Genomic DNA, 72089 nt, shown 5'->3' with positions numbered 1-72089 from the left:
TTCCCAAATTAAACAACACACTCTTAAATAACCAATGAGTCAAAGAAGAAATTAGAAAATACTTTGATTAAAAAATGCTTTGACATGAATGAAAACAAAAACACTACGTACCAAAAATCATTGGAAGCAGTTAAGCATTGCTTAGGAAGAAATCTATAGCAGTAAATATCCACCTTAGAAAAGAAGAAATATTTCACATCAACAACTATACCTTCCACCATAAGATACTGAAAACAGAAGAGCAAACTAAACCAAAGCAGCAGGATGGAAATAGGAAAGGTTAGAGAAGAAATAAATGAAATAGAGAATAGAAAAACACTGGAGAAAAATCAATTATACCAAAAGTTGGTTGTTTGAAAAGATGAGCAAAATTTGTAAACCTTTAACTAGACTGACAAAGAAAGATAAAAATTACTAAAATCAGGAATGAAAGAGGGACCATCACTACCAATCTTATAAAAATAAAATGAATGATAAGAGAATACTTTAATTATATGGCAACAGATTAGATATCTTAGAGGTATTATACAAATTCCTAGAAAAACTCAAACTACCAAGTCTAATGTGAGAAGAAACAGAAAATCTGAATAGATCTACAAAAGTAAAGAGACTGAAATTTTAATTTTCAAATTACTCCAAAGAAAAATCCAGAGCCCAGATGGTTGCTCTGGTGAAATCTATCAAACTTTTAAAAGAGAATTAATTCCAGTCCTTCACAAACTCTTCCACAAGCTAGAAGAGGAAGGACCCAGCAATTCTATCCTGAGATATATTCTCAAGAGAAATGAAAACATGTCTGCACAAAAACTTGTATAAGGAATGTTCATACCAACATTATTCACAATATTGTTATGAAGAAAGAAAGGTGGAAACATCCCCAAACATTCATCAAATGATGAATAGATAAACAAAATATGGTATATCCATAAGACAGAATCTTATTTGGCCATTAAAAGAGATAAAGTATGGAAATTCCCTGGTGGTCCAGTGGTTAGGACTCTGTGCTTCTACTGCAGGGAGTACAAGTTTGATCCCTGGTTGGGGAGCTAAGATTTCACATGCTGCAATGCAACAAAAAAAAAAAAAAAAAAAGGAGGGAGATAGAGTACTTTTACATTCTACAATATGGATGAACCTTGAAAACTATACTATACTAAAGAAAACTATGCTATACTAAAGAACTCAGTCATAAAAGACCACATATTTTACAATTTCATTTATATAAAATGTTCACAATAAACAAATCTATACAAACAGAAATCAAATATATGGTTGGCTAGGGCTGGTAGCAGGAAGGAGGAGGGTCTGATAATGGGTATAGGGTTTCTTTTGGGGAGGGTGATGAATATGTTAAAATTAGACAGTGCTGACTATTATACAATTTTGTGAATATGCCATAATCTTTTGAATTGTACACTTTAAATGGATGAATTATATGTTATGTGAATCATATCTCTGTAAGCTTTTAAAGATAACAACAGCAAAAAAAAAAAAAAGGCTAGTGGAGGTGACAGAATTTCAACTGAGCTATTTAAAAATCTCCAAAGATGATGCTGTTAAAGTGCTGCACTCAATATGTTAGCAAATATGGAAAATTCAGCACTGGCCATAGGATTGGAAAAGGTTGGTTTTCATTCCAACCCCAAAGAAGGGCAATACCAAAGAATGTTCAAGCTACTGTACAATTGTGCTCATTTTACATGCTAGCAAGGTTATGCTCAAAATCCTTCAAGCTAAGCTTCAGCAGTATGTGAGCCAAGAACTTCCAGATGTTCAAATTGGATTTAGAAAAGGCAGAGGAAGCAGAGATCAAATTGCCTACTTGCATTGCAAGGAAGCAAGGGAGTTTCAGAAAAACATCTACCTCTGCTTCATTGACTTCAGTAAAGCCTTTGACTGTGTGGATCACAACAAACTGTGGAAAATTCTTAAAGAGATGGGAGTACTAGACAAGGCTGTATAATGTCACCCTGATTATTTAACTTATGTACATAGTACATCTTGTGTCTCTTTTTATAAGAGCACTAATCCTATTCATGACCTAATCACCTCCCAAATCATCTGCAAAACCCATCACACTAGAGATTAAGGTTCCAACTTTTGAATTTAGGGATACACAAACATGCAGTCTATAACACAAGGTAATAATTGGTGGGGGAACATTCTTCTTGAAAAAATAATTCTAGACAATAAATGCAAAAGAAATAGAATTAAGAAGTTACCATTCTGCAATCACAAATTTATGATCTTCAATAACTGCTAAAAGCATGTAGGTAAAAGATTGGATCAAACTGAACCCTCTGATCCATCTTAATATCACACAAAGTGAAATCTCCGAAGTGATACAATGGGACATACACAAGATTATCTATGTAGTATTTTTGCCACAAGAACTAAATCTGAATTTAATCAAACTTCCATAGGAATATGTGAAAATACAGTGGAAAATTACGGCTGGAGGAACACACTAAATGACACCACAAGGATGAAATCAGCCAAATGTGGACCATGAGAAATAACTTAAAGCAGTGACCCAGAAAGAAAGGTATATCAATAAAACAAAAGGTGTAGACCAAGTTTGATTCTGATTCGAACAAACCAACTATAAAATTTTTCTGAAGGACTTCCCTGGTGGGCCAGTGGCTAAGACTTCATACTCCCAATGTAGGCGGCCAGTGTTCGATTCCTGGTCAGGAAACTGGATCTCACATGCCACAACTAAGGGTTCACATGTCACAAATAAAGATCCCACATGCTGAAGCAAAGATCAAAGATCCAGCATGCCACAACTAAGACTCGGTGCAGGCAAATAAAAATAAATACTAAAAAGTTCTTTTTGAAAACTAAAAGCAGAGTTGCCATATGATCCATCAATCCCACTTCTTGGCATATATCCAGGAAAAAAAAATATAATTGGAAAACATACATGCACCCCTATGTTTATGGCAACACTATTCACAATAGCCAAGACATTGAAACAACCTGAATGGCCATCAACAGATGACGGGATAAACAAGATGTGGTACATAAATATTAATATTATGGAATATTAGTGTGTGCTCAGTCACTAGTCGTGTCTGATTCTTTGCGACCTCATGGACTGTAGCTCACAAGGTTCCTCTGTCTGTGGAATTTTACAGGCAAGAATATTGGAGTGGGATAGATGAAACAAGAATGGTAAAATGTTGACCATTGTTGAAACTGGATGATGAGTGGCATTTTTGTATATGGCTGAAAATTTCCATAATATAACTTTTTTAATGCAAAAAAAAAAAGCCTTTCAGTTATTATGCAGAGAAGATGTTAAAAAAAAAGGTTACATTAAAAAAAAAAAAAAGTCTACTATGAATTCTGTAACCATTGTCTCCTCTGTTGCCTTAAGTAACTAGAGAGAAAAAACTGACCAAGGGTGATCTCTCCATGAGTCTTGTTCTCAGATCACTCATAATGTGGAGTAGGGAAAGAATTCTTGAACCAGGTACCCAAAACACCAAATATTAAAAAAAAAAAATACTTTATAAATTACCAACCTGATTACACATTGGAAGGACTTATGCTGATGCTAAAGCTCTAATACTTTGGCCATCTGATGCGAAGAGCCGACTCATTGGAAAAGACCCTGATGCTGGGAAAGATTGAGAGCAAAAGAAGCGGGTGGCAGAGGATGAGATGCTTAGATAACATCACCTACTCAGTGGGCGTGAATTTGAGCAAACTCCGGGAGATACTGGAGGACAGGTGAGCCTGGCATGCTGCAGTCGATGAGGTTGCAAAGAGTCTGACACGACTTAGCGACTGAAAGCAACAACAAGATAGCATTACGAATCAAAAGACCTTTTAAAGGAGAATTAAAAGATAATCCCCAAATACAGTATATTTAAAGTGAGACTACTTGCCATAATTGTGTATTTTTCCCCAGCCACACCCAGCTATAAGGCAGGCATAGAGTAGGCAGAGAGTTAGGTTTACCCAGAGTGGGTTTTCGTCCCCTCAAGTACCAGAGAGGACCATGAGCCAGGAATTCCTGTTTTCAATGCATGAGAGTGACTGAAAGGCAACAGATGGGGTTGTGAGGGCAGAGGAAGAGGCGAAAATGCTCTGTAAACAGCAAGGAAGGGTGAAGAGAACACCTTGAAACCCAGTGGTGTGAGGAGTAAGGGAGAGGAAGCGCTCACACCCCTTTCCCTAAAGGGCTGCAGAGGAAGCGGTGTGCTACAGTTAGAGCAGGAAAAGGAAGTGCACATTTAGAGAAGAGGTTAAGGGTTTAGAACTTTTTCCTGATAACTGACCATGAGTCTTGAGAGCAGAGTGGATGGTGAATTATTAGTCAGGCTTTGCCAGAGAAACAGAACCAATAGGTTATATATAGATATATAGAAAGAGATGTATTATGAAGGGTGCATGCTCAGTCCCTCAGTCTTGTCTGAAGCTTTGTGACCCCATGGGCTGTAGCTTGCCATGGAAGCCGTAGCCAGGCTCCTCTGTCCATGGAATTCTCCAGGCAAGAATACTGGAGTGAGTTGCCATTTCCTTCTCCAGGGGATCTTCCTGACCCAGGAATCGAACTGAGGTCTCCCCCACTGCAGGCAGATTCTTTTCCACTGTATGAGAAGTCTCACAATCTGCCATCTGCAAGGAGAGCTGGTGATGTAGTTACATTCCAAACCTGAAGGCTTAAGAACCAGGGGAGACACTGGTGTAAGCCCCAGTCTGAATACAAAGGCCAGAGATGGCCACAGGCAGAAGACGGAAGTCCTAGCTCAATCAGTGGGACAAACTCCCCCTTCCTCCGCCATTTTCGTCTATTCAGGCCGTCAACTGAGAGGGATGATGCCCACTGGCCTTGGCGAGGGCAATCTGCTATACTCAGTCTATAGATTTAAATGCTAATCTCTTTGAAAGACACCCTTACAGACACACCCAGAAATTATGTTTTAACAGCTACCTGGGCTCCTCTCAGCCCAGTCACGTTGACACATAAAATTAACCGTCACAAAGGGCTTGGGGTAGGCGTGGAGCAGGAGAATGAGTCATAATAGGGGATATACACAGGCATTTTAGTGAAAATAAACATTTGCTGGTAACTGAGATACACAGGGATGTGACTCGTCCTGATGATCTCTGAGCAGAAGGTGGGTGATCAAAAGGAGTTATGCCTTCCTCCTTGGCATCAGTCTGATGTAGGGTGCTGTAGGGTGATGAAAGCACAAATGAGGTCCATGGCAAAGATGGATAACAGAGTTCCTATAATATTAGAACCAGAATGATAGTAAAACAGAGAAAAGTTAATTGTGACTCTGATCTTTCTGGTCTGAGTGACTAAAGTCATGGGGCTATTTTTACCAAAAGTAAAAAATTCAGTAGCTACAGCAGGTTTGACAAAGATAATAATTAGGTTGGTGAAATGAAGAATAATTGCCGTAGGATTAAATTAACTCAAGAACATAAGATGGTTTCAAACAGTAAAATGTTTTGATTAAGACTTTCTATGCAATTGTCTTTTTTTCCCTGAAGAATATCTTCTTTATTTTTGGCTGTGTCACATAGCATGGAGGATCTTTTTCCCCCACCAGGGATTGAACTCGAGGCCCCTGCATTGGAAGTGTGGTATCTTATCCACTGGACAGCCAGGGAGGTCCCTGGAGAATAACTTTTAAGCTTTGATCCTTTCTAGAAAGGACTAGGGAAGTAAGTATTAAAATATTACAAATCAATACCAAAACAGTTTAATGTTCTCAGTGTTTATAGATGTGGGCCTGTGACATTCCAATTTGGCTATTACAAATAGCCTAAGGCAAATGCAAATAAAAAACGTAACACTTCGACCCACACTCTAGAAGAAAGACAAAATGAAAAAAGATAATAGCAAGTATATGGAGCACGTGGCTCTCCCATACACTGCTGGTATGCATTTGTACCACCACTTCAGATTAACCATTTGGCAGTGTTTACTAAGAAATGAACATACCCATAAGAGTGTCTCTACTCCTACATACAATACCCACAGATACGATCATTATAGGACTTTCTATAGAAATCTCCAACTGAAAATAACTCAAATGTCCATCAGTGGTGGGTTGGATAAATAAATCCATTTAATTAGTTCATATAATGGAGTTGTTTAGTCGCTAAGTCGTGTCCAACTCTTGGGATTGTCTGTCCATAGGATTTCCTAGGCAAGAATACTGGAGTGGGCTGCCATTTCCTCCTCCAGAGGATCTTCCCCACCCAGGGATAGTACAACTGTCTCTTCCATCTTCTGCATTGCAGGCAGATTCTTTACCACTGAGCCACCTGGGAAGTCCATAAAATGGAGTACTATAGAGCTATAAGAATGATAAACTACAACTGCGTGTGTGTAATAGCACGACTGGACTTCACAAGCATAGCGTTTAGCAAAAGAAGGCAGACCACAAAAAACAATACAAATACTACCTGTTTCCATTTCTATAAAGCAGCAGTCATCAAATTATAGCCCATGGCCTGGACATAAAGTTTTATTGGGACAAGGTCACACTCATTTGTTTGTGTATTGTCATCAGCTGTTTTAGTGCTACAGTTGCAGAGTTGAACAGTTGTGACAGACCATCTGGTCTGCAAGCCTAAAATAATTATTACCTGGCTCTTTAAGGAAAATGATATAAAGTTCAAAAACAGGCAAAATTAATCTATGGTGTTAGAAGTCAGGATCAGAAATCTGTAAATATTATGATGAGTTTGTCCTCTTCTCAAAACTGCTGAAGAAAATTTCACCTAGACCAGAGATGTGGCAACTATTACAAATAAGAATTTCTCACTTTTATTCATTAGTATTGTATACATCATTGTGCTTTATTAAGAGGAAACCTGTCTTAAAAGGATTGAAGTAAAGGCGAAACATTAGTTCAGAAAATATTGTCTCTAATTCAACCAAGGACAGTTTTCATACACACACACACACCTGACAGGTGACATTTGCCAATGTCTGGAGATATGGGTTGTCACAACTTGACATAGAGAGTGCTACTGGTAACTAGTAGGTAGAGGCCAGGGATGCTGCTAAATATTCTGCAATGCACAGGGCAGACCCCCCCCCCCACCCCGAATAATTACCAAGCCCCAAACATCAGTAGGGTTCAGGTTGAGAAATTCTGGTTTGATGAATTGCAAAATAAATTTAGTGCCTTCAGAAGTACCTGATATAAAATGACAATAATAGCAATAATAAAACTAAAGCATGGGACTTACCTGTAGTCCAGTGGTTAAGAGTCCACTTGCAAATGCATGGGTTGAGGCTTCAATCCCTGGTCTGGGAACTAAGATCCCACATGCCATGGAGCAACTAAGCCCACATGCCACAACTTGAGAGTCCTTGATCCAAGAAAGATTCTAAGACTCGATGCTGCTAAATAAATAAATTTCAAAAAAATATTTTTTAAAAAGACTAAAGCAGTACTGTCCAATAAAATGTTCTGCAATGATGGAATATTTCTGTATCTGTGAAGTTCAATAGCCATTAGCTATATTGGGTATTGGGCTTCCCTGGTGGCTCAGATGGTAAAGAATCTGCCTGCAATGCTGGAGACCTGGGTTCAATCCTTGGGTTGGGAAGATCCCCCGGAGGAGGAAATGGTAACCCACTCCAGTATTCTGGCCTGGAGAATTCCCATGGACAGAGAAGCCTGGAGGGCTACAGTCCATGAGGTCACAAAGAGTTGGACACAACTGAGCGACTAAGCACATGTTGGGTATTGAGCTCTTGAAATATGGCTAGTACAATTTAGGAACCGAATGTCTAGTTTATTTAATTTTAACAAATTTAAATAAAATAAAGTTCAATTCAGTTCAGTTCAGTCACTCAGTCGTGTCCAACTCTTTGCGACCCCATGAATCGCAGCACGCCAGGCCTCCCTGTCCATCACCATCTCCCAGAGTTCACCCAAACTCATGTCCTTTGAGTCAGTGATGCCATCCAGCCATCTCATTCTCTGTCATCCCCTTCTCCTCCTGCCCCCAATCCCTCCCAGCATCAGAGTCTTTTCCAATGAGTCAACTCTTCGCATGAGGTGGCCAAAGTAAGGTTAGTGACTATCATATTGGACAGTACAGTACTAGAACATTGACTCAAAGATGGACTCCTTATATGAGTCCTTAAAGTCAGTTACCATCTATGTGACTTTGACAAGTCCTCTATGCCTTCATTTTCTCATTTGTAAAATAGAGCTTAGAGTAGAATCAAGGTCAAAGGATTATTGTGACAATTAAGTGAGTCAGTGTGTGTAAAACACTTAGAACAGAACTTGGCATATAAAATGTTATGTAAGTATGAGCTATATAAATATTGTTGTTATTGTTATTATTACAATACATCATGCAAACCTTCTCTTTCCCAAACCCTTCAGTCACTCTCCATTCCCCAAAGGAAGAAGCCTGATTTTCTTATCATGCTACACAAAACATTTACAAACTTTATCCTTTCCTAACTCTTCAATATTATTTACCGATTTCTTGACTCTAGTTTAAATTATTTATAGACCCAAAGAAATTTTGCTTTGAAGAACACCCTGACTGTTTTTGTGTGTTTTTAATTGTAAAATACTTCAAACATTAAACATATACAGACTAATATATTAAATATCTATATATCCATCTGCCATTTTGCCTTATGTACTTCAGATTATTTTTTAAATTTTTGAGCACTTTAAAATGTTTTTATTATGGAAAATTTGAACATACACAAAAATAGGTAGAATAGTGTAGTGAATGTCCCTCGCCCAGCTTCAGTAATTATTAACATTTTGCCAATATTGCTGTTCTAGATCTTTTAAGAAAATTAAACTTGACAAATGCAGTTAAAACTAAGATTTTAATCATGAATTAATTGTATAATTTTTAGAATATCCTTTCTGCATCTATTAAACTTTTATATATGTATGTAATATATGTATTTCTCTTTTAGTCTGTTATTGTGGTACATTACTTTGATGGATTTTCTAATAATGTCTTCTTTGCATTCCTATGGTAAATCCTACTTAGTCATGAATTATTACTGTTTTCATATATTGTTGGATTTCTTGTGACTAGTATTTTATTTAGGATATTAACATCACTGTTCATAAATCAAACTTGTTTATAATTTTCTTTTCTCTGTAATCTTTGTCCTATTTGGGTATTAATGTTATACTATTTTCATACAAATGAGAATAGTATAACATTAACGGCCAACTCAGCAGTGGCCACAGGACTGGAAAAGGTCAGTTTTCATTCCAATCCCAAAGAAAGGCAATGCCAAAGAATGCTCAAACTATCGCACAATTGCACTCATCTCACATGCTAGTAGGAGAAGGCAATGGCACCCCACTCCAGTACTCTTGCCTGGAAAATCCCATGGATGGAGGAGCCTGGAAGGCTGCAGTCCATGGGGTCGCTGAGGGTCGGACACAACTGAGAGACTTCACTTTCACTTTTCACTTTCATGCATTGGAGAAGGAAGTGGCAACCCACTCCAGTGTTCTTGCCTGGAGAATCCCAGGGACGGGGCATCCTGGTGGGCTGCTGTCTATGGGGTTGCACAGAGTTGGACACGACTGAAGTGACTCAGCAGCAGCACATGCTAGTAAAGTAATGCTCAAAATTCTCCAAGCCAGGCTTCAGCAATATGTGAACCATGAACTTCCAGATGTTCAAGCTGGTTTTAGAAAAGGCAGAGGAACCAGAGATCAAATTGCCAACATCTGCTGGATCATGGAAAAAGCAAGAGAGTTCCAGAAAAACATCTATTTCTGCTTTATTGACTATGTCAAAGCCTTTGACTGTGTGGACCACAATAAACTGTGGAAAATTCTGAAAGAGATGGGAATACCATCTTGAGAAACCTATATGCAGGTCAGGAAGCAACAGTTAGAACTGGACATGGAACAACAGACTGGTTCCAAATAGGAAAAGGAGTACGTCAAGGATGTATATTGTCACCCTGCTTATTGAACTTATATGCAGAGTACTTCATGAGAAACGCTAGGCTGGAAGAAGCACAAGCTGGAATCAAGATTGCTGGGAGAAATATCAATAACCTCAGATATGCAGATGACACCACCCTTATGGCAGAGAGTGAAGAGGAACTAAAAAGCCTCTTGATGAAAGTGAAAGAGGAGAGTGAAAAAGTTGGCTTAAAGCTCAACATTCAGAAAACGAAGATCATGGCATCTGGTCCCATCACTTCATGGGAAATAGATGGGGAAACAGTGGAAACAGTGGCAGACTTTATTGTTTCGGGCTCCAAAATCACTGCAGATGGTGACTGCAGCCATGAAATTAAAAGACGCTTACTCCTTGGAAGGAAAGTTATGTCCAACCTAGATAGCATATTCAAAAGCAGAGACATTACTTTGCCAACAAAGGTCCATCTAGTCAAGGCTATGGTTTTTCCTGTGGTCATGTATGGATGTGAGAGTTGGACTGTGAAGAAAGCTGAGCACCGAAGAATTGATGCTTTTGAACTCTGGTGTTGGAGAAGACTCTTGAGAATCCCTTGGACTGCAAGGAGATCCAACCAGTCCATTCTGAAGGAGATCAGCCCTGGGATTTCTTTGGAAGGACTGATGCTAAAGCTGAAATTCCAGTACTTTGGCCACCTCATGCAAAGAGTTGACTCACTGGAAAAGACTCTGATGCTGGGAGGGATTGGGGGCAGGAGGAGAAGGGGATGACAGAGGATGAGATGGCTGGATGGCATCACGGACTCGATGGATGTGAGTCTGAGTGAACTCCGGGAGTTGGTGATGGACAGGAAGGCTTGGCGTGCTGGGATTCATGGGGTCACAAACAGTCGGACACGACTGAGCTACTGAACTGAACTGATTCTCATACAATGAGTTGAATATTAGAAAGAATATATATATATATGTATATATAGTCTTTATTTCTTTAAGCACAAGCATTGACATTAAACACCAGATCAAGCTTGTTAATTATGTCCTAAAAATTTCTAAGTTCTATATTTAACCTCTAGATTCTAAATATTAGTTCTTATATTCTTACTTTTTTGGGTTTGTGGAATTTATCAATATAAATCATAAGAAAGACTTTCATTAAATTCTCATGATATAATTGTTAATTACAAATTTCTCCTTGTAGATCCATCAGTTTGAAATTGTTATTAGTTGAATAAAAGTTCAAGAAATTGTTCCATCACCTTACTTTAAAATTTCCTATGTTTCTCACTTAGCTGTGAATTTTATAAACTGTATGTAGCTGGATTTTGCTTTATTTACTCAATCTGACAGTCTCTTTCATTTGTTGAGCTTATCTGTAAACATTTCTGATGATTACTGATTTATAAGGATCCATTTTATCTTCTTAACATTTTTCTGTTTTTCTTTTTTCTCTTTTCGTTTCCTGCCTCTCGTTTGAGAATTACAGATTGTATTTCTATGATTTTAGTGGTTACCCTTAATGTTTACATCCATACTTAATCATAAATTTTTCTAACAATATGTAAAATTCATCAGTATATTTCCCTTCCTGAACATAACACAAATTTTAATATGCTTTAACTTTCTATTGAATAACCTCTCCTTCTGTAGTACTTATATTGTTAACTAGAGTTCATTTTTACTTTTTTAAATAAAAAAATTATTTTCCTTTTAAGATAATCGTCAGCAGCTAATTAAATTACTGACATATTTTGTCAATTTCTGTTCTCACTGCTACTTCTTATAGCTCACGCCTTCCCTCTGGGCTTACTTTTGTTCTTGTTGAAGAACATTCTCTAATAATTCGTATAGTGTCTGTACAGGACAAATTCTTTCAGCATGTAGGTATGAAGAGGTCCTTGTTTTGCTCCCAGTTTTTTAAAATGATATTTTAACACGAAATAGATGCTCAAATGGCAGTTGTTTCCTGTCAATACCCTGAAAATATTACTCCATTATCTATTGATGTCTTGAGGAATCTGCTATTTAGACTAATTGTTGTACCTTTGAAAGTAATTTTTTACTTTCTGCAATAATTTTTTATGTTTTCTATCATAGATGCTTTGCAATTTTGCTTTCAGTGTATCTAAGCTGTAGATTCTTTTATCCTGTTTGGTATTCAGCACTTCTGATCCTCAATTTTATTCAGCACTTATGTCCTCAATTTTAGAAAATTATCATCTTTTATATCTTGAAATAATGCTTCTCTTCCATTTCCCCAATTCTCCTTCTTTAGAATTCCTGTTTTCAATCCTCCGTATCTCTTAACTACACTTTCATGCCTTTTTTTTTTTTGGCCACACTGTGGGGCGTGCAGAACTTCCCCAACAAAGGATCCAACCCGTGTCCCCTGCAGTGGAAGCATGGAGTCTTAACCACTGGACTGCCAGGGAAGTTCCCTGTCATGTTATTTTTAATCTTTTTTTCTCTTTGTGCTCTGTTTTATGGGAGTTCATTGAAACTACCTTTCAATTCACAAAAGTGTCCCTTTAACTATGTCTGGTCTAGAGTTTATCCCATCTACTGTGTCTTAATTTTTCAATTATATTTTTAATTTAAAAATGCATCATTGATTATTTTCCATATCTACTTATTCTTGTTTCTCTTCTGTTTCTTTTTATTCATAATTCCATGCATTTGTGAATGAATAAAAACTATTCTTTCATTATCTTCTTTGAACATCCTTTAAAATCTTTGACAGTTTCATAAGTTATTATCACCTTCAATAAATTTATTATGTTTGTGTTTCTTGGCCTTAGATTTTCAAAAGTGTTTTGGGCATTTTGGCTAGTAGGGTCCTTTGAATGACCAGTGGGTGGGTATCTTTCCTCCTCTGTCTTATTCCTATCCTCTCTAGAATTTCTGATGTCATCTTCACTCCATTTCCAGGGAGTACAAAATCAGGTTTTATGGTGGCATTTCCAAGGTCTTGTCACATAGTGTCCAATGGGTGACTTGAGTTCCAGGTGCCAAGGCTGTGTTTGTATCCTCCCACCGTACTAGATCTATAGCTTGCTAAAAGTCATAGCCTCTACAAATTTGGCAATAGCTTCCCCCTGAAACCCCAGGCCTTTTGATTAGAGGAGGAGGTGCCATCCCAACCATTGGCTTTAAGCAGAGCCCCTGATGACTCTCTTCCTTCTTGCATAGGTTCTACTTAACTCCCTTTACCCTGCAGAACTCAACATTCAGAAAACTAAGATCATGGCAACTGGTCCCATCACTTCATGGCAAATAGATGGAGAAACAACAGAAACAGCGATAGACTTTATTTTGGGGGGCTCCAAAATCATGGCAGATGGTGATTGCAGCAAATGAAATTAAAAGACACTTGTTCCTTGGAAGAAAAGCTATGACCAACTTAGAGAGCATATTAAAAAGCGAGAAATTACTTTGCCAGCAAAGGTCCGTGTAGTCAAAGCAATGGTTTTTCCAGTAGTCATGTGTGGATATGAGAGTTGGACCATAAAGAAAGCTGAGCACTGAATAATTGATGCTTTTGAACTGTAGTGTTGGAGAAGACTCTGGAGAGTCCCTTGGACTTCAAGGAGTTCCAACCAGTCCATCCTAAAGGAAATCAATCCTGAATATTCTTTGGAAAGACTGATGCTGAAACTGAAACTCCAGTACTTTGGCCACCTGATGCAAAGAAGGGACCACTGGAAAAGACGCTGATGCTGCGAAAAATTGAGGGTGGGAGGAGAAGGGGACAATAGAGGATGAGACGGTTGGTTCACATCACTGACTGGATGGACATGGGTTGGAGTAAGCTCCGGGAGTTGGTGATGGACAGGGAAGCCTGGCATGCTGCAGTCCATAGGGTCGCAAAGAGTTGGACACGACTGAGAGACTGAACTGAATTGAAATAAACTGACCCTGCAGAACCACTATCGGCTTCGAGACTCAGAACTTCTCAAATCTAAGGCTTTATGACACCGTCATTTTCTTTCTTTCTTTCCTTCTTTTGGCCCCACCTTGGGACTTGTGGAATCGTAGTTCCTCAATTAGGTGTTGAACCCAGGCCCTCAGCAGTGAATGCACTGAGTCCTAACCACTGGACCTCCAGGGAATTCCCTATCCCATCATTTTCTATCTCTGTTCATTTTCTGTCCAAGCAGTTGTTTATCTTGCTTTTAAGTCTGGCTTTGTGTTTTTGCCTTTTTCACTTTTATGTCATGTTTATTGATGTTACAAATTTAAACTAGAGAGGATATATTGTGTGCATCTTACCAGGAAGCCAATTCTAGAATTTTTCACAAGTTGTTCCATTGTCTACAACTTTCTGGCACTGGTCTGCCTAGTAATCACCAAAACTGTTCTGAAGCCACTTCCTTCTAAACTCTCTCTAGATATATTACGTCTATACCATGGACACTTTTGTGCTCTGCTTTTAATTGTATTGTAATTATTTGTCTTGGTATCTGTCCTCTTAAGGGCCCATACCATGTTTCATAATCATCTTTGTACCCTCCAGAATCTAGCAGGTTATCTAGCACAGAGTAGATGCTCAATAAAAGTTTGTTTTATTAACTTGAATAGAATGGAGCAAAGGCCCCAAGCAAATTCAAGATAACTGTATTTTATTCCTTTATTTTTTAATTTAATTTTTATTTTATATTGGATTATAGTTGATCTACAATGTTGTGCTAGTTCACGTGTACAGCAAAGTGATTCAGTGTTACATATACATATATCCTTTTTTTTTCAGATTCTTTTATATTAGAGGTTATTATAAGATATTGAATATAGTTCCCTGTGCTGTACAATAGGGCCTTCTTGTTTATCTATTTTATATGTAGTAGTATGTATCTGGAGAAGGAAATGGCAACCCGCTCCAGTATTCTTGCCTAGAAAATTCCATGAACAGAAGAGCCTGGCAGGGCTGTCTGACTCTTTACAACCATGGGGTTGCAAAGTCTCAGACACAAATGAGAGTTCATGCATGCACAGTATGTATGTGTTAATCCCAAACTCCTAATTCATCTCTCCCTGACCTTTCTTCTTTGGTAACTGTAAATTGGTTTCCTAAGTCTGTGAGTCTGTTTCTTTTTTGTAAATAAGTTCATTTGTATCATTTGTTAAGACTCTGCATATGTGATATCATATGATATTTGTCTTTCTCTGTCTGACTTACTTCACTTAGAATTGTAATCTCTAGGTCCATCCATGTTGCTGCAAATAGCATTATTTCATTATTTTTGATGGCTGAGTAGTATTCCATTGTGTGTGTATACATACACATCACATTTTCTTTATTCATCTGTTGATGGACATTTAGGTTGTTTCCATATTTTGGCTATTCTGAATAGTGTTGCTATGAACATGTATCTTTTTGAATTATAGTTTTGTCTGGATATATGCCCAAGGGTGGGATTGCTAAATCATATAGTAGTTCTTTTTTTGTTTGTTTGTTTCTTTAAGGAACTTCCATACTGTTCTTCACCGTGGTAAGAGAACTATATTTTAAACACTTGTACCCAGTCTTTTAATTGTATTGGGAATTCCCCTGGTGCTCCAATGGTTAGGACTCTGCACTTCCACTGCAAGGGGGCATGAGTTCAATACCTGGTCAGGGAACTAAGGTCCTACAACCCAACTTGTGCAGCTCAAATAAATATATAAATAAATAACATCGTTGTGACTGCTGCGACATCACCCAGCGATGCACCTGCCAGTATGAGCTCCTCCAAGAACAGAACCTCCAAATTGAGGCCTTAAGCTCAAGTAATTAAAAGTGAAAAGTAATTGCACAAACAGTTGATCACCTACCAAAGGACATGATTAACAAGGCAACCTTTCCTTTCCCTCAAGAGATTTTGCAAAATCCCCTTTACCCTTCAGCTTGCTTACATATTACAAATTTAGGAAGCTTAAGGCGGCATACAGAAAAACAAAACAAAAAAGGCCACAAACGTTCCTTCTCTAAGTAAATAAAATAACAGCAGCAAACAAAAATCAATAAATAAATGAAATAAAAATGGTGCTGTGCAGCATTTAAAAAATAAAAAATAAATGTGAGCAAAGACAAAAATGAAAAAATAAGAAAAAATAAGATTATTATATTTTTTTTACTGCTGCCTGAATATGAACTTCAACTAGAAAGGAAATGGAGAAGAGAGATTCAGGAAATATTTCGCAGACAGAGTCAATGGGACTTGCTGACATATTAGATATGGTAGTGGAAGAAAGATCTAGAATGAATTACAAGGTTTTTAATTCAAGTAAGTAGGCACATAATCATAGTGTTAGCCAATGCAATGAACAGTAAAGAGAAAGCAGATCTGTAGGAAATGGGAGTTTACAATATATTAAGTTTGACAAACTTTTCATACTTCACATGTATGCCTAAGACTGACAGAGGGGTCTTACATTTATAACACATTTGAGAAAATTCTCTGATCACAAAATTTCATCTGGAATGTAAATGGTGTGATATTTTGATAAAGTTATTGGAAATTATCCACAACCATTTAGGAAATGTAATAAATAAAAACATCTTGTGTAAAATTGTCATTCTTCCTGGAGTTTGCATAATTTCTCTTGATGAGGCATATAACTGTTGAAGCATTTGCTTAATTGATAATTTGTGCATAATTTTCTAAACTTTGGAACATAATTATCATCACTTGTGTCTGAGTTAACACTGAAATGAAACACTTTCATGAAATGTTTTAGACACCAACAAAAGTTTTAAAGACAAATAAGGAAGAAGAGAAAATTTTCCATTAACATAAGAACAGCAGGCTTCTGTCAAGCTCCAAACAACTTAGCATGTCTCAGGGTAAAATAAATTTGGACATAATCAAGGCATTAATCTAAAACAAAATTGAGTGCAATTTTAATGAGTTAAACCAAGATCAGAAGATTTTAGTTTTAATTCTAATTTTCCATTACCTGTTTGAACGTAGACAAGTCTATGGACGTGGGTTTGACTGAACTCCAGGAGATGGTGATGGACAGGGAGGCCTGGCGTGCTGCAATTCATGGGGTCGCAAAGAGTCGGACACGACTGAGTGACTGAACTGAACTGAAGTCATTTAAAATCTCCACACCTCAGTCTCCCTATCTTTCAAAGGAATTACCATTCAGGATCCTTTCAGTTTTACCAGTCTGTTATTCAAGCATCTGATATATAGGAAACCTTCCTGTTTTTCAATTTCTCACTTTTTAATACTCACCTTGCTTATCTCATAGGTCCATTGGGAGAATTAAATGAAATAATGCACATACGGGGGATTTGAAAAGTTAAAAATGCTTTGCAAATATAAAGTCTAACTGATTTAGGATTTAAAAATTATGGCGATGAATTTTTAAAATAATTGAACAAGACTCAGTTGGCTACGTGCAGAACTTCGCTTCAGAAATAGTCAAAATGGGACACAAATTGGATATAATAAAAGAGAATGTTAGCACTGCATGGAACCTTAGATATCACTCAGATTAAGAAACTGAGTTCCAGAAATGGAGTTGCCAAAATGTCCCAGAGAAAACGAGTAACACCTTGTGTTCTGGTTTCTATTGTTGATACTAGCATATCACCCCAAACTTGGAGGCTTAAAACAAGAACATTCATTTTTACCTCACATAGTTTCCATGGGTCAGGGCTTATTTGGGAGGTTCTAGTCTTAAGTCTGCCATTAAGTTGCAATCAGATGGTGACTGCCTCTGGAACAGCTGCACCGCCCATGTTGTCTCTTTGGAACCGAGCACAACATTGCAGTAATCGCCCATCCCCAAGTACAAAACCAAGCAGTTAACAGTGAGGATGACAGAGTCACAGACTGAGTGTCTGATGTCCATCCTTGAGTTGTTTCACAGACACTGTAACTGCCACCAGAGGAAATGCACACCTAACTGCATGATAACCAGACTGTAGCCATGATATGAGCTGCTCCATCTTGAGCTGTACTGACTCTGTGGCTAGCACAATTCCAAGAACTTGTCTCAAGAGAATGGGATTAATTAACTTGTCTCAAGAGAATGGGGAGATGCTGAGTTCACCATCTCCTCAGATTGCTGGCATTCTGATTCCCCCCCCCCTTGGCCATGCCATGCAGCACATGGGATCTTTGTTCTACAACCAGAGATCAACCCCATGCCCTTTGTAGTGAAAGCGCAAAGTCTTAACGATTGGACCGCCAGAGAAGTCCTACCAGCATTCTAATGAAAGGCACCTTATCTTTCTACCAACATTTGTGAGTATGGAGTGTGTGAGTGGCGAGCAGTGGGACCCGATTCATTTGATGACATCTTCATGTTTTCTCAGTATCTCTCTATGTTGGCTGCTTTGTCAGTCTCAGGGCAGTCAGACTGCTTATGTAACTGCTAACCAGGCTCAAGAATCTTCCAACAAAGCAGGTGGGAGCTGCATTGCCAGCCTTGGAAGTCTCGTGGTGTCATTGACACTGTAACTATTGGTCAAAACAGTCCTAAAAGCCAGTTGCTTTCAAGGGGAGAAGACATGAACCCACCTCTTGATGGGAAAAGTGTCAAGATCATGTTCTCAGAAAAGTGGGAGGAATGGTAGCTATTATACCATCTTCTCTGGAAAATTACAATCTGCCAAGCCTTCTTACAAGTTCTATTAGTTCTACATACCTAACACGTAGCATAAATCTGGTTATCAAATCACGCTGAACATTAAAATGCTTTTCAGTTCTATTTTACTATAGAAAGAAATAAATTATCAAGTAATTTAAATGTAAAATTTTGATTACAAAACCAAAAAGGAAACCTAAATGCATGCCTTTGATTTTTGTCCTTCCAACTTCTCTGTCCTCCCTCGTGGAAAGAGTTATTTACACCTAAAAATGAAAAATAAAGAAATAGCGATTTTTAAAACTAGGTTTCCAGAACACTTGAAATACAGAAATAAGAGACAGACTTTTTTTTTAGGGGCTGACCGTCCCACCTCTAAAGAGCTCCCTCGGTGTTCTTAGCACCTCCTCCAGGTCCATTAATTTTATTGTATTGTATTTATTTTTGGCAGCATGTAGGGTCTTATTTCCTGTGTCCAGGGATCCAACCCATGTCCCCTGCCATGGAAGCATGGAGCCTTAACCACTGGACCGCCAGGGAATTCCTGAGACTGATTTTTTTTTAATGTTAATTTAGTCCAATTCAAATTTAAAAATTGCCACTCAATCCAGTTATTGGAAATTTTTAAGAATGTTTGGAACAACTTGAATATGTGAAGCTATTTTGTCAGCTCTAAACTTCACAACATCTAAAAACAGAAATCAAGTATTTCCAATGAAAATTTAACATCTGACTTGAAATAAGCTGCAAGTCTAAAACACATACTAGATTTCAAAGATTTAGTAAACGTAAGATATCTCAATGATTTCTTACCTTAATTACATGCTAAAAGAATAGTGTTTTGGATATATTGTAAAGTGAAAGTCGCTCAGTCATGTCCAACTCTCCGAGACCCCGTGGACTATACAGTCCATGGAATTCTGCAGGCCAGAACACTGGAGTAGGTAGCTGTTCCCTTCTCCAGGGGATATTCCCAATCCAGGGATCAAAGCTAGGTCTCCCACCTTGCAGGCAGATTCTTTACCGGCTGAGCTACCAAAGAAGCCCAAGAATACTGGAGTGGGTAGCCTATCCCTTTTCCAGGGGATCTTCCTTATCCGGGAATTGAACCAGGGTCTCCTGCATTGCAGGTGGATTCTTTACCAGCTGAGCTATTATTCATCTAAGGATTACACATTTTGGAGAAAAGTAAAACGTTTTCCTCTGATATGAAACCAAGAGGATCATCAGATACTATTTATTAGCTTGCTTAATAAATAATATCCTATAACCTGCCTTCGGTTTATTTACGATGGCTCAGTGGGTAAAGAAACTGCCTGCAATGCATGAGAGACACAGAAGATGCAGGTTCAATCCCTGGGTCAGGAAGATCCATCCCCTGGAGAAGGAAATGGCAACCCACTCCAGTATTCTTGCCGAGAATCCCACGGACAGAGGAGCCTGACAGGCTACAGTCCATGGGGTCGCAAGAGTTGGACATGACTTAGTGACTAAGCCACCAACCACCACCACATCAATGAAAAATTAATCAGTAGATCAGAGAAAGAAATGGAAAATTTTATTCGAGCCAAATTTGAGCATTATAACACAGGAAGAACACCTCAGAAAGCTCTGAAAAATGTTCTGCACTTTAGAAGTCAAGGCCCAGTTATACAAGTTTTTTGAGACAGAGGGCTGTACATCAAATGATGTATTCTTGGCAGTTTACATAATCCAGATCTAAGCGTCATCATTGTGATGAGTCATGTGACCCTTTATGAGATCAAGAAGGAATGTTATCTTTTAAGGAGTTGTCTTGTTGATGCTAGAAGAATGTTGCTCTTCATGGTTCACAGGTATTCCTGCCCATGAGAGAGGTTTGGTTGACACAAAACGCAGATAAACAACACACCATCTGGGGAAAGAAGAGGTCAAAAGGCAGAGAACAATCTCTTAAAAAAAAAATTTTTTTTGTCTTGCCATAAAATATGAATTTTATATCACACCTCTAATTTTGGTAAAATGCGTGTGTATAAATGTCTGGCAAAGATCTAAAAGGAAATTTATCAACACTTATCTCTGAGTAAGTTAATGAGATTGATATGAGGGAGCTGCAGAGAGAATTTCCAAAATCACAAGTCCAGGTTTTCTCCTGTGTTTCTGATGATCTGACTATAAACCAGAGGTTCCCACCACCCACTCCTTGGGTTCAATTAATTTACCAGCACGGCTCACAGAAATCAGAGAAACATTTGAGTTACTTAATCTATTACAAGTTTATTATAAAAAGGCTATAATTTAAGAGCAACCAGATGGAAGAGAAGCATACGGCAAGGTATGGGGAAAGGGCCCAGAGCTTCCATGCCCTCTCTGAGCTCACGACAAACCCTGAATCTCCACGTGTTCACCAACCTGGAAACCCATCCTGTTGGATTTTTATGGAGGCTTTATTACATAAGAACAGTTCATTAAATCAATGGCCACTGGTAATTAGTTTCACCTCCAACCCCTCTCCCCTCCCCAGAGGTGATGATGGGGAGGCCAAAAATTAGGAAGTCAAGAAACACCTGGAGTAACAGGCAAATTTGGCCTTGGAATACGGAATGAAGCAGGGCAGAGGCTAATAGAGTTTTGGCAAGAGAACACACTGGTCATAGCAAACACCCTCTTCCAACAACACAAGAGAAGACTCTACACATGGACATCACCAGATGGTCAACACCAAAATCAGATTGATTATATTCTTTGCAGCCAAAGATGGAGAAGCTCTATACAGTCAGCAAACACAAGACCAGGAGCTGACTGTGGCTCAGATCATGAACTCCTTATTGCCAAATTCAGACTTAAATTGAAGAAAGTAGGGAAAACCATTAGACCATTCAGGTATGACCTAAATCAAATCCCTTATGATTATACAGTGGAAGTGAGAAATAGATTTAAGGGACTAGATCTGATAGATAGAGTGCCTGATGAACTATGGATGGAGGTTCGTGACACTGTACAGAAGACAGGGAGCAAGACCATCCCCATGGAAAAGAAATGCAAAAAAAGCAAATGGCTGTCTGGGGAGGCCTTACAAATAGCTGTGAAAAGAAGAGAAGTGAAAAGCAAAGGAGAAAAGGAAAGATATAAGCATCTGAATGCAGAGGTCCAAAGAATAGCAAGGAGAGAAAAGAAAGCCTTCCTCAGCGATCAATGCAAAGAAATAGAGGAAAACAACAGAATGAGAAAGACTAGAGATCTCTTCAAGAAAACTAGAGCTACCAAGGGAACATTTCATGCAAAGATGGGCTCAATAAAGGACAGAAATGGTATGGACCTAACAGAAGCAGAAGATATTAAGAAGAGGTGGCAAGAACACACAGAAGAACTGTACAAAAAAGATCTTCATGACCAAGATAATCACGATGGTGTGATCACTCACCTAGAGCCAGACATCCTGGAATATGAAGTTAAGTGGGCCTTAGAAAGCATCACTACGAACAAAGCTAGTGGAGGTGATGGAATTCCAGTGGAGCTCTTTCAAATCCTGAAAGATGATGCCGTGAAAGTGCTGCACTCAATATGCCAGCAAATTTGGAAAACTCAGCAGTGGCCACAGGACTGGAAAAGGTCAGTTTTCACTCCAATCCCAAAGAAAGGCAATGCCAAAGAATGCTCAAGCTACCACACAATTGCACTCATCTCACATGCTAGTAAAGTAATGCTCAAAATTCTCCAAGCCAGGCTTCAGCAATACGTGAACTGTGAACTTCCAGATGTTCAAGCTGGTTTTAGAAAAGGCAGAGGAACCAGAGACCAAATTGCCAACATCTGCTGGATCATGGAAAAAGCAAGAGAGTTCCAGAAAAACATCTATTTCTGCTTTATTGACTATGCCAAAGCCTTTGTGTTGATCACAATAAACTGTGGAAAATTCTGAAAGAGATGGGAATACCAGACCACCCGACCAGCCTCTTGAGAAACCTATATGCAGGTCAGGAAGCAACAGTTAGACCTGGACATGGAACAACAGACTGGTTCCAAATAGGAAAAGGAGTACGTCAAGGCTGTATATTGTCACCCTGCTTATTGAATTCATATGCAGAGTACATCATGAGAAATGCTGGGCTGGAAGAAACACAAGCTGGAATCAAGATTGCTGGGAGAAATAACAATAACCTCAGATATGCAGATAACACCACCCTTATGGCAGAGAGTGAAGAGGAACTAAAAAGCCTCTTTGATGAAAGTGAAAGAGGAGAGTGAAAAAGTTGGCTTAAAGCTCAACATTCAGTAAACGAAGATCATGGCATCTGGTCCCATCACTTCATGGGAAATAGATGGGGAAACAGTGGAAACAGTGTCAGACTTTATTTTTTTGGGCTCCAAAATCACTGCAGATGGTGATTGCAGCCATGAAATTAAAAGACGCTTACTCCTTGGAAGGAAAGTTATGACCAACCTAGACAGCATATTCAAAAGCAGACACATTACTTTGCCAACAAAGGTCCATCTAGTCAAGGCTATGGTTTTTCCAGTGGTCATGTATGGATGTGAGAGTTGGACTGTGAAGAAAGCTGAGCGCCGAAGAATTGATGCTTTTGAACTGTGGTGCTGGAGAAGAGTCTTGAGAGTCCCTTGGACTGCAAGGAGATCCAACCAGTCCATTCTGAAGGAGACCAGCCCTGGGATTTCTTTGGAAGGACTGATGCTAAAGCTGAAACTTCAATACTTTGGCCACCTCATGCGAAGAGTTGACTCATTGGAAAAGACTCTGATGCTGGGAGGGATTGGGGGCAGGAGGAGAAGGGGATGACAGAGGATGAGATGGCTGGATGGCATCACCAACTCGATGGACATGAGTTTGAGTGAACTCTGGGAGTTGGTGATGGACAGGGAGGCCCGGCGTGCTGCAATTCATGGGGTCGCAAAGAGTCAGACATGACTGAGCGACTGAACTGAACCGAACTGAATCTTTAGGTTGGCTTCCCTGGTAGCTCAGACAGTAAAGAAACTGCCTGCAATGTGAGAGACCCTGATTCGATCCCTGGGTCAGGAAAATCCCCTGGAGAAGGGAATGGCAACCCACTCCAGTATTCTTGCCTGGAGAATTCCATGGACAGAGGAGCCTGGTGGGTCACAAAGAGTAGGACACGACTGAGTTACTAACACTTTCACTTTCAATCTTTAGGTTGGTTCCCCTGGCAACCAGCTCGCCTCCTCAGGTTACCTAGGGGCTTTCCAAAAGCCAAGTCATTAACATAAACTCAGGTGTGCTTATATGAATAACAAAAGTCACCCATTACACCTTTATCACTCTTACTATTTAGGAAATTCCAAGGATTTTAAGAGCTCACTGCCAGAAACAGGGATGAAGACCATATATATATTTCCTATTGTCAGTCATAAAAACACAGTATTTTCAGATTTTCCATAATAAAAAGCCCTTTTAAGGAAAAAAAAATAATATAAAAAACAAAACTATGAAATACTGGAAGTAAATAAAAGAGAACGTTTGTTTAAATCTTGGTGTTATAAAGTCTTCCCAAGGCAAGCAAAAACCCAGAAGCTTCAAAGGGAAAGATTCACATTAAACAACATAACAATTTTAAGTTTACACATGGCAAAAGCTCCTAAAAACAAAGTTGAAAAACAGGAACAAAAGATCAGGAGAATTTTTAACAGACAAAATCTAAAACCCTTATTAAGAGTTTTTGTAGGTTGTCAATAGAATACTAGAGAAAAATGTACAAGGGATATTAACTAACAAGTAAGAGTAATACTACGGTGAAGTAGAAACCAGGTTTGTTTATATAGTCTTCTCCTTAAATTCCCTATCTCTGGTGATAGGGATAAGGATGCTCTCCACCTTCCTGGTACAAGGAGGGTATTTTTCACATGGGAGATTTATCTCTGCTGTCTGAGGGACAAAAGAGGGTCAGAGTGTTCTTGTACCAGCTGTTTCTTGTGCTTAGTTGCTCAGTCGTGTCCAACTCTTTGCGACCCCATGAACTGCAGGATGCCAGGCTTCCTTGTCCATCACCAAGTCCTGGAGCTTACTCAAACTCATGTCCATCAAGTCGGTGATGCCATCCAACCATCTCATCCTCTGTCATCCCCTTCTCCTCCTGCCTTCAATCTTTCCCAGCATCAGGGTCTTTTCAAATGAGTCATCTCTTCGCTTCAGGTGGCCAAAGTATTGGAGTTTCAGCTTCAGCATCAGTCCTGCCAATGAATATTCAGGACTGATTTGCTCTAGGATGGACTGGTTGGATCTCCTTGCAGTCCAAGGGACTCTCAAGAGTCTTCTCCAATACCACAGTTCAAAAGCATCAATTCTTCAGTGCTCAGCTTTCTTTACAGTCCAACTCTCACATCCATACATGACCACTGGAAAAACTAAAGCTTTGACTAGATGAACCTTTACTGGCAAGGTAATGTCTCTGCTTTTTAATATGCTGTCTAGGTTGGTCATGACTTTTCTTCCAAGGAGCAAATGTCTTTTAATTTCATGGCTGCAATCACCATCTGCAGTGATTTTGGAGCCCAACCTTTAATTCAAAATAATCAATATGCCAAAGTGGCACATTCGAGGTGACATATTGTGAACATCTACACATTTGAAACATCTGTCAAGGTGGTAATGGTTAAATAGTATATGATGCAACCATACTGTGGAATACCACACAGCCTTTAAAAAGTGTCAATGAAAAATGTTGCCTGTCTGGAATTTCCTGGTGGTCCAGTGATTAGGATTCTGTTATTAAAAAGAAAAAAAAAGTGAAAGAAAAACGTTGCCTGTCCTATCAGTAAACAAAGTATGTTACAGCTATCAAGCCGTCACATTATAGCCACTACCACTACCTCCATCATGAGCCCTGAGGGAACTCAGGATGGAGGCAGGATGCCCTCCATCAAGCAATCAGCCATTGCATCCACTCCCCCATTTTACACCCTGGGGAGACTCAGAATAGGAAAACACAGGATACTAGCCCCAGATAGCTGAGGTACATATCGAAGGAACAATTTCAATGGGCCCAGACTTTTGCCTCTTCCTACATAGAAAAGCACTGTATCCGTTAATTTGAGATGTTTGGCTTTCTTTAATTACAGTAATCTTTTGATATTCTGACTACCTGGTTTTTGTACAAAACTCCTATATATCCTGGCTCCTCCCTTACTTCTTTAGAGCAGTTTTTTCTAGAGCTATCTGAGAGGCTGTCTCCTAGACTTGAAGTCCTTAGAAATCCACTGAATAAAACATAATTTTCAACTTTTAGGTTGTGCATTTTTTTTTCAGTTGACAAAAGAATAAGGTCAACAAAAAAAAGATACCCAAGATATATTGTCAAGTGAGAAAAATTGTGGACTAATACTTAGAGTGTAATTATATAAATAAGTTACTCCTTAATTTCCCTGGCATTACTCCTATATTGTTATTGTTGTTGTTCAGTCGCCCATTTGTTTCTGACTCTTTGTGACCCTATGGTCTGCAGCACGCCAGGCTTTCCTGTCCCTCACCATCTTCCAAAGTTTGCCCAAGTTCATGTCCATTGCATTGGTGATGCCATCCAGGCTTCTCATCCTCTGATGCCCTCTTCTTCTGCCCTCCATCTTTCGTAGCATCAGGGACTTTTCCAATGAGTCGGCTGTTCACATCAGATGAACAAAATACCGGAGCTTTGGTTTCAGCATCAATCCTTCCAACCAGTATTCAGGGTTGATTTCCCTTAAGATTGACTGGTCTGATCTCCTTGCTGTCCCATATTACTCCTATATTACTCATCCTTAAACAAATAAATTTCTGGTACTAAAACTCATCCTGAAGAATCCTGGAAGATGTTCCAAAACAACTCATCAGAGCATGCTGCATTGAATTGCCCACATGAGAAGTCTCTTTCTCAGAAATCAGTGCCTGAAAGTGAAAGTTGCTCAGTTGTGTCTGACTCTTTGTGACCCCATGTACTATATAGTCCACGGAATTCTCCAGGCCAGAATACTGGAATGGGTAGCATTTCCCTTCTCCAGGGGATCTTCCCAACCCAGGGATCGAACCCAGGTTTCCTGTATTGCAGTCGGATCCTTTACCAGCTGAGCCACAAGGGAAGCCTGCAATACTTGAAAATTGAAGTCTGATGTCAAGACTTCTGATTTGAAGTGTTTTTGTTTTCTCCGAACATACCATCTCAATCCTTAAGTCTGTATTTCCTGCCCAGCATTCCCATAGGCCAGTTGACATATTATTTTCTCTCATCTGGAAGATGACTACCTTGTCTCTTCGCATAACCAGAGCAATTACAGGTGTGACTCAAGGCCTTTGTTTTACCTTAGACCATCTTGAATACTCCTTCTAATTTTGGTAAAAATCTGTGTTAGGTAAAAAGTGTTAGTTGCTCAGTTGTGTCCAACTCTTTGCGACCCCATGGACTGGAGCCCATCAGGCTGCTCTGTCCATGGAATTCTCCAGGCAGAAATACTGGAGTGGGTTGCCATTCCCTTCTCCAGGGAATCTTCCCAACCCAGGGATCGAACCTGGGTCTCCTGCATTGAAGTTATACTGCATTGAAGTTATACATTCATTATACTGAAACTGAGCAGGAACCTGTGGGGCTTCCCTGGCTACAAATTCTTTTTATGTCCTCTGTTTCTTGTTTGTAGGAAATAGTCTTCATTCAACCTCCAGACCTCCCCAGAGTTCCAAAGTGCAGATTCAAACAGTTGATCATCAGGAAAGTAAGAGAATGCAGAAAAAAGGAGGAGCAGTCAGGAAACAATAGTGCAGCTTTAAAGCAGCATCCTGGTTCCTGCTCAAGGAATATATATCAGAGTATCTTTGAGTTCTTCTGCAGGAACTAAAGTCCCCACCCAGGTGGAAGATGGTAAGTTCAGGCTGAGAACAAGATTTCTGGAGCACCACCCTGTTACCTCATCACCCACCAATCAGAGGAAAGTCATACATCCTGCAGCCCTCACCCCAAATTTTGCCTATAAAAACTTCTCGCCCCAAACCATCAGGGAGTTCAGGGGTTTTGAGCATGAGCCACTCATTCTCCTTGCTTGGCCTTGCAATAACCCTTCCTCTGCTCCAAATTCCCACATTTAGGTTTATTTGGCCTCACTGTCTGTAGGCACATGAACTTGTGTTCAGTATCTATTATTCTCAGCAGTTACCTCTGAATAAAGGAATAGGTTTGGTGAGTGAGTGGAAGGGAGAGTTTCACTTTTCACTTTATAAACTTCTATATTATTAGATTTAAAATAAAATAAGTCTGGATTTATATAAATGAAGTATTCAGTTCAGTTCATTCCCTCAATCATGTCTGACTCTTTGCGACCCCATGAATCACAGCACACCAGGCCTCCTGTCCATCACCAACTCCCAGAGTTTACCCAAACTCATGCCATCCAGCCATCTCATCCTCTGTCATCCCCTTCTCCTCCTGCCCCCGATGCCTCCCAGAATCAGAGTCTTTTCCAATGAGTTAACTCTTCGCATGAGGTGGCCAAAGTATTGGAGTTTCAGCTTCAACATCAGTCCTTCCAAAGAACACCCAAGACTGATCTCCTTTAGGATGGACTGGTTGGATCTCCTTGCAGTCCAAGGGACTCTCAAGAGTCTTCTCCAACACCACAGTTCAAAAGCATCAATTCTTCAGCGCTCAGCTTTCTTCACAGTCCAACTCTCACATCTATACATGACCACTGGAAAAACCATAGCCTTGACTAGACAGACCTTTGTTGGCAAAGTAATGTCTCTGCTTTTGAATATGCTATCTAGGTTGGTCACAACTTTCCTTTCAAGGAGTAAGGGTCTTTTAATTTCGTGGCTGCAATCACCATCTGCAGTGATTTTGGAGCCTAGAAAAATAAAGTCAGCCACTGTTTCCACTGTTTCCCCATCTATTTGCCATGAAGTGATGGGACCAGATGCCATGATCTTAGTTTTCTGAATGTTGAGCTTTAAGCCAACTTTTTCACTCTCCTCTTTCACTTTCATCAAAGAGGCTTTTTAGTTCCTCTTCACTTTCTGCCATAAGGGTGGTGTCATCTGCATATCTGAGGTTATTGATATTTCTCCCAGCAATCTTGATTCCAGCTTGTGCTTCTTCCAGCCTAGCGTTTCTCATGAAGTACTCTGCATATAAGTTCAATAAGCAGGGTGACAATATACATCCTCGACGTACTCCTTTTCCTATTTGGAACCAGTCTGTTGTTCCATGTCCAGTTTTAACTGTTGCTTCCTGACCTGCATATAGGTTTCTCAAGATGGTATTCCCATCTCTTTCAGAATTTTCCACAGTTTATTGTGGTCCACACAGTCAAAGGCTTTGACATAGTCAATAAAGCAGAAATAGATGTTTTTCTGGAACTCTCTTGCTTTTTCCATGATCCAGCAGATGTTGGCAATTTGATCTCTGGTTCCTCTGCCTTTTCTAAAACCAGCTTGAACATCCGGAAGTTCACAGTTCACGTATTGCTGAAGCCTGGCTTGGAGAATTTTGAGCATTACTTTACTAGCATGTGAGATGAGTGCATTTGTGTGGTAGTTTGAGCATTCTTTGGCATTGCCTTTCTTTGGGATTGGAGTGAAAACTGACCTTTTCCAGTCCTGTGGCCACTGCTGAGTTTTCCAAATTTGCTGGCATATTGAGTGCAGCACTTTCACGGCATCATCCTTCAGGATTTGAAATAGCTCCACTGGAATTCCATCACCTCCACTAGCTTTGTTCATAACTCATAATATTTTATACTACGCTTATGATTTCAGGACAATTTAAATCAACCAAATAACATGCCTGAGGTTTTCAGTGGTATCCAGATTCTACCACTGAGAACCTCAGGCAAGTTTTCTCTCTCAAAAGCTTTTGCTCTACTCATGGACACCTCCATAGTATTATCTATATTATTTTAGATGAATACTGTGAGTGACAGAAAATTCTGACTCAAAATGCATCTTCTGGATGCTGGCTTTGCTCTCAGGTTGCTTTCCCACAAGGCTGTAAAATAACTGCTGAGATCTGGGTATGACATCTAGAAACAAGCCATCCTGAGGAAGAAAAGCCGTGTCTAGTACTATTGTCTCTTCCTTAGGGGCCAGGAAACCTTTCCAGCAGGCTTCCTAATTGGTGGCTCAGATGCTAAATAATCTTCCTGCAGTACAGGAGACTCGATTTTGATCCGAGGTCGGGAAGCTCCCCTGGAGGAGGAGCTTGGCAACCCACTCCAGTTTTCTTGTCTGGGACAAGAAAAGAAAAGACAGAGGAGCCTGATGGTGTACAATCCGTGGGGTGGAGCCTGGCTATAGTCCATGAGTCAGACAAGACTTAGCACTCAACAACAACAACAACGTTTAACCATAAAGTCATCAATAAAAGCACAAGATATGGCCCAAGCCATTAAGTGAAAAAATGAGAACTGCATTCTACTAGTCAAGTCCAGCAAGATAATGATCCTTAAAACCAAGGACAGGAATATAAGGGAAAGGTGACAATTCAAAGTAGGAGACCTTCATTTTACTAGAACCTGAAATAATTTAAAATATTTTAGCATATGTTTCCACCCTTCTGCTAATTTGAATAAGCACCATAACAGTTCTAGTTTGACCTTACAGGGTCAAACACTCTCCTGCCTGATGCCAAGGAGGAGTTAGTGATGTAAGCCTGATGTCTACTCAAAGAATAAGGAAGAAGGTGGTCTTCTACCCTCCCTTCACCTTTCTTTAATTATAAAAATGTAGCCACTTAATTCTTGGGGCAGAGCCCCCTTGCCAGCCTGCTTGTATCCCTCACAAGTGTCCTATATTAATAAATCTACTTCTTGCCTATCACTTTGCCTCTCACTGAATTCCTTCAGCACTGAGACTCAAAGAACCTGAGCCTCTGTAAGTCCAGACACCAGGCAAATGATTCTAATTAAAAGGCCATAAGTTCAAATACCAATCAGAGTTTTGGTCAGGTTCAAGTCCTGGCCTTGTGGGTTCAAGTCCCAAACTGAAGTGCTTGGTTCCACTAGCTTATCATTTGCCAGAGTTTGGTAAGTTGCCCATCCCTAAAACAGTCACTGACAAGAGGAATGGACTTGCATGACTGGCTTAGAATGATCAGAATCCATTCCTTGCCACTCCAGAAAGTGGAAAAGAGGGCAGTTTCCCCTGAAGCCTATGGTTATGTACAAAGGGGCAAGTACCTGAACATGATGGCTTTTGTTTGAGGAGTAGACAGGAAAGAACGAATCCAGGATAGGAGTCCCCCACTGTGAATGCTAGCCCTGCAGCCTGTCAATCTCAGCCTGTTCCAAACTGAACTCCTTGCTCATCTTTCAGGCAAAAGCTGATCTTTTTAAAGCATTTCCTACTTCAGGGAATGATCTCTTTTGCTGCTCAGCTGCCCAAGTCAGAAAGCAGCAGGTCACCATGATGTTCCTCCCTTCCCCCACTCCCTTCTTAATCTGCTAGAAAATTTTGTCACTTATACCTTCTAAATCACTCTTGATTTTGTCTGTTCTTCATCCTGCAGCTGCTGCCTTTTTTGTCCGATTTCATATTACGTCTCATCAAAACCATTTTATTAGTCTCTTTTAAAACTATATAATTTTTCAAATTATAAAACTATTACATATCTATCATATACATATTTGGGACATCCAAAAAAATAAAAATCATCTGCAATAACACTGCTCAGGGATAATGATTGTAGACATTTTGGTGTATATCTTATTTGCTTTTCTCTATTTATGAATCCATATATAGAGATGAAAAGTATTACTTAGCTCTATTGAGATCGAACTGTTTTATAGCATTTTCTATTAACAAGATAGTATGAAATTTCTCCAAGACAATAAATATTTTTCTAGGTAGTCATTTTAAGAGCCACATTATATTCTACCTTACCAAGATTTCATAATCTAGTTACACAAGCCCTTATTCCTAGATTAGGTTTTCTCCAGCTTTTTATATTGTAAATAATACTTACAATGAACATATTGGTAGGTAAATCTCTGCACACATTTGTGAGGACTTCCTTAGAAGACATAAGTAAATTACCAGCAGGCAAATTGCTAGTTCCAAGCACATGTGCACTTTCCCCCATTCATTTTTATTGTGAAATACTTCAAGCAATCCTCAAGTCTACTGGATATGATAATAAATACCTGCGTACCCAACATCCAGTTTGTCAGACCTTAACATTTTGTCATGTTTGCTTCAGATCTATTATCTTAAGAAAATAAAATATTAAGACATATTGAAACACCCTGTCTCACACACCCAGATCCAATTCTTTCCATGGAGGAATCATTGTTCTCAACTTGGTGTTTCTCAGTTGCTTGTGGGTTTTTAACATATATATATATGCATGTATAGGTATAGGCAAGTGTAAGCAATGTATGTACTATTCTACTTGTTTTTAAATCTCTTGTTGCACATTTTTTCCTACCTCTTGTTTTTTCTGTACAACATTATACTTTCGAGACTTATCCAGGTTTACACATGTAGCTGTAGTTCATTTGTTTTCATAGCTGTTTGTATGGTATTCATTATATGACTGTGCCCTCAAATTTTCATTTGCTTCTTGGTAGACATTTACATTGTCTCCATTTCTTCACTACTATAAACAACACTGCAATAAATATTCTCTGAGCGCCGAAGAATTGATGGTTTTGAACTGTGGTGTTGGAGAAGACTCTTGAGAGTCCCTTGGACTGCAAGGAGATCCAACCAGTCCATTCTGAAGGAGATCAGCCCTGGGATTGCTTTGGAAGGAATGATGCTAAAGCTGAAACTCCAGTACTTTGGCCACCTCATGCGAAGAGTTGACTCATTGGAAAAGACTCTGATGCTGGGAGGGATTGGGGGCAGGAGGAGAAGGGGACGACAGAGGATGAGATGGCTGGATGGCATCACTGACTCGATGAACGTGAGTCTGAGTGAACTCCGGGAGTTGGTGATGGACAGGGAGGCCTGGCGTGCTGCGATTCATAGGGTCTCAAAGAGTCAGACACGACTGAGCAACTGAACTGAACTGAAACATCTTCTAGCATTTATGAGCAAGAGTCTTTACCTGGGCTGGAATTGCTGGGGCATAGGCTATCTGCATCTTCCACTTTACTGGACTGGTCTCCAAACTGGTGGTACCACCTTTCCCTGTTACCAGTAGTGTCAGAGTTTTCTTTGCTCTACATCTTCCCCACCACGTAGTTTGGCCATCGTCTCTCCCTCATCCCCAACCCTGGCGATGTAGGAGAGCGCTTATTTCTCTGAATTCTGTCACCATGAAGTATTACTAGTTTTTCAACTTTACTAAATTTTTAGGCAAAAAAAAGGATCTCTGTTGATGATGTCTAAATACATTTTTATTTTTTTCTAATTATAAAGATATCATAAATGATTTTAGAAAATTTGAAAATATAGACAAACACAAAAAGAAAAGAATTGCCTTTAATCCCACCACTCAAATATAGTACCAAGTAATATCTGACATTTGTGAAATTCTTACTCCATATATACCTAGAGCAGCTTTTGATACCTAATATTTCCACAAACAGTACTCATTAATAGCTATTTAATATACATGTGATATATATCTCTCTCTAAAAAAATACATATATATGATGAATATACATATGTATATATTTCACCTTTACAAAAAAAAGTACAACTTAAAAAAGTTGTTTTTTCTCCTAACAAATAAATCACAATCTTTTTTTCATAATAGCTGTATTCTGGACTGGAGAGTGTTATTTGAAGAATTTCACATTCATATCCATCTGTCTCCCTTCACCATCCAGAAACTAAGGACCAGACCGAGCCCAGCAACAAGTCCTGGGAGGCTGGCTTGCTGCTGGGCTTTATACAGTGATATAACTGACTCTGCCCCACAGGGAAATGGAATTAATATACAACTCTTGGTACTCAGGGAAGCCAACTCCCACCTTTGCCTTAGAGTCTTCTGTTCAAGACTACCTATCCTATCTGTCCATTGGATAACATAACATGCAACTCCTTTTAGCTACTAGCTCTCCCGTGCCCTCATCCCATATTCTTTTAGGTTTTCTTACCACCACCACCCTTCAGGGCTTCCCTGGTAGATCAGTCAGTAAAGAATCCAACTGCAATGCAAGAGACTACCTGCAAAGTGGGAGACCTGGGTTTGATCCCTGGGTTGGAAGATCCCCTGCAGAAGGAAATGGCAACACACTCCAGTATTCTTGCCTGGGAAATCCCATGGACAGAGGAGTCTGGTGGGTTACAGTCTATGGGGTCAGACACAACAACTAAATCACCACCACTCTTCAATATAAATATATTACCTACATTCTCAGCCTCTTGCCTTCACTGTCTACCCCACTCCCAAACTCTCCAGACACTGACCCACAGAAAGTTTGATATTCCATTCTCTTATGTGGCCTGGGCCATGTGTACATCTGAGGAGGTAAATTCTATTTGGATTTGATCCGGCTTCCATGGCAGAAAAGAGTCTGTAATGGATGTGCCATTGCTCATCTAGACTATTGCAATAGCTCTCACTCCCTCAAGTGCTGCCTTTCTCCCCACTGTACCTTCTGATCCACAGATTCACCTACATAGCTGAAGTGAGTATCCTAAAATTAATTCTGTTATGCCATTTCTCTGCATAAAATACTCCAAAGTGCCACCAGGATGAAGCCCAAGTGATGAAGCACAAGGCCCTCTGTGATCTCTGTTGCCACTCCTATAGCCATTCCACCTATCACTTCTGCCTCATTCTGTCTGTTCCAGTAATCCTGAGTTGTTCTCTGCCTTCCTGACATCATTTCACACCCTTATGCCTTTGCTCATACTTCCTTTTCCCCCTTCTTGTCTGCCTGGAAAACTTCTACTCATCCTTCAAGTCCTATTCCAAAGATATTCCCAGAAACTCAAAGTACCGCCCTTACTTATTCTTTATTAATTACAAAAAGGAAAACCTACCTTTACAATATAGAATGGATGGCATCATCGACTCAATGGACGTGAGTTTGAGCAAGCTCCAGGAGATGGTGAAGGACAGGGAAGCCTGGTGGGCTGCAGTCCATAAGGTTGCAAAGAGTCAGACAAGACTTAGCAACTGAACAACAACAACAATGTAGAAACCTAACTAATGCCACCTTAACCAGGTGATCAAATTTATCATCATCATTAATGGGACAAACAGATATCATATTGCTCCCAATGAGACGTACTGAGAATGACACAATCTGGTACTATTCTTGTGAAAAACAGTTCCCTTGCATCTAATCCTGAAGGAATGATCAAACACTTCCAAATGGAAAGATGTTCTGCAAAACTGGCCTGAACTCTTGAAAAACATCAGCGGCCAGGAAAAACCAAAGCAAAACAAAAGGCTCAGAAACAGTTCCAAATTAAATAGTGCTCAAGAAGCATAACAGCTAAATGCAATGTGGTCCTTGTTTCCATTCTGAATCAAAGGGAAAATAAAACAGTTCCAAATAACATTATTGGGAGGACTGGTGAATTTTGAATATGGGTTATATTTTAGATAATAATATCGGGTCAATGTTAAATTTCCTGAATATAGTCATTGTATTCTGGTTGTAGAGGAGGGTGTCCTTGTTCTTAGGACGTGCTGAAAGGGCTGAAGTGTTGCTCTATCTGCAGTTAGCAATGCCTCAGCAAAAAGAAAGCAAGCAAACAGATAAATACGTGTGTTTGGAAATGTGATGGCAGAGTGTTAACAATAGAGAAATTATAGGTGAAGGGTGAACGGGCACTCATATTCTATTCTGCACCCTTGCTGTAGGTTTGAAATTTTTCAAAACAAGAACGTGAACAGAATAAACAATAAATAAGAAAAGCAAACAAATGAACAAAAAAGCTTTGTTCCAGGTCATGTTTTCTGTGAAGCCTTTCGTGGTATCTGCCCCCCTCACCGACCACCCCCTAGTCCCAGCAGACACACACATAAAACAATGAATCATCCTCTCTTCTAGACTCTTTCATGATTATGTATCTCTCAGACTAAACTATAAGTTCTTTGATATCTGAGCCTGGGTGTGCTGTGTTGGATCTACACAATGCTAGAACTGTACCTGACACAGATTGGATGCTCAGCTGATTTTTTTTTTAATTAATCAAGCTCATTCTTGAGGCCTGGAAAGGATTCAGTAAACAGGCAGGAGTGAGAATGTTTTCTCAAGCAAGAGGAATGGCATGAGCAAAGGTAAGAAAGCAGGAATGTGTATGTTGCAATTACCAAGAACATTTGATTTGTTTGGTCAGAACTGAAGATTTATAAAAGTGAAAATGCCTAGCACACAATAGATTCTTAAGAAAAATTTAGTGAGTAAATGAATGAATGAGATTAGAAAGGCAGGCTTAGATCAAAAAGGAAGGGGCCTTGACTACTGAACAGAGAAATCGGAATGTTAACTGATTCTTGACACTCAGGGTCTTTTCCCAGTGTCAGGTAGAGAGTATTTTCTTAAGCGAGTCCCCTGTACATTTTTTTCCCCCTAAATAACAAGAAAAAGTAAAGGTAAGTGGAAATTTGAAAGTGATCAGTTTCCAAACTCAAGAGGAGGAAACATGATCTCCTCATCCATCCAAGAAAAGATCTACGGTGGAGTTTGAAGACATCCAACATCCCTCAGATGAAAGGGCATCACAGAATATTGGCTGGAAAAATACATTAATCTAATATGAGCTACACCTGTCTTTAAGAATAGTGTATGGAATTCTTTTGGTTAATTTTACTACATTAAAAAAAAATATCTTTTGGCTACACTGCATGTGGAATCTTATTTCCCTTACCAGTGATCAAACCTGAGCCTTCTGCATTGGAAAGGCAGGGTCTTGACCACTGGACCACCAGGGAAGTCCCCTAATTTTGTTGTTGTTGTTTAGTTGCTAAGTCGATTCTTTTGCAACTCCCATGGACTGTAGCCCACCAGGCTCCCCTGTCCATGGAATTCTCCAGGCAAGAATACTGGAGTGGGTTGCCATTTCCTTCTCCAGGGGATCTTCCCAACCCAGAGATCGAACCCAGGTCTCCTGTAAGAAGATTCTTTACTACTGAGCCACCAGGGGAGACCCCCTCCCCCAATAATTTTATAACATTTTTAAAGTTTAAGGAGCAAACTTTGCACATAACCCAAAATGATAAGGAATGATGGGGAAGTAATGGATCTCAGAGCTGCTCTATGAAATAATTTGTTAGTTTTTAGGTTATAGTTGTTTCAAATCTTCAAATCCTACAAAAATCTTAGCTGAGATGAAATGCAAATCTCAGGGAGCATTTTAAAAATCTATTTTTGGCCCAGTTATGACATAGCATTGACTTGCTCCAGAATTTTTAACATTACTGGGAAGAGACCATCAGTAGTGGTCAAAATGATGTGCTGTTTACAAAGCAGGTGGGCATTCTTTTGGGATAATGTAGACAAGATTGGCAAGACAAGATCTTCCCTGGGTTGGGAAGATCCCCTGGAGAAGGAAATGGCAACCCACTCCAGTATTCATGCCTGGAAAATCCCATGGACCGAGAAGCCTGGTGGACTACAGTCCATGGGGTCGCAAAGAGTCGGACACGACTGAGCGACTTCACTTTCACTTTCAGACAAGATAATTTGAGCTGTTGTTTCAGGCAGTAAAGCAGAATCAGGTGGTAAATCATTCGGGCCCGTATGCATAAACGGACAGCAACATAGCTAAATTAATCACAACTGTTTCCCACAGGCCAACTTCACCATAAAGGGCTATGTATCAGCAATGTTCCCTTATAATAAACAGTCCTGATGTGTGTGAGAGCAGGAGCATAATTCTATGGCTACAATCAACAAAGAAGTATCAGGCCAGGTCACCAAGACCAGTGGAAACCCCTACCTCGCTGCAGTTTTATAAAGATTAGCATATCAAAGGAGCCAAATGCTGTGCCCCAATGTAAAATATGATACTATTACTTTGCAGAACAAGGGTAAGCCCTGTTCTTCAACACTAATAAAATAGACACTGTGTACAGAGTGGTCCAATAATTGAAACATAAAAGAGATATCTGGTAACAGAACCTTAAAACATCGAGACATAAGAATTTCGGCTCTGAAAATAAGTAACTATGAAGAAAGATTAAAAAGAGAGATCTGGGGTTTCTCTGAAGATCTGGCTCTGCGGCCAAGTCCTCCACGTTGCAAGCTGCCATTGCCATGGGAACCAATGGGAAGGGCCGTGGGGAATTGGGGAAGGGGAATCAAGGGGCGGAGTGAAGAAGGAGGGTGACCAGTGGGTTACCAGCATACTGTCGCCCAGAGCCTCTCCAGAGACATCACAGAGCTGTTGCTTCCTGAACTCGCTCCCGGGACACCGCAGAGACCGCTGTGCCACCGCCTCTATGACAACGCCTCTGTGTCCGTTTCCGATTCAAGCAGTCCGGCAGCCCGCGGCCCATGGCCTCTCCCGGATAACCAAGAGTCTGTACCTCAGCGACGCTGTGGCAGCCAAGGACAAAGCCATGCTGTCTACCAACCACATCACCACTGTCATCAACGTGTCGATGGAGGCGACCGACACGTTCTTAGAAGACATCCAGTACGTAAAAGTGCCGCTGGCGGATGCTCCCAACTCGCGCCTCTACGACTTTTTTGATTTTATTGCAGATCACATCCTCAGTGTGGAGATGAAGCAAGGCCGAACGCTGCTACACTGTGCTGCCGGGGTGAGCCGCTCTGCCACCTTCTGCCTCGCCTACCTGATGAAGTACCACTCCATGTCGCTGCTGGACGCCCACACGTGGACCAAGTCCTGCCGCCCCACCATCCGGCCCAACAACAGCTTTTGGGAGCAGCTTATCTATTATGAATTCAAGCTGTTTAGCAAGAACACTGTTCACATGATCAGTTCCTCAATGGGGATGATTCCTGATGTCTATGAGAAAGAAATCTGTTTGATGATGCTGATGGGAGTCATTCCGGACAGCTCCTAACTTCTGCTTCAGATCCTGCACCAACCTTGACTGAGGTGAACATTGAACTTTTATTGATAAAGAAACTAGAAACCCCTTTTTAGATGGGCAAGCAAAAAGGGGGGAAGGAGGAGGCTGGAGTTCTTATCTTAGTGTGCTTATCTTTAAAGGATAAAATTCATTAAATGGAAAACGGTGACAATGCTTCTTATCCTGTGAGTAGCCGGTCATGACTGCTGGGGCCTGGCCAGAGGGGAGGGTGGGTAAGCTGGTGTCCAGCTCAGATGAACCCATAGCCTGGGACCAGCCAGAGGCTGACTAACCCAGGGGTGAGTGTCCCCTCCCACCTCCACCCCCAACCCCACCTGGTTCTTCCCAACCCCAAGCCAGAGCCTTAGACATGGTACATGTCTCTGACTGTGCATGCTTCTTGCAGTAAGTGCCAACCTACTGGATAAGTGGCCTTCTTGGGGTTCTCTGGGAGTCCTGGGGGAGCCCCAGGGTACTCCTGCCCCCACCTTCAACCACAGTGACCCAACTCTGGCTTTCTAAATTCAATTTGCATATAAAATAATTTTCAAAAAAAAAATTCCACTGTGTCCTTAGTCGCTCAGTTGTGTCTGAATCTTTACGACCCCGTGTACCGTAGCCAGCCAGGCTCCTCTGTCCATGGGATTCTCAAGGCAAGAATACTTGAGTATGTAGCCATTTCCTTCTCCAGGGAATCTTCCCAACCCAGGGATTGAACCTGAGTCTCTTGCATTGCCAGGGAGATTCTTTACCACTGAGCCATCAAGGAAGCCCCAATGCCACTATATAAAGCATATAAAAATATTTTTTTTCCAGTAATCTACTATATGGCAAGGGCCCAAAGTGCCCTCAGCAACCCCCACCAGCCTTTGTGAGAAATAAACATTAATCCCTTTCTCTAAGTTGAAAGTGTTAGTAGCTCAGTCGTGTTCAACTCTTTGCGATCCCATGGCCTGCAGCCTGCCAGGCTCCTCTGTCCATGGAATTCTTCAGGGAAGAGTACTGGAGTGGATTGCCATTTCCTTCTCCAGGGGATCTTCCCTACCCAGGGATTGAACCCGTGTCTCTTGCATCTCCTGCATTGGCAGGCAGATTCTTTACCGTCTGAGCCACCAAGGAAGCCCCCTTTCTTCAAGGCACTTGCTAAAACAGAGAAAGTCTGCCTGACACCAGGCTTCTGTTGCTCTCATGGGCTGTTGCGTAGTAGGTTGGAGCTGCTGGCCAGGACTCAACTCTGTCACCCCACCCCTTATGACTGGGGCCTCTCAGAGCCTCTATTTCCTCACCTGTCAAAGTAATGACAGCCTGTCTCTCCCAGGGTTGTTGTGAGGATTCGATTCCTTAGTGTGAGACCTAGCAAGCAGATGGTTTCCTGCTTAGAGGAAAAGGCTGTTCTTGTTATTAAGGTTACTCGTTGGCCCTGCCAGTTGGAGGTCAGCACACCCATCCTCATAAGGGCCTTTTCCCCATCTGTGTATGGCCCCTTTTTGTCTACAGAGTTCTCTTTCTAAAAGTTATCTTGCCTTTAAAACAAATGGGGGTAAGTTTCTTTCGGACCCTATCTCACAGGAGGCCTAGATTCAGAGCCCTTTCAGCATTCCCATTGTATCACTGTGTTTAATCCATGTGAAAACAAGAAGCACTATTCCAGGGCCCCCTGTTCCCCACCCAAAGGCCTTATTTAGAATCACTGACCATTAGAGCCAGAGCCCTGGGATCAACTAGGATCCGTGGGGATACTTGCCAAAGGGACAATTGAGTGGGCCCCAGAAGTAGGCCTTGAAATCTAGGATTGTTTAAATTCCCTAGGTATATGACTCTGGCTTGGGGGCAGCTATTCTAATCCTGAATTACTCTACATAAAAATATATATGAGTCAGAAAGCACAACTGTTGATGTAGACTTGTGGGTTCATACCACAGTGGAGTCCAAATGCCCTTTCTCTCCAAACCGACCCTCACTCCCACTTCCACAAAAGGAGTGCCCAGGGATACAATTTGGGGGAGTGGAGGGGGGTTGCTATGAAAACCTCTGCTCTAGTTGGATCCTCTCCTTCTACAGATGGAAAGACTGGCTCCCAGAAGACCAGGATTAGTGTGGCAGAATTCCCCCAAAGCAGCCTTTGTGGTAGAAACCCAGAAGAAAAATCTCTTTTCAAGTATTTTGAAAAGCAATTTGTTTAGGTGTATTTTATATATATATATATATATATGTTTTTATTTTTATTTTTTTAAATATGTTTTTATTTATTAATTTGGCTGTGCCGAGTCTTAGTTGCAGCATAAGAACTCTTAGTTGTAGCATGTGGGATCTAGTTCCCTGACCAGGGATCAAACCTGGGCCCCCTGCATTGGGAGCTTGGAATCATAGCCACTGGACCACCAGGGAAGGCCCATTTTCATTTTTTTTTTTTAATACCTAATTTAACACAACATGTCTTCCATGGTGGCTCAGATGGTAAAAAATCCACCTGCAATGCAGGAGACCTGGGTTTGATCCCTGGGTCAGGAAGATGTCCTGGAGAAGGGAATAGCAACCCATTCCAATATTCTTGCCTGGAGAATTCCATGGACAGAGGAACCTGGCAGTCTACAGTCCAGGGGGTCACACAGAGTTGGACACAACTGAGCGACTAACACTTTCACTAACACACTATGAAATTAACTCTCTTTGAACATACAGTTCTATCAGTGTTAACAATGCATATATTTGTATAACCTCTGTCACAATCAGGACACAGAGCAGTTTCATGATTCTATAAATTTTCTTCATGTCTCCCTTGTAGTCTAACTCTAGCCCCACTCAGCCTCTGACAAACACTGATTGGTTCTCCATCCTATTTACTTGCTTTTAAGAAAATTTCACATAAATGGAATCATACAGGATACAACCTCCATTGATACCACCCCTCCTTCCACTGACTGGCTTCTGTCCGTCTTTGAAATTTACCCATGTTGTAGTCCATTGTATGGATGTATCACAGTTTGTTTTGCATTCACCTGTAAAGAATATTTAGGTTTGTATTACTTTCCTAAGGGCTGCTGTAACAAAATACTGATAACTAGGTGGCTTAAAACCACAGAAATTTATTTTCTCACAGTTCTGGAAGCCAGAGTCCTAAATGAAAGTCTGTTCAGAGACATGATACCTCTGAGACCTGTCGGGGGTGCAGGATGGGAAGTGGAGAGATTTCTTCCTTGTCTCTTCCTAGCTTCTGGTTGTTGCCAGTGATCCTTAACATTCCTTGACTTGTAGATGCATCACTCCAGTATCTGCTTCTGTGGTCACATGGCTATGTGTCTGTCTTCCCTCTGGTCATACCTGTGTCCAAATTTCCCTCTTCTTATAGGACACCAGTCATATTTGGGCTCCTTCTACTTCAGTACAACTGCAACAACGTTATTTCCAAATAAGGCCACATTCTGGGCTAGTTTAGGATTTAAACATATTTTAGGGGGAGGATACAATTCAGTCCATAGCAAGGTTGTCTCTAGTTTGGGGGGAGTATGCATAAAGTGTTCTAACACAGAGAGACACACACAGAGAAGAAAAGGATCATGTCACTTGGAAAAAAAACTGCGACCGTGTAAAAGTAGACTATGAGTTATAGTGAAAGAAAATAATAACAACTGTTTATTAGGAAGCTGTTATATGCCATGCATAGTACTGGGCACTTTATGACAATATCTCAAGTCTTTTCAACAGCCGTTCATGGTAGTTATTATCTACATCCTACAAATGAGAAATCTGAGGTTCCAAGAGGTTAAAGACTTTGCCCAAAGCAGCAACAGCTCAGGAGTCAAGAGATGACAGGCAGATGGGGTTCTCTTTTCCTGCATTTCTTTTGAGACTAAGGTAAGTAGATTGAGATGTTGCAAAACTGAGAGAGTCAATTCCTAGGCAGGTTGATAATAAGTCCAGGGTCCCTGAGGAGGAAAAGGGGGTCTGGGGCTCTCAAGGAGGAGATAGGGGTCTGGAATTCTCAAGAAGGAGGAAAGGACAAACATTTTTTTTCTACATTCCTTAGTAACGATTGTATAACAATAATGTATCCTGCTTGAGGACATGTTTCTCCTTCCTGAAAACCTTCTGGCTAATCCTGTTATCTTAAAATGTATATTATAGGATATCCCCTCTGGTGGCTGAGACGGTAAAGCATCTGCCTGCAATGCGGGAGACCCAGGTTTGATTCCTGGATCGGGAAGATCCCCTGGAGAAGGAAATGGCAATCCACTCCAGCTCTCTTGTCTGCAAAATCCCATGGACGGAAGAGGCTGATAGACTACAGTCCATGGGGTCGCAAAGAGTCGGACACAACTGAGCGACTTCAGTTATCTTAAAATGTGTATTATAGGAGTGGGTCTAGTAAGATCTTTACAACCTTGAGACATTCTTTTGATTTATTGTAATAATGAATTAAAAAGTATATAATTCCCTTGCTAGGACTAGTGAGTGGGGCACTCTCCATCCCCCTTCTGATGTCTATGTCAGAAGCTTTCTCTGTCCCTTTTCTTACTTTAATAAAACTCTACTACACAAAAGCTCTTGAGTGATCAAGCCTGGTTCCTGATCCTGAAGCTAAATCTTCTTCTTCGGAGATCACAAATCCTACATCATTCACCATAAGCTATCAAAACGACCATAAATATTTGTGTCTGCTTTTGTGACATTACTTTGCCAACAAAGGTCCGTCTAGTCAAGGCTATGGTTTTTCCAGTGGTCATATATGGATGTGAGAGTTGGACTGTGAAGAAAGCTAAGCACTGAAGAATTGATGCTTTTGAAGTGTGGTGCTGGAGAAGACTCGAGAGTCCCTTGCACTTCAAGGAGATCCAACCAGTCCATCCTAAAGGAGATCAGTCCTGGGTGTTCTTTGGAAGGACTGATGCTGAGGCTGAAACGCCAATACTTTGGCCACCTTCATGCGAGGAGTTGACTCGTTGGAAAAGACTCTGATGCTGGGAGGGATTGGGGGCAGGAGGAGAAGGGGATGACAGAGGATGAGATGGCTGGATGGCATCACCGACTCTATGGACGTGAGTTTGAGTAAACTCCGGGAGTTGGTGATAGACAGGGAGGCCTGGCGTGCTGTGATTCATGGGGTCACAAAGAGTCAGACACGACTGAGCAACTGAACTGAACTGAACTTGTTCCTTCTGGTTTGTTACCTTGTCTATCTCTTCCTGTGCCAGTATCACATTCCTTAAAATTGGTGCAGCTTCATAATAGGCTGTAACATTTGATAGACCAATGACATTTCCCCCTCCACCTCAATCCCACAGTGACAGTTCTTCTTCAGAGGCTTTTTGCTGTTGTTATTGTTAGATTCTTTCTTTTTCTCTTCTGAAGGGATCATTTTAATAGTTATGGTAGTTTTAATTGAAATTACTGTTTTCTTGGGTATTGGTCAAGGTTGAATCAGGAGAACAGAAACCATAATAGTTATTTCATCAGAGAAAATCTAATATAAAGAACTGTTTAGGGGTGGGATGGGAAAGTGGGAGGAAGGCTCAAGAGGGAAGGGAATATACATATACTTACAGCTGATTCACATTGATGTACAGCAGAAACCAACACAACATTGTAAAACAATTTTCCTCCAATTAAAAAAAAGAACAGCTTAACCAGGTATTAGAGGACTGAAAAGCAAAAATAGAACACACTGTATGTGTTTCTACACATATAAACATTTAAATAAAAGATCATCTACCCAGAATGTGAAACTTGATCAGTAAAGTATTGATCTTATTTCTGAAATTTGTGTATCTTAATTCCAACTTCTCATGCTATTATAAAATTGTAATTTAGTATCCTAACGTACGGGCTTCCCTGGTAGCTCATATGGTAAAGAATCTGCCTGCAATACAGAAGACTACGGTTTGATCCCTGGGGTGGGAAGATCCCCTGGAGAAGGGAATGGCAACCCACTCTTGTATTCTTGTCTGGAGAATCCCAAGGACAGAGGAGCCCAGTAGTCTATGGGGCTATAGTCTATGGGGTCACAAAGAGTTGGACACAACTGAGCGACTGACACACACATACTAACACACCCTCATTCAACTCTTTACCATTCAATTTTTAAATCAGTTTTTGCTTGCTACAGCATTTACCGTCATATCTGTTACATTACCAAAGAGACATCTATGACATCACATGACTATCCGTTCTGACTATGCTGTTGCGGTAAAGAAGTAAATATATAAAATAAGAGGGTTATGTTTACCTATGGGTCCTTGAGAGTCCATCTTCAGCTACCTCTGTGTCTCCTTCTGGTACACCTTCACTGTTTCCCTGTTCATGAGACTGAGGCATTTGGGGAAGTGACCTCTTTATCACCTTTTGAGAAATGCCTAGTAAGGGGAGAGAAGGCAGTGGAAACATGAATTTTAGGGTAACCTTTTGGTGCTTGGGCCAGATTCCCTGCCAGGTCCTCTCCATTTGGAGAGATGTATCAAGGTCTCAGTCAGGAATCTGTGTTCAGAAAGTGTATTTAATAAGACTTTCTGAAATAGGGCTTAACAGTGTTAGAATTTGGACTCACAGTTGGCTTCTTTCTTCAACAGACTCTGTGATGAAGCAATAAAAAATGAGCATAGAACTTGACCGAGTTAGAAGGCATATGTGATCAATTTGATTGAACCCTTGAGGCTCCAAGTTTAGGTATGTCTGCACTGGGGACAGTGAGAGTTTGCATTCATATCCAGCTTTATTGCATGGTGCTCACAGAAGATGGCCTGTATAATTTTTGTTGTTAGAGCACTGAGATTTTCTTATTAGCTGTCTTATGAATAGTGAGTGTATTATTTATGGGTAGGATTCTAATACATGTTTTTATCATTTAAAAATTTTAATGTTTAAATAGGTAATATACTTGTGGTTCAGCATTCAAATGGTACCTAAGGGCATATAGAGTGAAAAGTCTCATCTCTGTCCTCTAACCAACTAGTTCTGTTTCCCAAAAGCACTTAATGTTATGAGTTTTTCCTGTATCCTTCTAAGGCTCCTCTGTCCGTGGGATTCTCTGGGCAAGAACACTGGAGTGGGTAGCCATTCCCTTCTCCAGGGGATCTTCCCAACCCAGAGATCAAACCCAGGTCATCTGCATTGCAGGCAAATTCTTTACTAAGCCATGCTACTAGTATCAGTATTTTATTACATTGTTAGTCTTTTTTTCTTATTGATTTGTAAGAACTCAGAGAAATAAAGCATCTGTGATAAGAATTTCAAATATTATCTCCGATTTTTCACTTGTCTTTTGGCTTTGCTTAGAAGGGCTTCCCTGTTGGCTCAGTTGGTAAAGGGTCTGCCTGCAATGTGAGAAAGCTGTGTTCTATCCCTGGGTCGGGAAGATCCCCTGGAGGAGAGCATGGCAACCCACTCCAGTATTTTTGCCTGGAGAATTCTATGGACAGAGGAGCCTGGTATGCTACAGTCCTTGGGGTCACAAAGAGTCAGACACAACTGAGTGACTAACAGAATGGATTTGCCTAAGCATTCCCTGGTGGTCCAGTGATTAGGACTCTGTGCTTTAACTGCTGAGGGTGCAGGTTCAATCCCTGGTCAGGGAACTAAGGTCCCACAGGCCAAATGGGAATACAGAAGACTGGTTACAGCTCAGTAAGGACTCAAATTAAAGTAAAAGAACTCAATTAAAAAAGAATGGATTTGCCAGGCAGAGATAACTTTTTAATTCAAATTTATTTATTATTTGTATGACTTGGGTTCTGCGTCACTCCCTGAAAGCCTTTCCAAACTTCAAAATTACATTAAAAAGTCTATCCTTGCTCTCCAAGTAACATGTAAATATTTATCTCTGTGGGATATATTCTAGTACAAAGTGTGAGACGCAGATCCAACATTACATTTTTTTCAGATTGCTACCACTATTCTATTTATAGAATTTATAATATAAAAAGTATATGTTATATTCATATACAGTTTATCTATAATCCATAGTATATTATATAGTTTGTTAATAGTATTCATATTCCTTATATTTAATTTAGTTTTTGGTCTGCTTGATATGTCCAATAACTAAGAGGTATATTAGTCTTATACTGCTACTGTCTATATGTCAATTTCTCCTGATATTTCTTGGATGGTTAATTTTACACATTAACTTGTCAGGCTATGGTGCACATCTGTCTGGTCAAGCACTAGTCTAGATATAGCTATAAGGTATTTGTGGATGGGATTAACATTAGTAGTCAGCTGACTTTGACTAAAGCAAATTACCTTCATTATGTGGGTGGGCCACATCCAATCAGTTGAAGGCCTTAAGAGCAAAGACTGAGGTTTCCCAGAGAAGCAGCAATTTTGTTACAAGACTGCAACACAGAAACTCTGCCTGAATTTTCAGGCTGCTGGCCTGCCCTGTAGATCTTGGAGTCAAGCCTGCAGCATCGACTCTTATCTGAGTTTCTAGCCTGTTGGCCCTCCCCTACAGCTATACAGACCTTGGGCTTGCCAGTCCCCACGATAACATGAGCAAATTCCTTCAAATAAATCTCTCTCTATTGTTTTGTTTGTCTGGAGAACCTTGACTAATACAATTTTGATTATATATTTTGATAGAATGATATTCTGGCATTGAACATCAACACAATGAGAATTCTATTTGTACCCTTTTACCAATATAAAGCTCTCTTTGCCTCATTAATGCTTTTTATCTTGATTCAATAACATTGCCAACTCCTCTCCCTCTCATTTATTTTTGGTCTGTATTTGTCGAATATATCTTTGCCTATTTTTCACTTTGTAGCAAACTACATCATTTAAAATTTTTTATTTTAATATTTATTTACTTTTTGTTTAAATTTTTTAAAAAATTTCTTTATTGGAGTATAATTGTTTTACGACTATGTCATTTTTAAAATACTGTCTTTTGTAACTAGATTATACTTAAATTTCTTCTACTCAACGAGTCTTTTAATAGAGGGTTTACATTTTAAAATCCTGAAAACTTTCGTTTTATGCCATTTTGTTCTGTGACATTTATTAACATTCCTGAGCCATTTTATTTTCAGTTTTGTTTTTATCTTCTCCATTGTTTTAGAAAGTATTTTATTCTATTAGTTGAAAGCAGTTACCTGGAGGAAGGGGCAACTTGTACTTTTTACTATACCTTTCTATTTGCCGAGTTGATATAGCATATATATTATGTGGCATAGATGTTTAAGTTTTTCAAAAGCTTTTCTAAACTTATTTTTATCTAATTGCTGGGTTCAGAGTGAAACAGCATGTTTTGAATCATGCTTTTGAGATACAGAATTTAGCACATTTGATCTTTACCTCCTTCTACAATCTAACTCATGAAAATGTTAATGCAGGTTTTAAGATTCACATAGTTTTTTCTTATTTAAAAAATTCAGAACACAATTTGAGAAAACATAGTGAGATTTATATGATGTAGTTATTTGGATGCACTTCTATTTTGGCTTGACAAGGCTCCCTTCCATGACTTCCCCATTCTTGAGCATTTTTTAAAAAATTATTTATTGATTGATTTATTTTTGGCTGCACTGGGTCTTCATTGCTGCAAGGGCTTTTCTCTAGTTCTGGGGAGCAGGGGCTGCTCTCTAGTTGCGCCTCACAGACTTCTCATTGCAGTGGCTTCTCGTGGTGTGGAGCATGAGCTCCAGTGCGTGTGAGCTTCAATAGTTGTGGCCCAAGGACTTAATTGCCCCCAAGGAATGCAGAATCTTCCGAGACTAGAGATCAAAATCATGTCTCCTGCATTGGCAGGCAGATAATTTTTTTTTTGGATTATATTCATCTTTATTCCAATGCAGTAGTAAAATTACAATATTTAAGATTTTTTTTTCCCACAAAGGCAAAAGTGCCCAAAGCCTGCAAAAATCATAAGGCAACCCTGGTCCTGTAGTCCACTTCCCTGGGTGTGAACTCTATCAGGCCCTCATTCTTAAGTCAATCTACAGAATTTTGACACCTCACCTAGATGCATCCCTCATGCCAGTGCATTTCCTGGGCTCTTCAGGCATATATTTTTAAAATTAATTAATTTTTTATTGAAGGATAATTGCTTTACAGAATTTTTCTGTTTTCTATCAAACCTCAACATGAATCAGCCATAGGTATACACATATTCCCTCCCTTTTGAAACTCCCTCCCATCTCCCTCCCATCCTACCCCTCCAGGCTGACACAGAGCCCCTGTTTGAGTTTCCTGAGCCATACAGCAAATTCCCCTTGGCTATCTATTTTACATATGGTAATGTAAATTTCCATGTTACTCTTTCCATACATCTCACCCTCTCCTCCCCTCTCCCCATGTCCATAAGTCTATTCTCTATGTCTGTTTCTCCATTGCTGCCCTGTAAATAAATTCTTCCGTACCATTTTTCTAGATTCCATATATATGTGTTAGAATATGATATTTATCTTCCTCTTTCTGACTTACTTCACTCTGTATAATAGATTGTAGGTTCATCCACCTCATTAGAACTGACTCGAATGTGTTCCTTTTTATGGTTGAGTAATATTCCATTGTATATATGTACCACAACATCTTTATCCATTCATCTGTTGATGGACATCTAGGTTGCTTCCATGTTCTGGCTATTGCAAATAGTGCTGCAATGAACAATGGGATACATGTGTCTTTTTAAATTTTGGTTTCCTCAGGGTATATGCTTAGGAGTGGGATTGCTAGGTCATATGGTGGTTTTATTCTGTTTTTTTTTAAGGAATCTCCATACAGTCTTCCATAGTGGCTGTATCAATTTATATTCCCACCAACAGTGCAAGAGTGTTCCCTTTTCTCCACATCCTCTCCAGCATTTATTGTTTCTAGACTTTTTTGATGATGGCTGTTCTGACTGGTGTGAGGTGATATCTCAATGTAGTTTTGATTTGCATTCCTTTAATAGTGAGCGATGTTGAGCATCTTTTCACGTGTTTGTTAGCCATCTGTATGTCTTCTTTGGAGACATGTCTGTATAGGTCTTTTCCCCACTTTTTGTTTGGATTGTTTGTCTTTCTGGTATTGAGTTGTATGAGCTGCTTGTATATTTTGGAAATTAATCCTTTGTCAGTTGTTTCATTTGCTATTATTTTCTCCCATTCTGAGGGTTGTCTTTTCACCTCACTTATAGTTTCCTTTGCTGTGCAAAAGCTTTTAAGTTTAATCAGTTCCCACTTGTTTACTTCTGTTTTTATTTCTGTTACTCTAGGAGGTGGGTCATAGAGGGTCTTGCTTTGATTCATGTCGTTGAGTGTTCTACCTATGTTTTCCTCTAAGAGTTTTATAGTTTCTGGTCTTACATTTAGGTCTTTAATCCATTTTGAGTTTATCTTTGTGTATGGTGTTAGGAAGTGTTCTAATTTCATTCTTTTACATGTAGCTGTCCAGTTTTCCCAGCACCATTTATTGAAGAGGCTGTGTTTGCCCCACTGTATATTCTTGCCTCCTTTGTCAAAAATAAGGTACCCACAGGGGCATGGGTTTATCTCTGGGCTTTCTATCTTGTTCCATTGGTCTATGTTTCTGTTTTTGTGCCCGTACCATACTGTCTTGATGACTGTAGCTTTGCAGTATAATCTGAAGTCAGGAAGGTTGAGTCCTCCAGCTCCATTCTTCTTTCTCAAGACTGCTTTGGTTATTCAGGGTCTTTTGTGTTTCCATATGAATCGTGAAATTGTTTTGTTCTAGTTCTGTGAAAAACGCCATTGGTAATTTGGTAGGGATTGCATTGAATCTGTAGATTGCATTTGGTAGTATAGTCATTTTAACAATTATTGATTCTTCCTACCCAGGAACATGGAATATCTCTCCATCTGTTTATGTCATCTTTGATTTCTTTTATTAGTGTCATATAATTTTCTGTGTACAATTTTTTTGTCTCCTTAGGTAAGTTTATTCCTAGATATTTAATTCTTTTTGTTACAGTGATGAATGGGATTGATTCCTTAATTGCTCTGATTTTTCATTGTTAGTATATAGACATGCAAGTGATTTCTGTGTAATGATTTTGTATCCTGCAACTTTGCTAAATTCACTGATCAGCTCTAGTAATTTTCTGATACTATCTTTAGGGTTTTCTATGTACAGTATCATGTCATCTGAAAACAGTGGGAACTTTACTTCTTCTTTTCCAATCTGGATTCCTTTTATTTCTTTTCCTTCTCTGATTGCTGTAGCTAGGACTTCCAGAACTATGTTGAATAACAGTGGTGAAAGTGGACACCCTTGTCTTGTTCCTGATCTTAGGGGGAATGCTTTCCGTTTTTCACCATTGAGAATAATGTTTGTTGTAGGCTTATCATATATGGCCTTTACTATGTTAAAGTAGATTCCTTCTATGCTGGCAGGCATATTCTTAACTGCTGCACCACCAGGGAAGTCTGAGCTTTTTATTTTTTAAATTTCATCTCTTTGTTGGTTGAAAAATATTGTAAACCTATTTTTTTCAAGAAGGTGATCTATTTTATGATCCCTTAGATGGCAGAGAAGCAACTTCCCAGGTGGTGCCATTCCTGCTAATGCAAGAGACATAGGTTTGATACCTGGGTTGGGAAGCTCCCCTGGAGGAGGGCATGGAAATTCACTCTAGTATTCTTGCCTGGAAAATTCCATGGACAGAGGAGCCTGGAAGGCTACAGTCCATGGGACCACAAAGAGCCATACAAGACTGAGTGAGTGCATGTACACACACACACAACTAGCAGAGAGTGTTTTTCTGACATCTTTACACCTGAAAAGCAACTCAGATGAATACTACTCTAGATATGAGAAGTCAGATAGACTGACATTTGTTTCCATCTGGGCAATATGATCTCATTTTTTTGCTTGAACAATTATAGATACTTTAATATTGTAGATTAAAACATTTGCCATGATGTGTCCAATTGCGAGTCCTTTTTTACTGACTTTGCTTGGAATATAGCAGGCTCTTTCAATCAACATACATTGTGCTTTAACAGAGAACATTTCTGCTTTTATTTTTTATTTGTCACTTCCATTTGCCTTTGCTTCTCTTTTTAAGAACTCAAATTAACCATAAGTTGGTTCTCCATTTTCTCCATTCTTTCTCCACAGCTATCTTTGTTCTTTCACTGTTTTCATCCCTTTTTCCACTCCATTCTATATGGAGTGGAACTAGCATCAGCTTAGTTCTTGACACCAATTTCTGTTTTCTGCTGGATGAATCATCATTGTTAATTATCGTTGTTATCATCTCCAGTGTGTACTTTAATTTTGTTCCTGCTTGTCTTAGAGTACTTGCTCATTTTCCTTACCCTATTCATTTCAGTTTTCATTTCATCTTGTTAGATTTTCCTATCAGTCCCACCTCTTCATTTTTTTTGTTTCTATTTTGTGGAAACTTTAAGGATGGTAACAGGTTTCTAAAATTTTCTCCTGGATCATCCTGGTGAGGAAGAGTTCTCATTTTGTCCTGTTTTTTCTAGATGCTGTGTACTTCCTCTAGCTCTGGGTTGATTATTCTCATTATCTTCAAGTAAGACAAGGCTTTCCTGTGGGCTCAATATCCATCTACAAGTGACTGAGATGTTTACCTTGGAACCTACCATATGTCTATGGAAGCGGTGGCAGATCTCCATCTCAAGTCTGTAGCTAGAGGGCACACTGATGTCCATGCAGTCTGACTTTACCTTTTGTATCTCTTCTTTACTAATGTGATACACAGCACAATACACTTCCCAGCACAGACTTCTCTTGGGAACCTTTAAGATGCTGGCCTTTCCTTAAAGTTTTGAGCTGGATAGGCTACATAACCTGCAGGAAAATTACATGCAAAATGAAAATGTTGGGCTCCTTGTTCAAATATTAAGAATTTCAAGGCAGTGACAACAGAGCATTAAACAAATACGAGGCCCTTCTTATGACAGGGCCCTGTGCAGCTGTATAGGTTGCACACTCATGAAGCTGCCCATGGTTATGGGAACTGCACTTTCTTAAATGTAAGTCTCCTCCCTTTTCCTCCCAATCTCCCTGCTGTTTTCCTGCCTGCTTGTTTTGTCGATCTGCCTAGATAAATAGGAAATAGAGGGGTCTAGAGGATACAGAGTGGAGGTGGGGGTGAGGATCAGTTTTCTGGTGAGCACACTTGAAAGGTTGAGAAATTGACATCTCATGTTGATTTAGACACCAACTCTAAGTTGGGAGGCAGATGGTGGGTCATCAGGGGATAGAGTATGGGCCTTAAATAAGTGGCTTACTACCTTTTTCACTCAGCGTGTTTGAGGAAATGAAGCCAAGGTAATTCATGAGTGGGATTTTCTTAATCCTGCCATTCAGGGCCATCTGCCTCATAATTGACATCAGTTTCACCCAGATCCAAACCTTAGGTTACCTGTCAGTTTTAGTCTTTGATATTGTGAAATCTTCTTTTTTTCTAGATTCGAGGGAATGTTTGGAGAAGTTAGGCCAGGATATATTTGGGGGCAAAGGGCAATGTATCATTTTGAATTGAATATGTGCATGGAACCATGTAGATAGGTCAGGGGTTAGCAAACTTTTTTATGTGGGACTAGGTAGTAAATATTGTAAATTTTGCAGGTCAAGGGGCAAAATTAAAGATATTCTGTAGATACTAATATAATGAAACAAATTTCAACAAATATTTTATCGATGATGCTTACAATGTAATAGTAATAACTGAGTGCAGTTTTTGGTAATACATGTCTACTAATTAGAAGAATAGGAGTCTTTGTTTTTGGAATACATTTTCCTTAATTAGGGTTCAAAATTAGTATTCCCTATCATCAGATTAGTTTGCAAATGTTCATCTGTTAAAGCTGATCTGTAATGGGATTTTATGTATTTCATTTTGAAAATGTCTTTACATGTTCTGGAAAAAAAAAATGCACTGCCAAACAATGACATCAATCCATGAGCATATGATTTTGAGTATATTCATTGCATAGAAGGCATTTAGAGAATTCTATTAGATTCTTCTCTTGATATTTGTATTTTAGTATGTTATTACATTACAGATTAATCATTTTTAACTGATGGTTAGGTAGAAACTCCTCAATTGCACAGTTAAATTAATTTTGAAATATAGAAATTTCCTTTGCATTTGCATTGAGGTCTAAAAAATGCTGCTTGGAACTGCAGTTTGAGCTTGGAAAATATATCTACTGCAAATTTCTATAGGAATGGATAATATGTTTCTTATTTTAACTTTTGATAGCATGGAAATGTATAAAGTAGCTTGACATTACTTGGAATTCAGACAACGCTACTCATCATCAAAATGATTGTACTAAAGTCTAAGTTTCATGTATAAGTGTTGTTTTACCTTGTAATTGGTGAAATTCATTAAGATATTTTATCAAGTCTCCCACAAAAGCTAATTTCCAAAGCCATTCATAGCTTGATTACAGAGGCTAAAGGCTGTTCTTCTTATTCAATAATTCTCAGTTTTGCTCTTGAGCTGAAAAGAATCACAATCAAACAGTAAGAACTGCTGTGTGGTAGAAGTCAGGATATTCAGTTTCTACTTCTGGTAAAAATACACAGAATTGATGATGGTTAGAGCCATAAGAATGCATGAAGTTACCATTGCTACTACTGGTTCAATAACACATGATAAGTTCAAATATTACCACAAACTAATTTCTGATGAATAATACAATAAATAGCCACAGGGTTTAAACACCTTACATTTTCATAAGCTTTGTTGTTTGTTCAAATAAGCATTTTTCTACTTTATACATATTTTTACTACTATCACTTGTAACATCTTAGCAGGTTCCTCTTCATGTTATATAGCATCAGTTTGTTTTCAGTTTCTTTAAAAATATTTTCCCTTGTAATTGTTCCATGCAGACTAGTCACCGAAGTTAATTCTTCAGTTATTTCAAACAAGGCCTTGACTCTTCAAATGAACAACTGAGTAGTATCAGTATTACCTGTTAACTCATAAAGAGTGAAGGAAAACCACTCAGTAATTGCTTTGTTTTTAAATTGATTATTGACACTGCTCTCAATGTCTTCAACTCTTCAAGCAACTGTTCTAGCTGAAAGTCTAATAGTCTTGCTTTCCTTATTTGGCTAAGAAATGAGCCACTCAGAAAATTACTTTGGTTGAAGCTTCATATTCATTTTTGTATTTTTCTGAAGAAACTCTGCTATGATGAAATATTCCACTTTAAATTCTCTAACTGTTCTCACTGTTGCTTTCCTGTCAGTTGGGAATATTGTGATGAATGTAGTCTGATAATATTGACTTATATTATATTCTTTCAGTAAAACTATACTTATTGCATGGTAACAAAATAGTCCACACACCACTGTGCCTTATAAGCATATGAAGTCCTTTTTCTCTGTTTTCTGGTTTTGACTTATAGGTATGTACTGGTAATAAAAAAAAAGTAATGGTGTTACATGTGTGGTACTTGAAACACTGCCAACTTGAAACACAGCATCATTGTGATTTGCAAGGCACAAAGCAGCAATCTCTAAGATGAGATACATTCTCTACTGCAACAATTCAACTCTATGTTGCTTTGTGAAAGTGGCCATAGATGATATATAAATGAATGAGCATGAATGTGTACCAATAAAACTTTATTTATACACACCCAAATTTGAATTTCATGTAAGTTTAATGTGTGATGAAATGGCTGTACAAATATAGGTGGTGTGCTGGATTTGATCTGTAGGTTATGGTTTTCTGATCCCTGGTCTAGCCAGATAGTCAATATTCTTTGACAAACTTCCATAGTGGTGCAGTGGATAAGAACCTGCCTGCTAATTCAGGGGACACGGGTTCAATCCCTGGTTCAGGAAGATTCCACATGCCTTGGAGCAACTAAACCCATGAATTATAACTACTGAGCCTGCAAGCTGCAACTATTGAGGCCCAGGTGCCTAGAGTCTGTGCTCCACAAGAGAAGTCACTGCAATGAGAAGTCTGTGCACCACGTCAAAGAACAGCCCCCGCTTGCTACAACTAGAGGAAGCCTGAGCACAGCAACAAAGACCCAGTGCAACGAAAAATAAACAAATAAAATGCTTTAAGAATATATTCTTTGAGCTTGGTGCCAGCTACCGAGCCCAGGTGAAAGGAAATCTGTTCAAAGCAGTATCACTGACACCAGTAGCAACCCTACTATTTCTGTGCCTAAAACACAATAACCATTGGTATGACTCTTTAGGTAAGCCTTACTAGGCTCTTCATGGTTCTGCCTAATTTTCCAACTTCCACTTCCAATTCTTTCCTTCCCCTTTTGTTCGCAGCCATACTCAACTTCTTGAATTCACCAGAACTCTCAAGTTCTTAGGCTTCTGTGCTTTGGCAGATCTGTTGCAGCTTCTGTTGGGAAGACACTCACTACTCTAACAATCCTCCAGCCCCCAACAGTTCATCTTTTATTCTCCAGGTGCTTTATCTGGCACCTCTAGGTTGATAAAGATGCCTCTTCTATGAGCATCCACATAAATTTGGGTAAAGTTCATAGCATTCATCACTATTTTATAGGATACAATTTATTTATATAACTCTCCAAGTTAAGAAAGAGTTCAGGACATGGACTGTATCAGCTTGGAAAGTTTTCAACCATTATTTCTTTGCATACTTTTTGGGCCTTGATATATTTCTCCTCTCCTTCTTGGACTCTGATAACACAGATGTTAGATCCTTTGTTACCATCCCATAGATCTCAGAGGCTCTACTGTTTTTCCTATCTATTTTCTCTCGGTTGTTCAAATTGGGTGATTTCTGTTGCTCTGTCTTGAAGTTCTCTGATCCTTTCCTCTGTCCCCTCCATTCTGATGATGAACCCATACGTTGTTTTAAATTATGGTTATTATATTTTTCAGTTCTAAAATTTCTATTTGGTTCTTCTTTGTATTTTCTATTTCTTTGCTAAAACTCCCTATTTCTCTGCTAAGGCTTTCTAGTTTTTCATTTGTTTGGAATGGATTCATAATTGCTCATTGAAACATTTTTTATGATTGCTTTAAAATCCTTGTCAGAGAACATGAACATCTGATTCACGTTATTGTTCACATCTGTTGATTGTCTTGTCTAATTAATGTTGGGTTATCCTAGTTCTTCATATGAGTGATTTTTCATTGAAACCTGGACATTGTGGGTATTATGAAACTCTGGCTCTCATCTAAATATTCTTTTTTAGCAGGTCTCTTCTGATATCACTCTGTTGGGGAAGGGAAAGCACTGCCTTGTTACCACCAGGAATGGAAGTCCAGGTTCCCCACTCAAACTTGATTAACACCGATGGAAGTGGAGGGTCTCCTTGTTACTACTGGGTGTGAACTGAAGTTCTGGCTCCCCGCTAGGCCTCCACTGAGACCACCATGTCTGAAGGTGCACACGTGTGAGAGCTCAGTCATTTAGTCATGTCCAACTCTTTGACACCCCATGGACTGCAGCTTGCCAGGTTCCTCTGTCCATGGGATTCTCCAGGCAAGAATACTGGAGAGGGTTACCATGTCCTCCTCCAGGGGATCTTCCCAACCCAGGGATGGAATCCGCATCTCCTGCATTTGCAGGAGGATTCTTTACCACTGAGCCACCAGGGAAGCTTGTCTGGAGGTGTAGGTGCCTCGTTACTGTTCCCCACATTGCTTCCATAAGAGTGGTGGCCTTGTTAGCACTGGGCAGTGGTGACAGTTCTGACTTTTCAGTAGGTCTTCTCTGACACCACCTCAGCAAGGAAGGGAAGTGATGCCTCATTAATGCTGGGTGGGTATGGAAATCTAGGCTCCCCAGTGTAGGTGGTGGTGGTGGGGTAGGATTTGAGGTGCTTCTTTACAGATTGGCAAGGGTAGAAGTCTAGGCTTCTGGTGGGTGTGGGAGTCAAGGCTTCTTCTAGAAGTCCCAAAACTATTCTGACAACTGAAGTTTTTGTAACAGGTTAAAGTCTGTCTGTACTTGGCTCCCAATCTCTCCTCAACTCTAACCCTATATTTGTTTTTGTCATCAGTATGTTTGGACATGAGTTGGATAATTTTTTTGACGCCAGTAAGTGTGGGAAGGGCTAAATTTATCTCTGATCCTGATTTAAAGGATAAGTATAGTTCTATTTACAAGATTAAATAAATCATGACTGTTATGTGACTTATTATTATCTGCATAGGTTATGTCGGAGAAGGCAATGGCAACCACTCCAGTACTCTTGCCTGGAAAATCCCATGGATGGAGGAGCCTGGTAGGCTGCAGTCCATGGGGTCGCTAGGAATTGGACACGACTGAGCGACTTCACTTTCACTTTTCACTTTCACGCATTGGAGAAGGAAATGGCAACCCACTTCAGTGTTCTTGCCTGGAGAATCCCAGGGACGGGGGAGCCTGGTGGGCTGCCGTCCATGGGGTCGCACAGAGTCGGACATGACTGAAGAGACTTAGCAGCAGCAGCAGCATAGGTTATGTGGCACTGACATTATAAATGAACTACATATTCCTAAGTAGTTCAGGTTAAGAATTTAGTTGTTAAAAAGGAGTTTAATTTATTTTCTTATAACTGAGTGGGTTTTTCCTCTGACAGTAATTGATGGTACCTGCATAAGTATTAACACAATGCCGCTACAAATGATGTACTAACTAGTCCATAATCTGACTCAGCATAATACACATTTTATATATTTTTAAAATATCGATTTATCTACATTATATATTAATCATATCAACTTAGTAAATTCAAATTATTCTCCCCAGCTTATAGTTTATTAAGTTATAACTATTAAATAAGAATCAGTACTAAGTAATATAAGGTTTAATTTTAGAATAAAGGAGAGATGTTGTAATGTTCATTGGAAGGACTGATGTTGAAGCTGAAACTCCAATACTTTGGCCACCTGATGAAGAGCTGACTCATTTGAAAAGACTCTGTTGCTGGGAAAGATTGAAGGCGGGAGGAGAAGGGGACGACAGAGGATGAGATGGTTGGATGGCATCACCGATTTGATGGAGATGCGTTTGGGTAAACTCTGGGAGTTGGTGATGGACAGGGAGGCCCAGCGTGCTGCGCTTCACGGGGTCACAAAGAGTCGGACACGACTGAGAGACTGAACTGAACTGAAACCCTCCCAAAAAAGTATATTAGGACTGCCTATGTGTTGGGCTTATAGGGGAAGTTGGGAGGGATCAGGAGAAAGTGATTGGTAAAGTGGTGATCAACATAGAACCCACAATGTGAAAGCTAGAAAGGATTTTAGAAATTCGAAACTTCCTATTCTTTTGAGGTTTTTGAATGCATATGATGGATCTGGCACTTTACCTACCTTATGGCATTTAATCTTCAAAATAATGCTGTAAAGTGGCTCTATTTTCTCAGATGAGGGAACTGAAGCTCATATTAGACTAACTTGTTGAAGGTCACCCAGCTATCAAGTGACAGACTTAGGATTTGAACCTAGATCTGCATGATTCCACAGTTCATGCTCCTTTGGTTCAATTGCTCTGCCTTCTATATGGGTTTTCAGAGCCACTTTTCATAGAAATTATTATTAAAAAATCATCTATCCTACTTCCCCATTTCTCTCTTCAGTGAAGGACCTAAACCTTAGAGGCTACATACCTATTGTACATATGATATAAACTATGCTAGACCGAAAACATTACGTAGTGATGTAAGGACTGTGTTACTGTATAAAAAATATCTCATGCTTCATGATGGATGACACATATCTGTAACTGAACTAGACAAAGAGTTCTGGCTTAGAGGATAAGTAACTTTCCCAGGGACACATAGCCTGTGCAGAGAAATGATTTGCAGCCAGGCCTGCCTGACTTCGACCCCACCCACAGCATCTACTCCATGCAATTCTGCAGCTAATACCAAGTAATGATTATGTAGTGAAAAAGAAGGTTTTGAGGGGTTGGAGGTAGGCAGCCTCGTAATTCTTGGAAACAGCCTGAGTCAAGAACCACCAGCTCCCAGAAGATTGTCAAACACTGGCAGAATTTCTATCTCTGCTTGTGCAAGTCTAAGTGTGTGTGTGTGTGTGGTGGTGGTGCTGTGTGGGGGGAGATAGTGGTGTCAAAATCTCCCAGGCGTTGAAGGTCATCTGTTGTGAGAAAGTTTACAATAAATGTATTAATTTAGCTGTAGAAAATACTCAGCCTTGTATACTCACTCATTCAAGTAAAATGGAAGGAATACTGTAAAGCGTGGAAGAGGTGTTTTAGAGAAGGTGATTAAACATGAAGCATAATCCATATAAAACTATAGTTTGTTAAGTCTAGTTACTAGTCTCAGGGAAACAATTTAAAACTGTGTTGGTGTGCAAAATCAGTTGGGATTTCCATAGCTTCTCACTGAATACTGCTAGGATTATTGAGTCAGCACTGAATTGTCTTCCTTATATTTTGAAATCCAACTAAATATACCTTGTTTATTGGTTACGTTATTGAAAATGGAGAGTCCATGTTTATGAAGGAAACCTTGTTTTCATCTGTCCATTAATTTTTTCCTATCCCTGAAGACTGGAGGTGTGCACTGTAACAGATCTGTTACATGAAACTTATCTTATTAAATTTATCTTTTGCAAAGAGTAACAGACCGAAGGCATGTTTTCTTCTCCCAATTATACAATGGATTGAAAGGCAGACTAGTGACTTTTATTTGCATCCGAGACACGGTCAGAACAAGAAGTGTTACTGCGGTCTAGGATATGCTGTGAGGGGTAGAAAAGGGTTTTCTGGGCTCAAAGCTTCCCTGAGGATCTTAATTTTGTCTTCTCTCAGGCCTGTCTACAAGCAGTCCCAACTCTTCCCATGAAAGCCCCACTGAGATCACAGCAAAAGAAAGCAACATTCTGGAGATATCCGCTTAACAATTTTTCGTCACTGCTTTTTCTTATAATACTATAATGAACTACTGATAAAACACCAGTAGCATGGAAAATTTGGCTCCCAAGTGCTGCCAACAGACCTTTGGCGGTGGGGAGCCGTGGTCTGCGAGCCAGAGCCCCATGGGTGACTCTTCAATCCCTCTGGCCGGGGGTGAGGGGGCCTTTCCCCCTTCATTTGCAGCGCGAGCGAGGGTATCCGGGCCGGCGGCGCAGGCCTGGCTTAGGGCGGCGCCCGAGCCCCGGTGCACGGGGCCGGCAACGGCTCTCCGAGGGCGCTCCTCGCGGAGGCCATTACTTCCAGCAGTGCAAAAAGTATGCTTTCTTCGGAGGGCGGAGGTCAGGAGCCTTGCGCCGCCTCCTGGCGACGTGACCTTTAACAGGCCCTCCAGGGCCCGGGACACGCGGAGCACAGGATGCCGGAGCCGCGGTCGGGGACCACCCCGGAGCTCCTGGGCAGCCAAAGGCCGTCCATGGCGTCCTAGCTCACTGCTCACGCCCGCCGCGGGCGAAGACGGACCTCGCCCTTCCCCACCGTTCCCCTCCCCCTCCCGAGCCCGCCGCGGCTCGCGAGCTGACACGCTCCAAACCCTCCATTCTCTGCCCCACTATATTTAACTGGCACAACCTAACCCGCTGCTCCCTCTCGGTGACAACCCTTCACCCGGACAGACGGACCCAGCAGCCAACCATCGGTCAGAATTGGCGGGCCTCCTGCTCCCTGTAGGTGGTGGCCTCGGTGGGCGGGGCTCGGGCAGCTAGCAAGTTGAGTGGAGCCACGGCTGACGTGAGTCAACAAAGGTCACGTGAAGCGAGCCGGGCATTTCGATTGGCTGCACCAGCCGGGCAGGGAGGGGGGGGTCACGGCGGCGGCGTGGGGTTCGCTGTGTGACACAATTACAACAACTTTGTGCTGGTGCCGGGGAAGTTTGTTTCTCCAACGAATTCCCCCCACATCCCTCAACCCCGCACGCTCCGGCCGTTCCCGCCGCCCCCGCCTGTGGCTGCCCCTCGCCCGCCCCCGCGATGTGACCCAACAAGCCGAGCCGCCGCCGCTGCCGACCCGGGGGCTCCGCAGCCCCAACCGCCACCGCCTTCACCGCCGCCGCGTTGGGATTTTTCGTCGCTGCCGCCCGCGGCGGAGGAGGAGGTGGCGATAAAGTTGGTGTGCGGGTCCCGCGCGGAGGTTGGGGGCGTCGTTGCGGGCCCCGGCCCGCGGGGGGGTGTCGGCGTCGGAGTTGTGAATTCGCTGCGTTTCCATGAAATCCAGCGGAGTGTCGCTCGCTGCCGCCGCCGCTTTCGGTGATGAGGAAAAGAAAATGGCGGCGGGAAAAGCGAGCGGGGAGAGCGAGGAGGCGTCCCCGAGCCTGACAGCCGAGGAGAGAGAGGCGCTCGGCGGACTGGACAGGTATGGGTCGCCGACACCCACCCGCCCGGTCGGCTCCGGACGGTTGGCGCCTCTCTCCGGGGAGGCCCGAGCGCGGTTCGCCTCTGGCGGCGGCGGGGCGGGCACCTGGGCTTGGCGCTCTCGGTGCCGTATCCGCCGCCGCCGGGGCCTCAGGATCGGGCAGGGATGGGTCGGGAGGGTTGCTGGAGCTCTAACGAGCCGCGTGTGTCTCTCCCCACAGCCGCCTCTTCGGGTTCGTAAGGTTTCATGAAGATGGCGCCAGGACGAAGGCCCTACTGGGCAAGGTAAGGCAGCCGCGGGCTGGAGTGCGGACACGGTCTCCCCGGCCGGCGCCCCGCTCGTCCCGGGCCCCGCGGCTCGGCCGGCGCTCATTGTGGCCGCGAACGAGGGCCGAGGGGCTTCCGGAAAACTATTTTCTGCTTTTGGTCTCCCCTTACCCCCGGATCCCTCGCTTGCTCCCTTGCGAAATCGCTCTCTCCTCTCGTAGCTGGAGGAACAGAGACGGCAGCGCTTTGGGGCCGAGCTCAACTGGGTTGACAAAACTGCCTGTTATTTTACGGCTTTTGGAGGGTCGACCGCTGATCTCTCCGAGGTGCCTGTTTAGGGTCAAAGGCTCGTAAATGTGTGCGGATTTCCCCACATTTCCGACTTACTTGCCTCCCGTGGTTTTTCTTCTTTTCCTCCAGGCAGGCTGTTCGGGAAATGTACTGTTAACCCAACGTTTGGGGTTTTCTTGTGTCCCCGCTCCCAGAAGGAAAGTTGCACGTAGTTTAGGGCGGTGAAGAGTTTGCATGGGGCTGTTGACAGGCATCTCAAGGGGTACGATGTTTTACCTGAAGTTGGGTGACTTGTTTACTTTTTGAGTCTTTCTGCTCTAGAAATCTTGAAGTTACTTATGAATGTGTTTTCTCCTTGGAGTCTCGTTCCCTGTGTTTTTCACAGGGGAGGCCGAGGGAAATTCGGGGTGCAGTCTCTGTTTATTTGTGTGGAAAGTTGTTGGCACTGTCATTTAGTTAAGTAATGGCTGCTCCTGTCGGCCCAAGATGGCGGGACAGGGTGGGAGGAGAAAGTGAAGGGGGGGGGTTTGGGGGAGGGAGGAGAGGTAAACATGGAAATAAATAGTAGCGATGAATAGGCCTCTCCTTCGGAGTGTGTAACTCGGTGGGTGATTAATAAAAATTATCCAAGATTATTTGCATCTAGCATTCTTGCACCTTTCTCAAGCTTGGAAGCCGCATTCATAAGCCTAGTAAATGCTTATCAACCTGTAGCACATTTAGTTATCCATCCGTAAGCTATTGAACAAAGGCAGTGGAGTCTCGATCTGTCTGCATCAGTTTGTGTCTTTTGACCAGAATCTGATCGAAATATTTGAATGCTCGGTTCTTAATTGGGACCGTGAAACTTGGAGTGTGCCGCGATAGGTGTTGCATCCATTAAACATTTTCTTTTCTAGCTGAAATCAGTAGCTTTGCATTTGATACCTGGCTTTATTGTTGCAATTGAGAAGGAAGTTTGAAATAACTAAAGCCTTGCATTTTATTCTTAAGTTGATTAAAAAAAAATACGGTTATCTCGAATTTTTGTCTGCAGTTTGGAGTCACTAATTCCTTTTATCTGTAATTACACTTCTGTTTTTGTTTCAAAGTAACTTAAGTGTAAGGGCTTTCGAACACAATAATGACCCAAAAGCTAAACTGAAATAATCCTTTTCAGTAAGCTCAGTCCCTTTGATCCATAGAGAAAAGTTGAATTCAACTTTGACTATGTAGGTATTAATTGGCTTCATTAAAACTATCGCCGGAAAAATGAATAGCGACTAGCTCTGAAATGATTTAAGCATAAATGATTTAAACCTTGAAATTTCTTTTCAACCTGCGTATTTAAAATATTTTACTTAAAAATACTTTACTGTCAAAGTTGTCATTCCAAAAGATTAAGGAAAATATTTAAATTTAAGAAGCATTGTATTTTGGAGTGATTATCTCCGGTCTGGTAGGGGGTTGGTAAAATGGTCCGCAAATATAATACATTTGAATAGTTTGGCCAAATCTGTTGTTTTGGTTAGGATAATGAAGAAATAAATGGAATCTGATGTTATACGTGGATAATGTGTAAAATGCTAGTTGATTTTATGTCTCAGAATGCTTGTATTTAGATGGATTCACAGTGAGTGGATCGTGCTTAACATTGTATTTCAGATTGTAATATTGATCTGTAGTTATTATGCACTACTGACTTTAAATTGTAAAGTAACATTTTCAAGTATTTGTGAAAATGTGCTTTACTTTCTTGATGTTTGACTGCAGTAACATAAATGAGAAACTTGTGAAGGTTCATTATATTTTGTGGCAGAATGAAGGCTTCATCAAATACTGGGTAATTTGATAAACTACTAAGTATTTTGTTGAGCTAAAGGAGAAAAAAAAATCTTCATTACTTCAGACCCCATGCCTGTGAGGTCCTATTTGGGTCAAGACTCATTAGCCTTAACATTAAAATAAAACATTCTAGAGTATGTGCTTGCAACCACAAGCAGTTCTTGGTTGCATCTTTGTGAGCTTGAACATAACAGTGAAATGTGTAATGTAAAGCTTGATATTATATGATCTCTCACCATGAGTTTGAATTGGATTCTGAATAGAATGGAATGAATGAGCTGGAATCTTGATATAGGAAGTATTGAATTATTTAGTTTCATCCATCTTTTGAACAGCCCTGGTAAACAGTATGTTTTTTTGTGAAATGTTGAGCTGTGTTGGTTTCAGAATTCTTATTCCCTGAAAGTCTTAAAAATGAGAGCTGGCTTTTCTTTGTTGGGGTAGGTTCAGGCTACTTACCTAAGGGCCGATACTGAAATTAAATAAATCACAGGACTCTCTTTAGCTATGATTTTTGTCATTACCCCATCTGGCCGTCCGCCCATCAAATTTAGTTGGCACCTTGTATAACTTTTCTTTCTGACAGAAACTTAGCTCTTACTACTTGCTTTTAACATTTATTCATATACATTATTGAATATTCTTTCAAGTTTTTAAATTAGGTTTTAAAAAAGGTTGACTCTTGACCTAAAAGATTTGGAAAGTTTAAAACATTTACTAGTAAGTATCTCTTCCTTTCCCCCGAAGTTTAAAACATTTACTAATAAGTATCTCTTCTTTCCCCCGAACTTGTAGGTTCCTTTTCTAGTTGGGAGGATACTTTATCCAAACTGCTTTCTTTTAGTAGCTGAATGCATTTGTCAGACTAATTTATATTGGAGTCATTGAAAGAATTTCTGTTTGAATGATTTCCATTTGATATACAATGCTTGGGGGTTTGGATTAAAGAGAAATTAGTAGTACAGTGTATTATTTTGTAGTAGTACCTTTAAAATATCTTTAAAAGATTGTTAACAGCAAGTGGTTGCTTAATCAGAGTTCTTGAAATATAGCATGATCTTGACCAATTTTTTCTTTAATGCTGACCATCTTTTGGTATCATAATTCAAGATTCTTATTTTTTTAATTACAGTGTGGAGTTACTGAAAAGTAATTAAGAAGTGAAACATTTTAACAGGAATTAACTATGGTGACTTAGCACATTTTAAAAAATCTTTTGGGTTATTCTTGTTTTCAGTTAATAAGGATTTGTGTTAAAATACATGTTAATATAGAGCATGAATATATTGATAGTGATACTACATTTGTATTTGTAGTAATTATATAGTGCTAAAGGGTTGGAATCTTTTGTCAAGAAACTATGCTAAAATATATAGTTATTCACTTTGAAGTACCTTTATATCATTTTTAAGTTTGTGTTAAATACACTTCTTGGGATTTTTTTTTTTTTTTTTTTTTTTGTAATTCTTTTAATCAATAGATTATGTAGAATACCTGGAAGTAATCTCTCCCTCATTGCAAGCAGATTCTTTACCGTCTTAGCCACCAGGGAGGCCCATGGTGGCTAAAATGTATGTACTTAAAAAAATATGTACTTCTTTTTCCTAGGAGATAATTAGCATGAAAATAGTTGGAATTTAAAATTCCGGGGGTAGTGGAAGTAGGTTAAGATCCATTAAAGCATATATTTTCCTAAATTTGGTTTGCTTGCATGTTAGTGACTAAGCTACCACTGTGGTAGTGCTCAGTTGTGTCCGACTCTTTGCGACCCTATGGACTGTAGCCCACCAAGCTCTTCTGCCCATGGGATTTCCCAGGCAAGAATACTGGAGTGGGGTGCCATTTCCTACTCCTGTGGATCTTCCCAACCCAGGGATTGAACCCACGTTTCTAAAGTCTCCTGCATTGGCGGGCAGATTCTTTACCTCTGGCGCCACCTGGGAAGCCCAATGTATATGGTAAGGGAAAATTATTAGGTCAGTTGTAGAAGGTGACTTTTTATACTATAATATTTGGATGTTGATACTTAAAATTATATTCTATGTATGTGTTTTGTTTGCTGGCACTTTTAAAGGAATATATTCATTTCCACCGCTAAAAGAGATGAGTGTTTGGGTTACAAAAGTAACCGCAGAATAATATCACACTTCTCTGTTTCAAAATTAGGTTTTTAATTTGATGCATCTTATAAAAGTATTTTCAAGTTTGGAAAGTTGTCTTGTAAGTTATAGTCATTGTTATTTACCTGGACAAAGTCTCAGGCAATTGCTATACATTTCCTAAGATTTTGATACATTTCTGGTAATAAAGCTATAGTAAGATTATAGAAAGTGCTTGCTTATCTGGCCACACATTAGAATTGCAGGAATATATAAACATGCACTTAAAGTTCTGAATTCTTTCCCCTCACCGGATAGCTCTTTTTGTAGAATCAATTACAAATTGAAATGACACGGGAACATTTAACTGCCACCTCTGTACATTTCAGGTTGTTAAAAACTGTGAGAGATGAGTTTTTGTGATGTAGGTGGTAAAGTGGAATGGTGGGCTATGCACTTTGAACCAAAGTGAAGGTTCAGTGCTTGGCTAGCTACAGAGTAAAAATATCTTTTTATGACTTGATTATGTAACATTTAGTTTTTATTTATGTAATAATAGTATTATTTTGCAGATTTGAAAAAGTTTACTTTTGGTTAAGCTTACTTTGAAACTCATTGTGATGCTTTGAACTCTTTGCAATTGATGTTAATGAATTAAAACACTGTGAATTAATATTTTTGAAATGTATCCAGAGAACTAATTTATGTTACAAAAACACCACTAGGTTGTCAAAGAATTGAAATGGTGGTTATTTAAGGCCCACATGTATTTATTTGTAAACTAGTTAATTAATGAAGTTTAATTGAGAGTCCCTTGGACTGCAAGGAGATCCAACCAGTCCATTCTGAAGGAGATCAGCCCTGGGATTTCTTTGGAAGGAATGATGCTAAAGCTGAAACTCCAGTACTTTGGCCATCTCATGCGAAGAGTTGACTCATTGGAAAAGACTCTGATGCTGAGAGCGATTGGGGGCAGGAGGAGAAGGGGACGACAGAGGATGAGATGGCTGGATGGCATCACTGACTCGATGGACATGAGTCTGAACTCCGGGAGTTGATGATGGACAGGGAGGCCTGGCGTGCTGCGATTCATGGGGTCGCAAAGAGTCGGACACGACTGAGCGACTGAACTGAACTGAATGAATACATGATCGACAGTCTTATGTACTCATATCAAACAAAGTCTCACATACAATTCTATTAGTTTTCTCTACTGGTTTGTAATTTGTCAATGGTAAATTAAAGCAACAAATATTTGAGTACACTGAACACAAGTCGTCTATGCAGGAAATATGGAGATAATGAAGATATTCCTTGTTTGCCTTGAAAACTTACAGCTCCTAAAGGGTGAGATAAGTATGAGGAGGACTATCACAAAAACATCAGTGGTGGTAGGAAAGTGGAGTATCCTGAAGGTTTACGATACAGGTCAATTTAACAATTTACAAGTTAGAAAGGCTTTTTTTTTTTTTTTTTTTTTGGCCATCCATAAAAACATTGATTAGCAAGCATGCACAAAAGCAGTCACAGGAACCTGTTTGTGAAGCTTAACGGAGTACCAGTGTCTATCAAGGGCCTTGCTGGAAAGGTGCTTTGGTGGCACCTGTTACATGCAGTGTTGCCAGCAGTAGACATTAGCCCCAGAATCACCCGGTCAGTGGTGGAACACAGGGCTGGATGGGACTCTTCGGCTGTGTGCACTGTGGACAGTATTGGGATCCTGGATTTGCTGATTCTTAGGCCCTTTTATGCAAAAGTGGAGATGCCTTTTGCAGTGTTTTGAGCCAAGCCACATTAACTTGAATATCATTCACTGCACTAATGAAAACTTACTTCTGACATTCCTTATGCTTCCTAACACATTCTCCTGACTAAAGTAAAGGCAGGAGAAGCATTGGCTTTATAGGGTGCTGTCCTGGCTTCTGTCTTCCTCAGGTCTCTTCTTTGTAGATTTAACTATTCTGGACTGTATATTCCTGATTTGGGAATTTCAAAAGTTAACTAAGAACCCCTGAATTTTAGATTATTGGAGTTAACTTGAAAAATTATCTAATAGTTGCTAGGTTAAAATTAATGAAAGTGCATGAGACTTAGCATATCCTGATATATTTCATTTTTTTCTTGAAACATTTAATGAGAATTTATATTATGTAACATATTCTGTATCAGACATTTAAAACTCAATTATTTCATTAGTATTTTACAATACATGAGTTAAATGGGGAAGGGGTGTTCACATTTGTGAGATAATTGCACAATGGCTTCTGGGCTAGCTTGATTTACAGACACCCTTTTCCATTTATCTGGTCATTTGTTTCAACAAATTATGTACTTTGAACACCAGACCCCAGTAGAGAAAGACAAACCAGGCTCTTAGCTCCTCATACCTGGGGACTCTTGTAATCTGCACCTTCTTTCCCTAGATAGGTAGTGCTGGAGATGGGCAGGACATTGATGGCTCCCGCAGAAGCACTCCTTGCTTTCTTGGATCCCCATTTTCAGTTTACTCTTGGGGCAGTTGTGAGTTCAGTTTCAAAGTTCTACCCGCCATTGGGCCTTAGTAGAATGTCTCCTATTAATAGGATTGGGCTTGTTTCTTGATTGTGTTTATTGGAGATGGTATTTCTTGACTTCTTTATTAGCAAGGCATCTTTTAATTTTGTTTAGGAGCACATGGTTTAAAATCAGATTTTTGCTTTTAGCAGACGTTCAGACTGTCATCTGCTGTGTTTTCTTTCACTCTTTTCTTATTTTGTAGTAATGGTTACCTTTGTTATGAGTTCTTAACTTGAGATCCTTGAATGAACGTTCATGGGTCAACTTAAGGAATTTTCTGACCAAGTTTTGGTAAGATATTCAAGAAGTAGTTAAATAATAATCATGTTTGTAGTACAAAACAGCCCTAGGTTGAGGAGGAGGGGAGATTTTAAACTAGATTTCTCTGCTGTTGTGAGTTTGTATTTTAACCTTAGATGTGCATTACCTTAAAAATAAATAAGCACGCTGATAATGAGTATACCAGAATTATATTTTGACTGATTAAAGATGGGTTTTATACTAGCGTGTGTATAGTTAGAGATACCTGTCAAGTCTTTTTTGTCAGGTTAGGATACTTCTCATCTTCATGGGCCTTCAGTCAGGATAGGGGTAAATGAAGTAGAGATGTGTATACTGTTTGGTCCTATTTCTTTCTTTCCTCACCCTCACCCTGGTCCTGTTTCTTTGCATTTATTTACATGGCTGTACTCTTTCTTCATTTTGATCTTTAGCATCTGTTTCATTGATGACTTTATTTTGGGGTCTGATTTGGCCCAGGATGACATTTGGGACCTAATTAAAAACTATAACCTGGAAGGGTGGGAGTAATTCCTTATTTAGAGAATTTTAGGTTTCTCAGCCAAATTATGGGCTGTTTGCCACTTCTGTAAGCTTTCACTTATTTTCTCTCACTCATTTCTTTCTTTTATTTTATCTTTATTTCTCTGCATTTCTAAAACAGTCATAATTCTGTTGTGAATGTGTCCTTGTATTTTTGTGGTTTAGTCTGTGTGGTAGTATTTTGTCTGTTATAATAAATAAAATATACTACTACTAAGTTTATTCTCATGAACAAGGTTGGGCTTTGTTGTAGTTAAGCGTATTATACTGGCTTCCCTGATGGGTCAGATGATAAAGAATCCGCCTGCAATGCGGGAGACCTGGGTTCAGTCCCTGGGTTGGGAAGATCCCCTGGATGAGGGCATGGCAACCCACTTCAGTATTCTTTTCTGGAGAATCCCCATGGCAAGTGTATTATATAAGATCTAGTTTATTTTAATTTAGAGCAATGGAAGGAACCACTAGATAAAGGACTCTTAAGATAAATTTATCTAAGGAATCCTTAGATAAAGATAAAGGATTGTTTTCCCACTAGATCTATTGTATTGTGTTCATTGGATCTTTTTCTTTAAAAAAAAGAAAACAGTGTATTAGAGGAAAGTTTCAGTATTTTGAAAAGCAGAGAAAATCAACCAGTCATCACCAATCATTACCCACCTTCAACAGTTTTCAGCTCATAATCTGTCTTGTTTCATCTGTATTTTACCCTGTGTTGCCATTATCGTGAAGGAAATCTCTTAATCCATAGATATTTCAGCTTGTCTCTGAAACATAGGGCTTCCCTCATAGCTTAGTCAGAAAAGAATCTGCCTACAATGCCGGAGACCTGAGTTTGATTCCTGGGTTGGGAAGATACCCTGGTGAAGGAAATGGCAACCCACTCCAATATTCTTGCCTGGAGAATTCCATGGACAGAAGAGCCTGGCAGGCCACAGTCCATGGGGTTGCAAGAGTCGGACATGACTAAACAACGACAGCGACTGAAACAAAGCCACAGTGCCTTTATTACACATAAAAATGCCTTGTTTATTTATTAATTTTTGGTTGTGTTGAGTCTTCGTTGCTGCATGCGGGCTTTTTCTAGTTGTGGTGAGCAGAGGCTACTCTTTGTTGTGGGGCATGGGCTTAAAATAACTTCTTAATATCAAATATGATTGAGTCTTAATTTTTTTGCCTTATGGAAGTTAAGAATTAGTTGCTTGGGAAATAAGTAGCAAACAGATATTTAGCTGAATATATGTGAATTTGTATTATAATATTGTGGTAGAACTTTGTAATATTAATAGATACAATACATGATAAGAGATAATTTTTTTCGAAGAACTTGGTGAATCTTGGTTGTTTGAGTCTGGATAGTTTATTATTATTTAGGGACAATTTATTTTTAAGATAAAATAGTTAAGCATTTTAGGTTTTAGAATTTCAGGTGTCAGAATGAAAACCAGAAAAGCTTTTACTTTGCTTGATTGGTTTGCGAAATATTTGCTAAACTGCTGTGAGTGAGGGACTCTCCCAAGTCCTGGGGCAACAAGTAAGACTTGGCCTCTGCCCCTGCAGTCTGTGGAGAGAGATGGACAGAGTGACTATTTGATATTGTAAGTGCTGTAATCAAGGTGTATATATAGAGTTCTTTGAGCTCTCAAATGATGGAGCAATTAAAACATTTAAAACTTTTGATTGTAGGTAGTTTAAACTATCCCTACAAATTCGCAACGTTTTGGAGCAGTTAGTTTAGGCTGGAGAAATGGGTAAGAGAAACTGCAGAAAGATGTTACATTTTGGTCTTGTTTATCAAACATGAATAGAATTTGAGCAAGAAGAATAAGAGGGCAGAGAGTTAGAGGTATAAAGTTGAATGGTGTTTGGGGAATTGTGAATAATTTATTGTGGACCCAGAGAGATTAAGGTTGTCCTAATGGGATAGGTGATTGCAGCCATGAAATTAAAAGATGCTTACTCCTTGGAAGGAAAGTTATGACCAATCTGGATGGCATATTAAAAAGCAGAGACATTACTTTGCCAACAAAGGTCCATCTAGTCAAGGCTATGGTTTTTCCCGTGGTCATGTATGGATGTGAGAGTTGGACTGTGAAGAAAGCTGAGCGCCAAAGAATTGATGCTTTTGAACTGTGGTGTTGGAGAAGACTCTTGAGAGTCCCTTGGACTGCAAGGAGATCCAACCAGTCCATTCTAAAGGAGATCAGCCCTGGGATTTCTTTGGAAGGACTGATGCTGAGGCTGAAACGCCAATACTTGGCCACCTCATTCGAAGAGTTGACTCAATGGAAAAGACCCTGATGCTGGGAGGGATTGGGGATAGGAAGAGAAGGGAACGACAGAGGATGAGATGGCTTGATGGCATCACCGACTCGATGGACGTGAGTTTGGGTGGACTCCAGGAGTTGGTGATGGACAGGGAGGCCTGGCGTGCTGCGATTCATAGGGTCGCAAAGAGTCGGACACGACTGAGCGACTGAACTGAACTGAATGGGATAGGGAGGAGGTAATTGAGCATGTGGCCCCCATCATTGTAGATCATAGGAAGTTTTGGGGAGTCACTGAACTCAACTCTCTAATCAGGGGAAGTGACATGACCAGGATATTATTGACTCCAG

At 40.2% G+C, this 72089-nt stretch overlaps 2 protein-coding genes across 9 annotated transcripts in view; both read left to right on the top strand.

The window, feature by feature from the left end:
* The first annotated feature begins 35549 nt into the window (after positions 1 to 35549).
* Positions 35550 to 42807, top strand: DUSP21 (dual specificity phosphatase 21). Of its 2 annotated transcripts, XM_055563802.1 has the most exons (3): positions 35550 to 35644; positions 37159 to 38433; positions 42533 to 42807. In XM_055563802.1, the coding sequence occupies exon 2, from the start codon at positions 37808 to 37810 to the stop codon at positions 38396 to 38398; it is 591 nt and encodes a 196-aa protein (XP_055419777.1). In that variant the 5' UTR covers positions 35550 to 35644; positions 37159 to 37807; the 3' UTR covers positions 38399 to 38433; positions 42533 to 42807. The 2 variants fall into 2 exon arrangements, with proteins under 2 accessions (XP_055419777.1, XP_055419776.1); XM_055563801.1 differs by lacking the exon at positions 42533 to 42807 and having other exon boundaries at positions 37159 to 38567.
* Positions 42808 to 61088: 18281 nt separating this feature from the next.
* KDM6A (lysine demethylase 6A) overlaps positions 61089 to 72089 on the top strand; it is a 185792-nt gene continuing 174791 nt past the window's right edge. For 5 of the 7 annotated variants that reach the window (XM_055563124.1, XM_055563123.1, XM_055563120.1 and 2 more), the window contains exons 1-2: positions 61090 to 61616; positions 61837 to 61900. In XM_055563124.1, coding sequence (XP_055419099.1) covers positions 61468 to 61616; positions 61837 to 61900 — 213 coding nt within the window. In that variant the 5' untranslated portion in view covers positions 61090 to 61467. Of the gene's footprint in view, positions 61617 to 61836; positions 61901 to 72089 lie in introns of all 7 variants that reach the window. The other 2 variants (XM_055563118.1, XM_055563117.1) reach the window with 1 other exon arrangement.

Source organism: Bubalus kerabau, chromosome X (genome assembly GCF_029407905.1).
Source record: "Bubalus kerabau isolate K-KA32 ecotype Philippines breed swamp buffalo chromosome X, PCC_UOA_SB_1v2, whole genome shotgun sequence".
In the NCBI taxonomy this organism is placed as follows: Eukaryota; Metazoa; Chordata; class Mammalia; order Artiodactyla; family Bovidae; genus Bubalus; species Bubalus kerabau.
Note: the sequence above shows the minus strand (reverse complement) of the source record. Positions and strands in the feature narration are given on the sequence as shown.

Bases quoted from the DNA above. Each gene is read 5' to 3' on its own strand.
- DUSP21 (XM_055563802.1), top strand. From the start codon at position 37,808: ATGACAACGCCTCTGTGTCCGTTTCCGATTCAAGCAGTCCGGCAGCCC.